Source organism: Danio aesculapii, chromosome 18, assembly GCF_903798145.1.
Source record: "Danio aesculapii chromosome 18, fDanAes4.1, whole genome shotgun sequence".
Classification (NCBI taxonomy): domain Eukaryota; kingdom Metazoa; phylum Chordata; class Actinopteri; order Cypriniformes; family Danionidae; genus Danio; species Danio aesculapii.
The window spans coordinates 11,021,300-11,093,388 of NC_079452.1; the positions used below are offsets into that span (position 1 = coordinate 11,021,300).

General features: G+C 36.1%; 4 protein-coding genes and 4 pseudogenes across 4 annotated transcripts in view; 7 read left to right on the forward strand and 1 right to left on the reverse strand.

Annotated features, from left to right (window-relative positions):
• The window catches only part of LOC130246117 (UDP-glucuronosyltransferase 2C1-like), a 12,036-nt pseudogene extending 9,064 nt beyond the window's left edge, over window positions 1–2,972 (forward strand).
• Window positions 2,973–3,770: 798 nt separating this feature from the next.
• On the forward strand, window positions 3,771–6,651 carry LOC130246145 (UDP-glucuronosyltransferase 2C1-like; annotated as a pseudogene).
• Window positions 6,652–10,119: 3,468 nt separating this feature from the next.
• Window positions 10,120–12,525, forward strand: LOC130246118 (UDP-glucuronosyltransferase 2C1-like; annotated as a pseudogene).
• A 19,291-nt stretch (window positions 12,526–31,816) lies between these two features.
• On the forward strand, window positions 31,817–43,994 carry LOC130245574 (UDP-glucuronosyltransferase 2C1-like). The gene is made up of 2 exons (XM_056478312.1): window positions 31,817–31,998; window positions 42,329–43,994. Exons 1-2 carry the CDS (start codon window positions 31,986–31,988, stop codon window positions 43,921–43,923), a joined length of 1,608 nt encoding a protein of 535 aa, XP_056334287.1. The 5' UTR covers window positions 31,817–31,985; the 3' UTR covers window positions 43,924–43,994.
• Window positions 43,995–44,731: 737 nt separating this feature from the next.
• Window positions 44,732–47,611, forward strand: LOC130245638 (UDP-glucuronosyltransferase 2C1-like). The gene is made up of 2 exons (XM_056478388.1): window positions 44,732–44,778; window positions 45,996–47,611. The coding sequence occupies exon 2, from the start codon at window positions 46,001–46,003 to the stop codon at window positions 47,594–47,596; it is 1,596 nt and encodes a 531-aa protein (XP_056334363.1). The 5' UTR covers window positions 44,732–44,778; window positions 45,996–46,000; the 3' UTR covers window positions 47,597–47,611.
• Window positions 47,612–51,924: 4,313 nt separating this feature from the next.
• Window positions 51,925–53,501, forward strand: LOC130245778 (UDP-glucuronosyltransferase 2C1-like; annotated as a pseudogene).
• A 2,649-nt stretch (window positions 53,502–56,150) lies between these two features.
• On the forward strand, window positions 56,151–68,279 carry LOC130245887 (UDP-glucuronosyltransferase 2C1-like). The gene is made up of 2 exons (XM_056478676.1): window positions 56,151–56,230; window positions 63,660–68,279. Exon 2 carries the CDS (start codon window positions 63,665–63,667, stop codon window positions 65,258–65,260), a length of 1,596 nt encoding a protein of 531 aa, XP_056334651.1. The 5' UTR covers window positions 56,151–56,230; window positions 63,660–63,664; the 3' UTR covers window positions 65,261–68,279.
• A 113-nt stretch (window positions 68,280–68,392) lies between these two features.
• zgc:101040 (Arylamine N-acetyltransferase, pineal gland isozyme NAT-10) overlaps window positions 68,393–72,089 on the reverse strand; it is a 6,753-nt gene continuing 3,056 nt past the window's right edge. The window contains exon 2 of the mRNA XM_056478509.1: window positions 68,393–71,566. Coding sequence (XP_056334484.1) covers window positions 70,687–71,559 — 873 coding nt within the window. The 5' untranslated portion in view covers window positions 71,560–71,566 and the 3' untranslated portion in view covers window positions 68,393–70,686. The remainder of the gene's footprint in view (window positions 71,567–72,089) is intronic.

The following is a 72,089-nucleotide window of genomic DNA, read 5'->3' on the forward strand; positions in this document are numbered from 1 at the left end:
AAAAAAAAAAAATGGATTTTGTATTTCTTTCTTTCTTTCTCTCTAAATCTAAGTAAGTTGCCTCTTTCCAGAAGAGGACTGTATTTATAACTTTTCTGTCGTTTCACTGCTTAATAGTATCTTGGATATTCTTTAAAACCAAAAAAAAGGTTTGAGTTTATTTATGTGTCAGTCATGCTCACTTTTACAGATCATGGATGTTTATTATTTGCCTGCGTTCATATTAAAGCTTTGTCAGATTACACTCCTGAAATAGTGTTTTCTCAGTGTAAACAGAGGGTGTAGGCATGGTTGCCTTGAATCGAACCCAGGCACAATTGTTCCCCCCTCATCATCGTGTGACTGTTTAGAGCAGGGGTGACCAAACCCAGTCCTGGAGGGCTGGTGTCCTGCATAGTTTAGTTCCAACCACAATTAAACACACCTGAACCAGCTAATCAAGCTCTTACTAGATATACAAAAACTTCCAGGTGTGTTGAAGGAAGTTGGGGCTAAACTATGCTGGACACCCTGCAGGACCGAGTATGGACACCCCTGGTTTAGAGGAACTTTGAGAAAATAAAACATACATGCAAATCATACCTCCCAAACAATCACTCTGTGCAACAAACTGAATTATTTACAACTTTATTACCTGTTATTCACAGCCTATGCAGGTTCTGTTCACTAAAGTATACATCATTCGCGGGTGCATGCACATCCTCTCAGTATTAACAAACAGCTCGTCATCATTACATTAAGACAGAAATGACATTTTTGGGTGAAGTATACCTTATAAAAACAGTATGTGACACTTTAACACCATTTAGAAGTGTCTATGTGAGCAACGTAAATAAAATGGCGCCTTTACGCTTCTCCAAACTTGGAAATATAATTGGCTGAATCGTAGAGGTGCTGAATTAAGATCATGTGGGAGGTCAAATCGAGATAGTGATCTTTTTTCGATTAATCGTGAAGCGCTAGAATGAGTATGTATGGGTGTTTTCCCAGTACTCTGTTGTGGCTGAAAGGGCATCTGCTGGGTAAAACATGCTGGAATAGTTGCTCTTTTTTTTTTTTCGCTGTGGTGACCTCTGAAATAGAGACTAAGCCAAATGAAAATTAATGAATGCAGTGTTTTTGCCACACCACAAACACTGCTTCTACAGCAAACAGTATCAAATTTCTCCAATATCATGAACCGTGACATGTGGTGTATCCGTACACCCCTACTTAATCATTTTAGATGTTTTTGCTGGCAATTCAGAAGCTACAAGGGACAAACTAAACTACATCTATTATGTTTATTTACTGTGTTCACAAAATACTACTGCAACAATATTTAACAAAATTATTACAATTTGATGTAATAACATTTATTTTACTATTTACAGGTAGGATGGCACAACTATCAAAGCATACATTTTCTGTCTCACTCTGGATAACATTTATAATCATTTTTGGTTCTCTTTGCGATGGTGGCAAAATCTTAGTGGCGCCTTTAGAGGGAAGTCACTGGGTGAACATGGACATCCTCATCAAGGCTTTACATGGTCAAGGGGCACGCCATTGATGTGATACGCAACACCAATAGCTGGTTTGTCAGGAGAACTCAAACATATTACAATTCGATAACCATACCCGACTCCAAAGGAATGGATGAAGAATTTGTAGAAGATGTGCTGACTAAAAAGGTTGAGTATGAAAGAGGAAAGGGCTCCTGGCTGGGTGGTGTACAGCTGTTTTGGATGTGTCCAAAGCTGTTATAAAAAGTCACAAATTAGTATGTAGGCTAATAACGAACATATTTGAAAGTGAGGATATTATGAAAACTCTACAGGAAAAGAAGTATGATCTGATGCTCACTGATCCAGGATGGGGTACAGGCATTATTCTGGCCCATAAACCAAGTTACCCGTAGTATATAATGTGAGAGGGACTACTCCTGGAGAAGGACACTTTGACATCGCTCCTTCACCAATGTCTTACATCCCAATTACAGGATCTGGAAGCACGGACAGAATGAGCTTCTTCCAAAGAGTAAAAAATGTTTTCTACTATTTTCTGTTGGACTTTCAGTGCAGCCGTTTTAATGTGCCACAGTATCAAGCACTTTGTGATAAATATTTCGATCCACCTGTAGATTTTTACAAACTCTCCAGGGGGCTGATTATGGCTCATGAGGGTTGATTTTGTTTTTGAATTTCCACGTCCAACAATGCCAAATATCATCTACACTGGTGGCTTTCAGTGCAGTCCAGCAAGCCCCTTTCACATGATTTGGAAGACTTCATGCAGAGTTCTGGAGATCATGGAGTAATTGTCATGTCTTTAGGGTCATTTATCAGGTCTTGCCGGATGATGTAAGTTCTGAAATAGCTGCTGCTTTCGCCCGGCTCCCTCAAAGTTTCATATGGAGATACACTGGAAAGAAACCGTTCTACTTTGGGGCAACAACACATTATTGGTTGACTGGATGCCACAGAAAGATCTTCTAGGACATCCAAAAACTAAACTTTTCATCGCACATGGTGGAACCAATGGGGTCAAGAAGCTTTTATACCATGGTGTCCAGTGGTTGGAATTCCATTCTTTTTGACCAGTATAACAATCTCATTCGTTTACAAGCAAGAGGTGGAGCCAAGATACTTTCCCTCGCAGATCTAGATGAAAACTCACTGTATGCAGCAATACAGGAAGTAATCAATGAGCCATCCTACAGGCTGAATATGCAGAAGCTCTCTCATCTGCACAAAGATAAGCCAGTCAAACCTTTGGACAGCGCCATCTTCTGGATTGAGTTTGTAATGAGACACAAAGGTGCTGCTCATCTCCGTACAGAATCCTACAAAATGCCTTGGTACTCCTATCACTCAGTTGATGTTGCAGTTACACTGCTTGCAGTTGTTTTGATATTCACTTACTCCATATTTGTAACCATTAAATATCTGTGTGTCAAGTGTTGTAGCCGAAAACCGAGTAACCACTTATAAGTGATATGATCATTTGACAGTGTTCAGTGTTTGACTAAAAATAAAGTATATTTTGAAAATGTTTTGTGTCAAGTGTTGTACCTGAAAAATAAAAACTGAGTGAAGCATTTGCACTATGAAGTACATCATTTATAAGTGACATAAATTATTTGTTTTGTCTGTTTAATGGATAATGAATGATATAATAAAAATAAATACATACAAATTGAAATCCATTTAAATGTTTCCTTTCCTGTGAAACTGCATTCAAATCAATTGAATCCCAGTATCACTTAATGGAATAATAAAATAATTGTTTATTACTGTTTTTTCCTCTGAAAAAAGTAAGCATGCAGACAACTTGAAGTGAAGTTGTCTTATTGCACTCTTTACAATTTAATACATTTAAACTATGGATTACAGTACATTAGGGATTCATTGAGATGAATTATAAATGTATACCTTTCCTCGGGTGATCTGTCATTCTCTAATATGAACTCTTATCTGCTTTGTTGAACTTTGATAGAGCAGTGATTAAAAATGGGCACTGAACCAAGTTTCTTTCTAATCCACATTAATAATCACAGCTGGTGTGTCAAAATATAGTGTGTGTTAACAGCTTTTATTTACCTAAAGTACCGTATATAATTTATGTCACTAGCATATCGAGTACAAGTGTGCACTTTAATACCATTTCTGTGCTTTATAGATCATGAATCAAATAACCATTGCACTTTAGACATTTCATGACATGGGCTGATTATTGAATTTGATATGGTGTAATGCCAAGAGACATTTGCTACACTTTATAGCCAGTAACAGCCGATATCAGCAAGACAGAAGCATATGACGGTCTATATAATAAAGTAAGTAATCTACACTTTAACAAATCTGATATTTCAGAGATTGTTTATAGTTGTATACAATCATTTTATGGATTCAATAGAAAAAATACCCCTGGATTGAATCTTTAGGTACCGGACAGGATTATTAGGTCTATATGATTTTCTATATTGTAAATGTATATATTTTAAAATGATAATAAATAAATCCTCACTCAATTGTCAAACAACTATGTTGAATTAACATTTAAATCCACTAACTTGCTTTTATTTTCAATAGCTTGTCAACTTAACATTTAGCACTAACTCCGTAAAATATAAATAAAAATAATCCATTCAAATATAAATTTAACATTTTTAATTGTTCTATTGTGTGAATAGAAATTTAAGTTAATTTATGTATGAAAATAGATGTATTTTACAATAATATTTCATAACAACACATGTTTTTGAATGCTTTAGTTCACATTATGACTTTTGTCTGCATTATTTTGTTTATATTATTTTACATTTTCATTTAAATTAAAGAATGGAAAACACTCACTCAGTTTCACTTGCTTTGCACCAGTGGACATACACTGCAATGCCGACTGGCATAAACAAGGTTTTATGAAAATGGAGGCGCATTAGAAATGATGATTAATGGTAGAAAGGTTCATGCCTCACTTTAAGGGTGCTTTAACACTAGCACTTTTGGTCCGCACGCAGGTTTGTTTGACGTCACAGTACGGTACGTTTAGCAGGTGGATGCTGCACACTGGTGGTGGGGGGCGACCCCACACGTGATTGTAAAGCACTTTTGGTGTAAGGCAATACACAATAACTGCTCTATATCAATCTACATCACTTGCTTACAGTGTCTAGTAAATATTGCAAGAATTCCTATACTGAACTGACCAGAGAATCAATGTACGCAATGAAAAAAACTGTTTCTATTTAGTGGTGCAGTGCACTGTATTGATGGGGTCCTAACACATATAACAGTATTCATCAGTATTACTTAAAAATGAGAGTATGTCCTCTCTACTCCAGGGGCCAGACACATTGTTTCAGGTTGTTATTCAGTGTAAATTTGTGATTATTGTACACTACACATGAATCACAGCAACTTGATTATAGCATTCAGATAGCGTGAAAGAAATAAACTTGTTCATTTGTTTATTTTGTCTGTTTGACTATGTACTACTGCTCAACATATATTAACATTATACAGTTATGCCATCTAAATATTTTGTCATTTGCAGGTAAGATGACACGAGTTTCAAAAAACATGGTTTCTGTTTCACTCTGGATAACAGTAATAATCATTTTTGGTTCTTTTTGTGATGGTGGCAAAATCTTGGTTGCGCCTTTGGAGGGAAGTCACTGGGTGAACATGGACATCCTCATCAAGGCTTTACATGGTCAAGGGCACACTATTGATGTGATACGCAATGCCAATAGCTGGTTCATCAAGGAGAACTCAACATATTACAACTCCATAACCATACCTGACACTAAAGGATGGGATGAGGAATTTGTAGCAGACTTCATCTACAAAATGATTGACTATGAAAGAGGAAAAGGCTACTGGCTGAGCACTGTAAGGCTGTATTTAAATGTGTTTGGTGCTATTAAAAAAACTCATGAAATGGTATGTCAGCTTATAACAAACATGCTTGACAGTGAGGAAATTCTGAAGATGCTGAATGAAAAACAGTATGATCTGATGCTCACTGATCCAACATGGGGTACAGGCATTATTCTGGCTCATAAACTCAAGTTACCCATAGTCTATAATGTTAGATGGACTGCTACTGGAGAAGGACACTTTGACATCGCTCCTTCACCAATGTCCTACATTCCAATTACAGGATCTGGAAACACGGACAGAATGAGCTTCTTCCAAAGAGTAAAAAATTATTTCTTCTATTTGTTAATGGAGCTTCAGTTGAGCCGTTTTAATGTGCCACAGTACCAAGCAATTTGTGACAAATATTTCACTTCACATGTGAACTTTCATGAACTTCTCCAGGGGGCTGATTTATGGCTCATGAGGGTTGATTTTGTTTTTGAATTTCCACGTCCGACAATGCCAAATATCATCTACATTGGTGGCTTCAGTGCACTCCAGCAAAGCCCCTTCCACATGATCTGGAAGACTTCATGCAGAGTTCTGGAGATCATGGAGTCATCGTCATGTCTTTAGGGTCATTTATTAGTAACCTGCCAGAAGATGTAACAGCAGAAATAGCTGCTGCTTTTGCTCGGCTCCCTCAAAAGGTTATATGGAGATACACTGGAAAGAAACCATCTACTTTGGGCAACAACACATTATTGGTTGACTGGATGCCACAGAAAGATCTTCTAGGACATCCAAAAACTAAACTTTTCATCGCACATGGTGGAACCAATGGGGTTCAAGAAGCTTTATACCATGGTGTTCCAGTGGTTGGAATTCCATTCTTTTTGACCAGTATGACAATCTCATTCGATTACAAGCAAGAGGTGGAGCTAAGTTGCTTTCCATTGCAGATTTAGGTGAAAACACACTGCATGCAGCAATACAGGAAGTAATCAATGAGCCATCCTACAGGCTGAATATGCAGAAGCTCTCTCATCTGCACAAAGATAAGCCAGTCAAACCTTTGGACAGCGCCATCTTCTGGATTGAGTTTGTAATGAGACACAAAGGTGCTGCTCATCTCCGTACAGAATCCTACAACATGCCTTGGTACTCCTATCACTCAGTAGATGTTGCAGTTACACTGCTTGCAGTTGCTTTGATATTCACTTACTCCATATTTGTAACCGTTAAATATCTGTGTGTCAAGTGTTGTAGCCGAAAAAGAAAAACTGAGTAACCACTTACAAGTGATATGATATGAGTGTTCAGTGTTTGACAAAAAATAAAGTATATTTTGAAAATGTCTTGTGTCAAGTGTTGTAGCCAAAAAAGAAAAACTTTACATCATTTATAAGTGACAAATGATTTGTTTTGACTGTTCAATGTGTGATGAAAATGAGATAATAAAATATATACGTACAAATTTTAATTCATTAAATATTTTTCTTTCCTGTGAAACTGCATTCAAATCAATTTAATCCCAGTGCTACTTAATGAATTAATTAACTTATCTTTTTTTTTTCTAAAACAAAGTAAGCATTCAGAATTTTTTTTTTTGTATCACTCTCTAAGACACTTAAAAAGGGATACATTTAAATCACCATTTGTATATCTACTAAAAACTGTAACATTCTCCTTATACAAATTTTACACATTAAGATGAATTACCTTTCCTCAGGTGACCTGTCATTGCCTAATATGAACTCTTCTGCTTTTTTGAACTTTGATAAAGCAGTGAACAAAATGGGCACTGAACCAAGTTCAGTTCCACTCTCTAATCAATAGCCTCATTAATAAGCAAACAAGAGTGTAAAATATAGTCAGTGTTGAACAGCAGATTTTTTTTTAAATCTACATTATATAATTTATGTCACTAGCATATCAAGTAAAATTGTGCACTTTTATACAATTTCTGTGCCCGATAGTTTATGAATCAAATAAACTTTAAACCTTTCATGATATGGACTGATTATTGAATTTGGTGTGGTGTAATGCCCTCAGAAATTTGCTACACTTTAAAGACAGTAACAGCCGATGATATCAGCAAGACAGAAGCATTTACCCATCAATATTCTACAGTAAGTAATCTAGTTTATGATTTAGAAATAAATCTGTTATTCAGAGATTGTTGTATACAATCATTTTAAGGATTTAACTGAAAAAATACCCTGGACCGAATCTTTAGGTACTGAACAGGAATAATCTTATAATTGATTTTCTATATTGTAGATTTATGCATTTCTCAACAATTATAAATAAATGCTCTCTCGATTGTCATACACTCATACAGATACATAGAATGAACATTAATTGTACTAACATGCTTTTATTTTCAATAGGTGGTCAACTTAATCTTAGCACTAACTCTAAATAATAAAAAAAAGGAAAAAAAACACACACTCAAATGCAAAATCAATTTGCTCATGTATTATAGTTTAAATAAAAATAATTCATTCAAATATTACTTTTTACAATTGTTAGTTGTACATTTGTGTGAATAGAAATTAACATTGCTGGCCAGTGTAAAGTCCCTGATATACAGGTACTTCAAAGTTTTTTTTTTATTTTGTTTATTGTTTTAGGGCTAAAAGAAGTTAAAAAAGGCAGAGTGGTGGTATACTGTTTTCAAACATTCCAACACTGCAGCAGATGGGGATTTAGAAATCAGACTGCTCATGTGTACTCTCGATATTCACAACATAGCAATGGTGGCTGTGAAAAAACAACCCAGGCTAATTCTGAAAACGTACCTCAACGACGTTTCTGGAGACCGCGAAATACGTCCCGGCGGCACGTTTTCTGCAGTTTTGTTTTCCGCAATCCGCCAGAGGTCGCTGTGTATGCTTTTTGAGATCTCAAATTTCCCTCGCGAGTGCCATTCGTGCCTGCTGTTCTCACGTAAACCCACCAGAGGCCGCTGTCGACTCACTTTTTGACAGACTTTCTGACTGATTGAGCGAATGATCGGCTGACCCACCCTTCCCTAAACCCAACCAATTTTATCGATTGACCCGCCTGCCACTTTCCTAAACAGAACCAACACGTTTCAAAAGCAATTAAAAAAAAATAAAAGCCCTCGTCCGATTTTTTTACCACGTTATCAGATTTTACCACATTCTCACCCTGCTATCCACTTGTTTGTTTTATGTTTTGGATTCTGTTTTTGTCTTACCTGCTTTCTGGTACCGCTCTTCACCAACTCGAACCCCCCGTCTTCGTGGTCCACTCCTCTCTGCATCTCAAATCCGCCGACGTACTTGGCGCGCTAATGGTGACAAACTGGTTGCAGCCGGAATGCCATGCATACGAGGTAAGCGGTCAGCTGGTAAGAGGGAAAAGGAATGGCGTCACACCGCCCCGTAGCATTCGTTAAAAAAAATTAAATGCAGCCATTGTACCTCCGCCTACGTAATTCGCTGTCTCTAGAAACGTCCGCAGGGCTACGTTTTCGCAATGAGCCTGTGTTGGAAAAAAATTACAGTTTTGTAAACATCTGGCAAACAGCCTGATACAAACCAGACTACACTGCCTGTCACACACCAGACAAGAAGAAAAATATGGCACAACGCAGTGCTTTTCATCTGGTGTGCAACCCCCATCCAAGTCTTGAAAAAACTCTGAGTAACTGTACAGGTGATAATACATTTGTACATCTCTGCTACTTGACCTTCCAGACTATTCATGTTGCTAACCTGGTGTTGTTGTTGTGGATGTTGTTCTCCTGTCTGATCTTTATGAAATGAAACATGAATCAGGGCAGAGTTCCTTACACCCAATTGCGTAATGGCCCTGGACTAATCGTCACCTTAGAATTATAAGGTTCTATCTGACATTTTTTGTCAAAATTAAGTTATTGACATAAAATTCTTATTAAATGACAACTTATTTACATTATGGGATGTTTTTTATAAGCTTTTTACATTTCAAGACTTTTTATTTAAAAAAACAAGTGTTACACACATACTGTTTGTTATGGAATGCAAAAACTTTGAAGCTTAATATCTCAAAATCATTCAGAACGCAGATAGAACCTTATAATTCTAAGGTGACGCAATGGTACTTCAAAGATATTTAGGAGATAAAACAACCCCCCTCCCACATAAAGTTTACTTTGGTGAGCTGGTTTGAACTGCTGAAATAAACTCAAAACAAAGTTCATTTTGCCCTAGTTTTGTTCGAAATGAAGTCATTTCAGTTCCTTCAAATGTGTTTGGTGGAAATTGTGGCATCGCTCCATTTAGAGAAGCTGCAACTAGCTTAACAACTATGAATACCTAAACAGTAACTGAAGATTATTCACAGGCTGCAGCCCTTGACTAGTTGCTCACTAAAGCTAAGCATGGCTGAGCCTGGTTAGTACCTGGATGGAAAACCACATAGGCAGACAGTGCTGTGGGAATGATGCTCGTGAGGCCAGCAGGGGGTGTTCTCCCTGTGGCCCGTCTGGGTCCTAATGCCCCAGAATAGTGATGGGAACACTGTCAGTGAGCACAGTGTTTTGGCTGAGATGTAAACCAGGTTGTCAAGCCTTTGTGGTCATTAAAAATCCCATGGTATTACACCCCTACTCGTAAAGAGTAGGTGTGTAACCCTGGTGTTGTGCCCAAATTCCCTCCTCCAGCCCTTACCCACAGTAGCAGTGCAAGCTTAACTGGCGCTCTAAACAAACGGTGGTTATGCCACCCTTTCGCGGACGAAAGTGAAAACTGGGAGGGTGTAGATGGGTGTTGAGTCTCCATACCACCGCTTGAAAGATACTGGCATTCGTGCCGGACTTTGGCAGAAGAAAGTGAAGAGAGAGAGAGAGGGGGGGCTAAGTCTCAATGCCGCCACTTGTAAGATACCCCCGTTCGTGCCGCTCTTTTGTGGACAAAAGTGAAAAGGGGGGGTTTGAGACTACAATCCGCCCCTAGCAAGATGCCGCCCGGGTGATCGCCCACATTGCCCATGCCTAAATCCGCCACTGCCTACTCATCATGGCCTCCCAATCATCTCCTCTCCACCTACAGCTGGTGTATGGTGAGTGCACTGGCACTGTTGGTTTGGCTTCCAGTGGTGTTGTTGAGAGACCTATCATAATTGTAAAGCACTTTAGATGTATGAAAATACATTATTAATGCGCTATATAAATCTAAATGACTTGCTTACAGTATCTAGTAAACATTGCAAGAATTCCAAGAGACACAATGTACACAATGAAATAAACAGTTTTCACTTAGTTGTGTAAGTGGACTGTATTGATAGAATCCTAGCACTCATAACAGTATTCATCAATATTACTGAACAATGGGAGCATGTCCTCTACTCCATGGGTCAGACACATAGTTTCAGTTTAGTATTCAATGTAACTTTGTGATTACCTACTGTACACTACACGTGAATCACAGCAAACTGATTATTGCACATTCCGATAGCGTGAACTAAATAAACTTGGATGTTCATTGGACTGTGAATTAACAGTATACATTATACATTAACATTATACAGTTATGTCATCTAAATATTTTGTCATTTGCAGGTAAAATGACACGAGTTTCAAAAACATGGTTTCTGTCTCACTCTGGATAACAGTTCTTATCATTTTTGGTTCTTTGTGATGGTGGCAAAATCTTGGTTGCGCCTTTGGAGGGAAGTCACTGGGTGAACATGGACATCCTCATCAAGGCTTTACATGGTCAAGGGCACACCGTTGATGTGATACGCAATGCCAATAGCTGGTTCATTAAGGAGAACTCAACATATTACAACTCCATAACCATACCTGACACTAAAGGATGGGATGAGGAATTTGTAGCAGACTTGGTCTACAAAATGATTGACTATGAAAGAGGAAAGGTCTCTTGGCTGAGCACTTTATGGCTGTATTTGGATGTGTTTGATGTTTGATAAAAAAACTCATTAAATGGTATGTCAGCTAATAACAAACATACTAGACAGTGAGGATATTCTGAAGATGCTGAATGAAAAACAGTATGATCTGATGCTCACTGATCCAGGATGGGGTACAGGCATTATTCTGGCTCATAAACTCAAGTTACCAATGGTCTATATTGTTAGATGGACTGCTACTGGAGAAGGACACTTTGACATCGCTCCTTCACCAATGTCCTACATCCCAATTACAGGATCTGGAAACACAGACAGAATGAGCTTCTTCCAAAGAGTAAAAAATTATTTCTTCTCTTTGTTAACTGACTTTCAGTTCAGCCATTTTAATGTGCCACAGTACCAAGCAATTTGTGACAAATATTTCACTTCACATGTGAACTTTTATGAACTTCTCCAGGGGGCTGATTTGTGGCTCATGAGGGTTGATTTTGTTTTTGAATTTCCACGTCCGACAATGCCAAATATCATCTACATTGGTGGCTTTCAGTGCACTCCAGCAAAGCCCCTTCCACATGATCTGGAAGACTTCATGCAGATTTCAGGAGATCATGGAGTCATCGTCATGTCTTTCGGGTCAGCTATCAGCGACATGCCAGAAGATGTAACAGCAGAAATAGCTGCTGCTTTTGCTCGGCTCCCTCAAAAGGTTATTTAGAGATACACTGGAAAGAAACCATCTCCTTTGGGCAACAACACATTATTGGTTGACTGGATGCCACAGAAAGATCTTCTAGGACATCCAAAAACAAGAGTTTTCGTTGCGCATGGTGGAACCAATGGGGTTCAAGAAGCTTTATACCATGGTGTTCCAGTGGTTGGAATTCCATTCTTTTTTGACCAGTATGACAATCTCATTCGATTACAAGCAAGAGGTGGAGCCAAGATACTTTCCCTCGCAGATCTAGATGAAAACACACTGCATGCTGCATTAAAGGAAGTAATCAATGAGCCATCCTACAGGCTGAATATGCAGAAGCTCTTTCATCTGCACAAAGATAAGCCAGTCAAACCTTTGGACAGCGCCATCTTCTGGATTGAGTTTGTAATGAGACACAAAGGTGCTGCTCATCTCCGTACAGAATCCTACAACATGCCTTGGTACTCCTATCACTCAGTAGATGTTGCAGTTACACTGCTTGCAGTTGCTTTGATATTCACTTACTCCATATTTGTAACCGTTAATATCTGTGTGTCAAGTGTTGTAGCCGAAAAAGAAAAACTGATTAACCACTTATAAGTGATATGATAATTTTCAATTCAATTCAATTTTGTTTATAAAGCACTTTAAAACAACATTTTTCAATTTGACAGTGTTCAGTGTTTGACAAAAAATAAAGTATATTTTGAAAATGTTTTACCATTAGACATTCATCTGCCTTGAATATTAGTTTGATCTTTCTGGTGTTATATAGTAATTCTTTTAATTTGTGAACAGAGTTGAATTTATCAATGACACATTATGGCCACCCCTATCCACGAGCAATGAGTATGTTTGGAAAATTAACAGTGCCACAGGTGCATTTCACAGAAAAGTATACCACCAAAGATCTGGCATTCAATTACAGTGACAATGTTTGGTGGCACAATGGAAAAAGTTTGAAATTTATAGATGTTTAATGAATTACAGTCTATGATGATTGCTGTCTCAGGGTCCTATCATACACAAACCGCAGTAAGGCGCAAGATGTGTTTAGTGCGATTTATTACTATTTTCAGACCGACGCAACCCTTATTTTCCTGCTTTGCGCCAATTTGTTTAAATAGTAAATCCATTTGTGATTTTTTTTAGACCAACGGGTGTTCCGGTCGAGAAAGGAGGTGTGTTAAGGCACATTGTTGGCGCGTTTTTATTTTGAGAAACTTAAATAGACTGCGCAATTGACCAGCTAGTTTAAAGAAAAAGCTAGTTTAAAGTCCAGCACAGAGTGGGTTAGTTGTGCGTGCCTTAAACGCGTGCACATTGCTTAATATACACAGGATGTACAGCAATGTACAAATATATTTACAAATGAAAAATAATGAAAATGACTAAAATATATATTTTAATTTATTTGCTACATAAATATAAAAACCACTGCATCTATGTCTTTTTCATCTCGGTGGGCCTTATTCAGTTATTCATGACAATTTGCTTTTGTATAATATATTAGCAGTATATTTATTATATGCATATTATATTTGTTTTAATTAAAACAAGTTTAGATTTGTCTACCTGTCAGGTTTTGGAGACGTCTGCATCACCATATGGGGCATAAGAATAGCAAGTGTTTTTGGATATAACTCAGTTGTTTGACCACACTTCATTATTATTGGTTTATTTATTCATTTGCTGGAAATTAGAACTGAATTTAGAAATAGTTTTGAAACAAATCTTTGCACTTAATCTTTTGCACTTTGCAGGTGGAAGTCTTAGTAGAGCGTGTACAACACCGTTGTCTTATCCATAAGTAAACAAGTAAGTTAAGAGTAAAAGTAAATTAAATAGACTGAATGGAGGAGGCTCGTTCCTCATCCTCGTGCTGCAGATGGTCTTGTTAACGCGCTAATGAATCTCAGTTTTTCCACTTAAAGTTCCGCCATATAAATAGCAATCACCATGGCATGATGCAACTGACTCTTAAAGGGAATGGAAATGAGACTCCGATTGATTTAATGAGCGTTATACTCAAAACACATCCATAATCATTAAGAGATTAAGCACAACCCTGTTAGACCATGCGCTGCAGCGCAAACCATATTTTTCCGTCCTTAAAGTGGATTCGGACGCGCCCTTAATGGGGTTGCGCATAGATAGTTAAAAATAGATCCCTCAGAACCAGAAGTAGGCCCTGTAAAAAATAGACACTGAAAAAAATTATTCAAAGATGATTCCTTGGATTTACTCAATTTTTTTACATTAAGTGGTTGTAAACAATTTATTTGGGCTGAATTTAAACAAACAAATTAAGTTGAACACAAATAAATTGTTTGCAACAGTTTTGCATGCAACACTTTTTCAGTGTACTTTACTCATGCCTTTCATGTAGTATTGTCTCCTTTCACCAAATTTTAATATTTAAAGTCATGGTGTATCATATGATCTCTCTGTCCTCATGCTCCATCCTAAGTTCACAATCAGGTTATGGTCATTTAATTAGTTAAATGGGGACTGAGTCAAATTATTTGTGTAATAGTTATTTTTATGTCTTAGCAGGTGTATTAAAGTAGTCACGGTGTTGAGAGTATGCTGAACAATTTCTCTATACAACTGATATCAGTATCAGATGTCAAATGTGCAATGTACAAAGTGCAACCAAAAAAAAAAAGAGCATATATGTTTGACTTGCCATGAGCTTCTCGGTGTATTTAAAAAAAAATGTTCATTATGGTTTACTGCTAAATGAGTTTGCTCATTTACAGAAATAACCTGCCTAGATTGATAGGCCTTTATCAGAACTGAACAAACAGATGCATATGCCAGTCATTATAACTATTAAAACTACAAGCTGTTCTATTTTCATTATTAAAAATAAATGAAAAGTATATATAAATAATGAAAGCGTTGTACAAAAACTTGAATTGAATCATTTACTCATTTTCAAAGTTTTTGCTTAAGTATTGAAACAGTTGGTTTAAGTATTATTTTGATCTTTGTCTGAATGTCTCATTTTTTCATTTTCGTTTCTATATTTTAAAAATATTACTTTATATTAAGCAGTACCATTACATAAAGGATTTTAAAGATTGTAATGAAAAGTGTTTCTCTACCTTTGTGATAAAACTCTATCTAATCCACCTCTGTCATAAAGTGAGCAAACACCACGTGAGCGTCACTACGGGAAGCTGCAAGTGTAACTCCTCCCCCGCCTTCAATGTTTTTCTATTCTCCCAACATGTGTTGTCACTGCGAGTGAATCCTGTTGAGTTCCGAAGCTGTTCTGGAGGGTCTGTAGCCGACTGTGAGTGTTGTATTGTATTGGTTATTAAGTAAACGAGGTATTTAGACAAATGTTGTACAAATTAATCAAACAACTCTTTGCCTATTGTATCTGAAATGAGATGAGCATACTGTTAACTCCCGAGGCGTTGGTCACGTGTAAGCTAATAGACTAACGTTACTGCCTCAAACGGAGCTTTTATGTTTATTAACCATTTTGCATGTTCATAATGCATTGAAGGTGTGTTCATTGTGAGAGTATGGAGTTAGCATTAGCAATATAAGCTACATTTTAAAGTGCTTTAATTGTGTAGCATAGGTGTTTATTCAGCCAATGTGTATTTCTTTTTTTTTTTCGTCTTGTTAAAAGTCCAACATGTTATTTTATTAGTTTTTATTAGAATCATCACTGCTTACAGGTTTGAAAAACACTTGCGGTGGTAGCCGGATTGAAACACACCATTTACCCACATCACATAAATAGTCAATATTCAATAATCAATAATCATATAAAGTCAATATTCAATAATCATATTTGCGACAAAGTTATTATGTACGTTATTATGACACGGTATACACTGCTTCTTTTCAACTGGTTAAAGTAAAAAAAAGAATCTTGAAATCCACTCTTCATTTCTCTGTTGTACTATTCAAGAGCCATGTCCACCCACTGACAGGTAAAATCTGCTTTTCTCTCTATCTTAGGTTAAAAGTATATGCCAAAGCATTTTAGTTATGTATATAAAATCTAAATTACAAACCACAGGAGAGGGCAATTCTTAGCAGGATAGCATTACTTTAGCCTCCACATCAAAGTTCCTAAAAGCAAAGAAGGTCAAGATGTTCCAGAATTGGCCAGCCCAGTCACCAGACATGAACATTATTGAGCATGTCAGGGGTAAGATGAAGGAGGAGGCATTGAAAATAAATCCAAAGAATCTTGATGGACTCTGGGAGTCCTGCAGGGACGCTTTCTTTGCCATTCCAGATGACTTTATTTATAAGTTAAGCCTAGTTCACACTACATGACTTTAAACATCGGCAGATTGCTGTGCCGTTTACAATGGCTTGACTTCAAGAGTTCACATTTAGCTGATGATCAATAAAGCGTAATTGGCATGCTGTCCTGGGAGAGAGCCCTGAGCTCGTAATATCCTTGAGCCCGGGGCTCCCTCCCGTTAGAAGAGCGAGAGGGGAGTTCAAGCTCAGGTAGGTCTCGAGAACTCCCCTGCTTGCCGGCATGTGAGAACTGTAAACTAAGTTTATTTAGGTGATAATTTGGATTAGTCGATTGGCTATGGTGTATGTCTTTGGATGGTGTAGGAAACAGGGGAACCCAGGGGAAACCCACGCGAACAAGGGGAGAACATGCAAACTCCGCACAGAAACGTCAACCGGCCTGGTAGGAGGTTAGACCATCGGCATTCTCTCTGTGAGGCAACAGTGCTAGCCACTTTGCTGCCGTGCCACCCTGTCGGAAAAAGGGGGGGGAGTAGGGGTGGAAGGGGGGAAACTTCAAGACGAAGATAACTGGAGTGAAAGCTCTGGTTATTTATAATGCGTCCGTAATCATCTGATTAGGAAGATTATGGAGCTAATGTGGTGCCAGCTGTGTTGATCATAAGCACATGGTCCTCTGTAAATTAGTTTATAAATAAACTGCACTTTGTGTATTTTAATCGCTGTGTTGTTCACACTACGGGACACTACGTAAATGATCCACAAGAGGGAGGTCACACACTACATGATCTGACAACAACTTGTTCCCCAACAGCTCAGTCAAGCTACCAACTCACAGCCAATTAAATTTTGAGGGAGGAGTCATCAGAAAAAGCTGAACACTATTGGCTGCTTGTGTGCTGATTACATAACTGACAGCATTTCAAGCTTTCAAGGGAGCATTTAAAAACATCGTCAGTCAGCTGATGCATCAGCGGATGAATCGCTCATCTGCAAAAGTTTAAAATTTTTGTAATTTAATAAATAAAACTAACATATCTATAACACCCTGACGTTTCCTAAATATCTGTGAATTTCTTTCTAATGTTGTTTTTTTTTTACAAAACAGTAAAGAACTTAGTATTTTTTGCCTATAAACTTAAACATAAACATGACTTTCTGATAGCAAAAACATACATTTACTTCAGATATATCTTTCAAAACAACTAATTATGTGCCACGAAAAAGCTCCATTTTGAAAGTGAAAATGAAAGCGAGGCCAAGACCTTTGCGTGTTCTAGTAACTTAACTACATATTTATAGGCTGTATTACCAAAAATATAATATTTTAGGGTAATGGTGTCTTAAAATATGGTGACAGACATTCAAAGCTTAATTTTAATATCTCAACAGAAGTTTTGAATGTAAATATGACGTGACAATATGACGTCTTATATGAGAACAGTCAGAATGACCAGTATGGCTATTCTAAAAGTTACAGAATTCTAGTTCCACTGTTAATATAGACTACTCTTGTGTCCGTGTTAACGCAAAATGAAGCAAGTGCATCGATGCCCATTCTGGCCAATCATAGATCATGTTGCCAATCATGTTTCTGTTGAGCTCCTGAGCACACGGCCATTCAGCTCATGCAGCTCGTCGCTACATCTGACTGCATGTGAGTTCGAGTCAGCCGACTGCTCTGGAATATTCAGCATGCTAGATATTGGATTTCCATCTGCGAGGTGTTGGCAACGCTTCAGCGGGCCTCTTTGATGCATCGTTCAGTAGTTCACACATAAAGACTGCTGAGTGCCGAGCACCCGCAGATTTTTTCCGGATCACAGCCCAACCTGTTGGCGAGCTCGTTAACTTCCAAAATTAGGCTTAAATCAGGCTTAAAATCCTGTAGTGTGAACTAGGCTTTATGCAGTACTCCAAGCCCATGGGAGTCATACACACTTCTGGTACCAAATGATCAACTAGAAGTCGAGTTATTATTTGTTATTCCTAAAACGTGGATAGGCGACAAAACTTTTGTCAGGTAGTGTAGACAGTAACTGTCCAGACTTCTTCAAAATCCAGTAAGGTACCAAAAACATCCTTAAAATAGGCCATATAGTGTCAGTGGTTTAATTTGAATATTATCAAGCTATGAGAATGCTTTTACTTTATTTAGGTTTCTGCTCAGGTTCTCCTTAGTGTCTGTATATGTTCATGTTTTTCGTGCTCTGATTTATTACCTCGGATGTTCCTGTGCTATATTTCAAACAGAGGAAGCTGTGTGCGGGTATTTGGGGTGTAAACGCATCACATTGTGCTCATAAATGCAGTGCAATCTTACCCTAATAATTTAATTTAACCCTTTTAATTAGAACAACCACATGCAAGCCGGTCATGGACTGTAGTCATTAGACAGTCATTTATAACCCAAATACAGCTTCAGACATAATATGGATAAAGCTATGTGTTTATAACTTTACATTCAGTACACAACAAAATGCAAAATATGTGTTCAGTTTATGTCACGGCTCTTAAAAAGGGATTTTTACATGGCAGTCTGTTATTGTAGGGGCATCAGCATTACATTTTCACATACTTAATAATTAACCTGAAAAAAAAAATGTAATTGGTAGTTTTATATGTCAGTTAGATGGCTTCTGGACAGTCCTTGGTCAGTGAAAGGTGCAAAAGAGTCTGACTATGCATGATTAGCTGATGCTAGGCAAAAACACAATTGGCTGTTGTCGCCAGCAGTTCTTTGATGTCAGTTTGGTGTGTCACAGGATTAAAAAAATAAGTCTTTGGCTAAAGCTGCTTCATTGGTTCCACATGCTGGAAATGGATGGAGAACCTAATCACCTAATCAATATAGTTCACCAATAAATATATATATATATATATATATATATATATATATATATATATATATATATATATATATATATATATATATATATATATATATATATATATAAATATTTAAGTTTTACAAGCAATTTCCATTGTGCTACCCATATTATGGCTATATGAAACATACTTATGTAACCGTCAAGGAAAAAAAAATACAAATGCAGTACTCAGACAGTATGTGATTTCAGACACAATATCTAATTAGTGAAATAGCAAGCAATAACAATATGTTGCATGTCATGGCAATCTAGCAATGACTAAGGTAGTACCAAAGCCATCAGAAGGGATTAACAATTATTGTATTCTAATAAACTGCGTTCTCAAATGAAAGGTTTTTATGAGCACAGTCTACTCCCTGGGGTATAAATAATTTCAGGCTTGACTTTATTTTAGTGCAGGGCAAAGATTAATCCGGATTAATCATTTCCAAAATAAATGTTTGTTATCCATAATATATGTGTCTGTGTGTGTGTGTGTGTGTGTGTGTGTGTGTGTGTGTGCGCGTGCGTGTGTATATATACAGTTGAAGTCAGAATTATTAGCCCCCCTTAAATATTTTCCAAATGATGTTTAACAGAGCAAGGAAATTTTTCTGATAATTTTTTTAATTTTTTTTAAATCCATTTTAAGGTCAAAATTATTAGCACTTTTAAGCAAATTTTTTTTCTCGATAGTCTACAGAACAAACCATCATTATACATTAACTTGCCTAATTACCATAACTTGCCTAGTTAAGCTAATGAACCTAATTAAGCCTTTAATGTCACTTTAAGCTCTATAGAAGTGTCTTGAAAAATATCTAGTCAAATATTATTTACTGTCATCATGGCAAAGATAAAATAAATCAGTTATTAGAAATGAGTTATTAAAACTATTATGTTTAGAAATGTGTAGAAAAAAACTTCTCTCAGTTAAAAAGAAATTGAGAAAAATAAACTGGGGGAGGCTAATAATTCTGACTTCAAATGTGTATATATATATATGAATTATAAATAAATTTAAATATCTATGTAACATAATTGTTTTGTGTAGTTTTGATATTGTTTTTATGTATGTGTATCACATATTCAATATAAAATGTAATACATACACACATATCAAAACAAACTTTTATTATAGATGAAATTATATTTGTTTATTTTCCTTTGACTTAGTCTCTTTATTCATCAGGGTTGCCAGAGCGGAATGAATTGCCAACTTATCCAGCAAATGTTTTACACAGTGGATGCTCTTCCAGCTGCAACCCAGTACTGGGAAACACCCATACACTCTCACATTCACACACATATACTATGGCCAATTTAGTTTATTCAATTCACCTGTGTAAGAGGCTAAATTATTATATGCGTTTGTTTACATGACAAAACATGTATTTTTGACTCAAGAAGGTCCATACTGACTCAGGCAGGCAGATACTGATAAGATCAGGGCCCGGTATGTGGACTTTGGGGGTTTTACGATGTGGTCACATGTTGATTGGTCAGTTTGAATGTCTCAACATTTGGGCTTTAGTCACATGGTCAAGAAAGATACAAAATAGGTGGTAAAACGCTGCTCTGTCTCTTTTCTTTTTCCTGGCCTGTCTTTCCTGGTCTGCTTTCCTCCTCTGGTCCTCTCCACCTCTGAATCTTCTCTGACTCTACTGCAGTCAGGCTAACTTCTGGGCCTGCTCTCTTTGTCTCTCTCTCCCTCCCCTGTGTTTCTCCTTTTACCTCTGGTAACTTTAATTTTACATTTATGCTGGGTACAATTTATATCATATACTTTATCATTCCATATTTGATCGTTTTATACAGTTATTTTGTAACTAATTCAGTTGTAACCATAGAGAATTATTGTCATTAAATAATTTCATTTTCAAGTATTTGTGAATTACTTTTGATTTAACATCAACACTTAACTGTTCCATATTGCAATACAATACAATGACATAATATCAACGCTCTCCCACATTTATAGCTATTAATACTGCCCATTCGGCAGAACTACAGTTCGAACCGCTGTGGTTTTAAACCCAATCCTACACCTGTAGTGCATGTCTTTGGGCTGTGAGGGAACCCAGAGCACCCGGAGGAAACCCACGCCAACTTGGAGAGAACATGCAAACTCCACACAGAAATGACAACTCGAACCAGCGACCTTCTTGCAGTGAGACGACAGTAATAATCACTAAGCCACCATGCCACCCAAGATTTTCATGACATGATTGCCTAATTCTGAGAACTTTAACTCATACTTTTCATGAGGAATGTGATTCATGATTCATGCAAAATATCTGATTAATTCGAGATTCTTTCTGTTTATCTTCAATATATCTTGATATTCTGTTACACACACAAACTCTAACAACCCTCAACCACAGCAAGGGGGACTAAACCTTTCAATGGGCCTGTGTCTAGAGAGGAGACACTCAGTGTTTTTTGTATTTCTGAATGTGAGTGTTTGTCAGTAGGAGGGCTTTTGTTTCTCCAATTGTATTTAGCAAACACACAGCAGGTCTATCAGCATATGAGCGGGACAACAGCAGAGGTTACGTATAACAGAAAGGAGGCAAGCCATGAAACCACAGAGCGCACTCAGTGCACGCATCCACATGAATGTGTGCACATCTATAGCCACGAATGCAGGCACTCATATGCTTACAGTGTTTACCTTGGACATCAGCCCAGCTCAACAGTGCTGTTATTGAATGCATTCACTGAATCTTCACATTCATGTGCTGTGCCCCATGTACACCTTTGATGTGTGTTAATTGCATGTTAAACACACACACACACACACACACACACACACACACACACACACACACACACACACACTGCACGTGGTCTTGTCATGCATCATTTTGTTTTGTAGAATGTCTTTTCTGAGGTGTGTCAGAAGCTGATAATTCAGCATGAAAAGTTTGTATAATGTAGTTCTAAAAAACATTGCTTTGTTATGCTCAATTTATATAGTTAAAAACAAGCAAATGCCACTAGATTCTTGAAAAATTGCATATATTCAATGTGAAAACGTACCCCTGTGCATATTTCTGGAGAGCATGAATTATGTAGCCAGGGCTATGTATGGCTGCATTTCGGCCGACAGATTCTGTTTCTTTTCACTTACCTCAGTGTGGACGGCTTTTCTGCTGTTATTAGTTTGCCCAGTGGCTTGCCATATACATCGGCAGACTTGAGATAAAGAGGAGTTGACCGTGACAATGGGGTTCAAGTTCAGCAAAGAACAGTTCCATAAAGAAGGTAAAACAAAAACAAAAGGCAAAAAAGAACAAGTAAATAACAGGGTGTGAATGAGGTAAGATCTGAAAAAGCGAGTACACGAATAGCGTGATTTATCTGCATGTTCTTTGTCTGGTGTGAACACAGCATTAGAAAGTCACTTACCAGTTTAATAATGACTTGATCAGCTGTAGCTTGTGGATGGACAACGTCAACCATCTTTGCTCTGCTCAATGACAAGCTACTGGCCGCCGAAATTATAAATATAATAAAAAATTTAATTAAAAAAAAAATTATCCTTATAAATAAACTGCATAGTTGCAATCTAAACAACTACATTCTCGCCTAAAAAAGCCTCAAAAGTACCTTACGTTGCCCAACAGCTATATTTGTCAAACTGTAGTGAGTTTATTGATCTATTTGTCACTCGTGTGGGCAGAGCAATACACAAGAGTGAAGAGGCTGTAAGAGTGCTGTTATTGCAGAATATTGCATGGCTATCAGCCAATCAGATCCAAGAACCAGACAGAACTGTCTATATATATATATTATATATATAATATATATATATATATATATATATACACACACACACAATTTGACTCATAGTATTGATATTTTAATTAGAACGAGTCAATTTTAACCATTTAAATGCACCTTATTTTTTACGTTATGTTTTTCTGTCCTGATTTGGTTTAAAACTCTATGGAAATATGCAATTTAATGTGATTAAATATCCTAATTACAGTTGAAAGAACCTTTATTTATTCATTCATTCATTCATTTATTATTTTTTTTATTTACATGGCTGGAAGCAATTCTGAATCAGCCAAAATATTAATGAATGAACATTGATTTTAATATATTATGGGTCTTTTTCTGTCTATAAAATTTTAATTTTTAATTCTGATTTACACATAAACTCCAACAGTAATCTAAAGTTAATTGGCAGAATAAAAAGATATGCAGGGTGTTTTGAGGATGACTGAAGAAGGAAGCAAGTCAGAGATGAGGCGACAGTGTTGCTACAGAGCAGTAATTACAGACTGGGTACTTTTTTTTTTAAATAGGCCTAAGCCTCCTGTGGTGTTCGCCACTTCTTACCTACTCACAGAATAATGGAGAGAGGGCTAAAGAGAGTGTGTGTAGGTGTAAAAGGACAGCGACCCCCTGTGCTGAGGTAATTACTGCCCCTCTCTCTGTGTGCTCCGGTGGAACATTCATTATGCCTACTATCTTCTACTATCTAATACTATCTTCTCATGCAAACACACAAACTCCATCTGTGTCACACACAAATCCATAGTGTTTTACAGTGGCTCTGTCAGAAAAATATACAGAAAAACACTGCATACAAGCATTTAGCATGGATCTGTAATGCACACACTCATCTGTAATGATACACTCACATAAATTATATAATTATATGATGATATGTTTACTAATATTTAATGTGTTACATATATTCTGAAGCACAGTACAAACACTTAAATGAGATACTGATTGTTGGTCAATCTGTGCTTTTGAAAACACTATTGGTTGGGTTTAATGAAGGAGGAGGGTGGGTCAGTCGATCGGTTAGTCAGTCATTCAGTGAGTGAGTCAGTCGACAGCTGCCTCTGGTGGATTTATGCGAGAACAGCAGGTGCAAATGGCACTTGCCAGAGAAATCTGAGATCTCAAAAAGCGTACACAGCATCCTCTGGTGGATTTGTGAAAACAAAAACTGCAAAAAAAGTTGCTCCTGGGACGTATTTGGGCGTCTCCAGAAACTTTTTAGTTGTACGTAATCAGAATGAGTCTGGGTTGCAAATACCCAGTGGTGGAAAGAGTTCTGAAAAGCCATAATCAACAAAAAAAAAAAAAACATCACTTGCAAAAATGAAGTCCAAGTAGAGTAAAAGTATCTGTTCTATATACTACTCAATGTATGACTAAAAAGTAGCCCCTCTAAACGTACTCATGAGTAGTCAGTATTATGCTGTAAATGATTTTTCTCAGTGTAAAATCAATTATTTGCCATTCATGGCCTCTCATTAACAACGAGAGGTTAATTTAATGTCAGAACACTTTACATCCTAAGCAGGTTGGCAGTGTTGGGGAGTAACTAGTTACATGTAACGGCGTTACGTAATTTAATTACAAAATAAAAGTAACAGTAATTTGTTACAGTTACTTAGAAAAAATGTGTTATTGAATTACAGTTACTTATGAAAATGTTAAAGATTACAATTGGGATTACATCTAAATTTGTTGAATAATATTAATCTGCTGCTTTGCCTCTTTTTTTGATATGCACGATGCTTTCTGCTAAGGCCATTTATTAAAGCGGTGCTATTCTGATGCTCTTGATTTTCTGGTTTGATTACGGCACAACACATCTTCCAGTTACGTTAATCCTCTCTGCCGCTGAAAGCATTAGGCTACTACAATCAGTCTGAGAGCTGCAAGTAGTGACGCTACAAGTAGTGATGCTACTAGCTTAACTACATTTTCTCAGTAGCGTGTCAGTGGCGTCACTACTTTCTAAATCAAAAAGCTTTTTAGTAGCAAAGCTATTTTATAAGTGAAGTAGCGAGTAGCATCAACACGAGCTACATTTACCGATCGCGGATCAACAAGTGACGGCGAGGGAGAGGAGGTATTTATATATAGTTTACAGTAGTACAGGCTGAAGTATACTCTGGTAATTACAATTAGTTCATTATAGATACTAATGATACTCCATTATGTAGTGTCATTTATTAATGAAGAGTTGTAAATATATATACAATAATATAATGCTTATTCTTAAATATTTCCCTTTAATATAAATTACTATAGAATTTTAGATGTGTAACATCTGGTTTTATTGGATTTTATGTTTTTGCTGCTATATAATATAATGTGTTTCTGTTTAGTACAGCATATTATTTACAGTAAATAGTTGAACTTAACAATTCTGCCTCATATGTTTCATTAACAGTTTTATTGATTACTAAGATGTGATTGGCTTGGATTTAAGTTGCTTTGATTTAAAAATGAAAAGTGCAAAAAATTGCTTAGATGTATTTTTTATACAAATAAAACAATCTTAAAAGTAATCAGATGTAATCAGTTACTTTACTTTTATAAAGTAATCGAAAAGGTACACTACTTATTATAAAGTAACCTCCCCAACACTGCAGGTTGGTGCTTTATATGCAGAGTAAAATCTGTGTAACCTAAAAATCTATTAAAAATAAATAAAAAGGGCAAAAATCAAGCTGTGATGATAAGTCAGGCTGTGACGATAATAGTCAGGTCAAGGCTGATTATACTGTACTTTCACCTGGCGCCACATTGCGCACCTCCGCTGATTGTGCATGCACCTCGCAAAATGGACGAGGCTTTTATACTTGAAGCTTTTCGGTTTAGATATTCTTTAAATTGACAGGACGTGGTCAAAAGAAACCGACCGTAAAATCAGACAGATAATAGAAGTCGGAAGTTTCCGGAACTACATCATATCATTAATATCATAATATTATTCAAGATTTTTAAGATTTTTAAATTAAACTTTGTTGCATCATTGCTTTTCTTCAAATCTCAGACAGTTCTATATATTGAAGTTTATTAACATATTAACCACAGCAGAACATGGGATCCTCAATTTTTTTTATTATGGCAGGAAAATTCATTCATTCATTTTCTTTTGCCTTAGTCCTTTTTTTAATCAGGGGTCCCCACACCGGAATGAACCACCAACTGTTCCGGCATATGTTTTAAGAAGCTGAAGCGGTACACTGCAAAAAAAAGCTTTTCTTACTTAGATTATTTGTGTTGTTTCTAGTCTAAATATCTTAAAATTTTTAAATAGGGAATAATTTTCTAAACAAGCATAACATATTGTTTTGTTTTAAGAAACAATATATCAAAATTAAGTGAGTTTTTCCTAAAAATAAGCAAAATAATCTGTCAATAGGGTAAGCGACATAATTTTTACGTAAAAAAAAAATATATATATATATATATATATTTCTTATTCTATTGGCATGTTAATTTGCTCGTTTTAAGGAAAAAACTCACTTAATTTTGGCATATTATTTCTTAAATATTTTTTTCTTTGATTTAAGAAATTTTTGATATTTGGACAAGAAACAAGACAAAATGTTAGTAAGAAAGTAATTTTTTGCAGTGTCTAGCAGGCTTTTTTGCTCACAAAAGTGTTCTTGGAGCTATGTATGGTTACAGTTGAAGCACTGAAGTCACATGGAATGTTTTGACAATGTTTTTGGTTCCATTTCTGGACTTTGAATGTTTCCTAACCATTGGTGTCTATGGAGGATAAGGGAGCTCTTCTAAATTTTCTCATCTAAAATATCTTAATGTGTGTTCTGAAGATAAAGGAAGGTTTTAAGGGATTGGAGCAACATTAACATGAGTAATACAATTTGTGCAAGTTAATCAAGATTTACAAAGTAGGCGGAGCCACAGAGCCACACCCATCTAATATATCATCTCCCCACACTAGTGGTAGTTAAAATGTTTACAGACAAAAACAAACTTTTTGGAACGCCTGCTTTCAATCTCCTGTAATTAATGGCAAATTCAAACATTTTTGGTGTAAATTGGTCAGAAATGACGCAAAACTAGTTGCCTGAGTGCGGCACAGAAGAAACAGAATAATGGAATTTAAGATGGTCTGTTCCTCTATTATAAAAATAAATACAATAAGTAAAAAAAGGGCAAAAATCTAGCTTTGATGATATATTAATTTTCAGGTTATACACTTCGAACTCTGACTAACAAGTTACTGTACAAGTGTCTACCAGGCTTTCTGACTCATAAAACTGTTCTTGGAGCTTCATATGGTTACAGTAGGACAATTTAGGTCACATGGAATGTTTTGACAATGTTTTTGATTCCAATTATGGACTCTGAATGTTTCATAAACTTTGCTGTCTATGTAGGATGAAGAAGCTCTTAGATTCCATACAAAATATCTTAATTTGTGTTCCGAAAATGAATAAAAATCCTTATATTAACTACTGAAGATTTCCAAAGTAGGCGGAGCCACAGAGCCACACCCATCTTATAGATCATCTCCCCACATCAATGGTAGTAAAGTGTTTACCAACAAAAACAAGCTTTTTTTGAAACGTCTGCTTTAAAACTTCTGTAATTAATAGCAAATTCAAAACATTTTTTGGTGTGAATTGGTTAGAAATGACGCAACACTGCTAGTTGTCTGAGTGCGGCACAGAAGGAAGGAAGAATGAAATTTGAGATGGTCTGTTCCCGTATTCCCTCAGAAGGCCCCTCACTCTCATAAACCACACTGGGCTTTTTCAGCTCCACTGCACACTTCAGTTTCTCACATATATATACTCACAAGAGCTGACTGCTAAATCCTCCAGGATATCCTGCTGCACAGAATCTAGTTACCTATACAATTAGTTGAGATTTTCCAGTGACCGAGTATGTATTGTTTTTTGCATTAAGCATATCGAGTTGTTGAAATATGATAACAAAGAAACACGAAATCCTTTATTATAAATAAAAGAAGATAATAGTGCACTATAGAAAATGATAAAATCAATTAGTCATTGGTTTTTAGCTGATTGTAATGTATTAAACTAAGTTAATCATGTTCTAACTTAATTTTATAAGTTACGCAAGCTGTTTTAAGTCAGGTTAACCTAATATAAGTTCAATGGGCTCATAAGGTTAATTTGATTCAGCATAAAATTTTAAGGCAACCAGGATTTTTTACAGTGTGGCTATTATAATTATTGTTACTTCTACTTTGTTATCATTATTATTATTATTACTGTTCTGACTGGTCCTCCTGTTAACTTCTCATTATCATTATTAATAGTATTTCTACCATTGGCATTTTCAGGTTGTTGTTGTTGTAATAGTAGTTGTAGTCATTGTAGTAGTAGTGGTTGTAGTAGTAATTGTGGTTGTTGAAGTAGTAATAGTTGTAGTTGTTGTAGCAGTAGTAGTAGACGTTGTAGTAGTAGACGTTGTAGTAGAAGTCGTTGTAGTAGTATCAGTACTATTAAACATTCACCTCTCAAAAAATTTAACTACACTCTGCAATGACACATAGCGCAAGCTCTGTGATTGGTCAGCTTAGTAGCGCTGACGAGAGTGGGCGGGACTGATAGTCTCACTAACCCGTTGGAGCGAGTGTTTACAAGTGTCGCGTCTCGTGAAGGAGCCCCAGGTGGAAAGTTTTGTTTTGTATTTACCTTATGATTAAAGTTGTTGCCCATCAGCTGGTTCCCGCCTCGGAATGAGGTAGTTTTAGCTACTTGTACGCTAAGGTAGCGTTCCGAAAAGACAAAAAACTAGCGAAGAAACTCGACACAGAGGAACATAAAAACATACTGCCAGCTAGTGTTTCGAAAGTGTTATTGCAGAGCAACACAAACAGCACGCAGAAGTATAAATGCACGGCAACGCACAAGGCATGCGCGGTGGGTCATGCCAATCACTCGATGCAGAAGTATAAACCAAGCTTTAGTCGTTGTAGTAGTATCAGTAGAAGTAGCTGTTGTTGTAGTAGTATCAGTAGTATTCATTGTTGTAGTAGTATCAGTAGAAGTAGTAGACGTTGTTGTAGTAGTATCAGTAGTAGTAGTAGTAGTAGACGTTGTTGTAGTAGTATCAGCAGTAGACGTTGTTGTAGTAGTATCAGCAGTAGTAGTAGTTGTTGTAGCAGTATCAGTAGTAGTAGACATTGTTGTAGTAGTTTCAGTAGTAGTAGTTGTAGTATCAGTAGTATTAATAATTGTTGTAGTAGTATCAGTAGTAGTAAACGTTGTTGTAGTAGTATCAGTAGTAGTAGATGTTGTTGTAGTAGTACCAGTAGTAGTAGTAGTAGACGTTGTTGTATTAGTATCAGTAGTAGTAGTAAACGTTGTTGTAGTAGTATCCTTAGTAGTAGACATTGTTGTAGTAGCATCAGCAGTAGTAGATGTTGTTGTAGTAGTATCAGTAGTAGTAATAGTTGTTGTAGTAGTTTCAGTAGTAGTAGACGTTGTTGTAGTAGTATCAGTAGTAGTTGTTGTAGTAGTATCAGTAGTAGTAGACGTTGTAGTAGTCGTTGTTGTGGCTGTAGTAGCAGTAGTAGTAGTTGCTGTAGTAGTATTAATAATTTATGTAGCAGTAGTTGGTGTAGTACTTGTTGTAATTATTGTTATTATTGTTGTGTGTCTTATTATTACTGTTGTCCTTTTTACTGTCATTATTACTATAATTACATTACTATCAATGTCACTTCTTACCATTGATTGGATTCTTTCTATCTATGTTTTTTTTAATATCTATGTTATTTGTTTTATTTATTGACTTATGCATGATATATATATATACTTATGTATGTATGACCTGTCCACCCAATTACCTTTACATGCACACACACACACGCACGCACGCACGCACGCCGACACACACACACACACACACACCACACCACACACACACCACACACACTTGCTAGTACCTGTATAGCTGTTGTTTTTTTTCTTTTGTTTTGTTTTTTTATCTCTTCTTTGTTATTTTGCTTTCTTTGTATGAGATCCTAATCTATGTACCTCTTGCATAATATAAAACACAATAATAATGTAATTTTAAAAATTAATAAAACAAAATAAAAAAGGTGAGCCTGACAAACTACATGCAAAAACAAATGGAGAGTGAAAGGAGGCTGAGAGAGGCATGGTGTTGAACTTGGGGTAGTTTTTTTTTTTTATTAGTGGGTCAATACTGACATCTGCTGTTCGCACATGATGCCCAACAGGGAGCATCATCATAACTGAGTGTAACAGATTTATGGTGTTATAATGAAACCCACAAATTCAAGGCAAAATAACTCGTTGTTACTTCTGATTCTAAAATTAAATTCAGAGGACATATTTCCTTAAATAAATCCATTGTTTCAAATTTGTAAGCTGTGAACATTATTTTATGTTGACAATGTTTATTGCATCAACTGTATATTGTGTGTACTTTAAACTGAAACAGCTACACTGTAATTAAAAGTTTCCATAATTTGTGATTCACAAGTGTTTTCTGTTTATTTATGGTTGCAAATTGCATTGTGGGATGTTGATCTCTGCTCTGTTGACTTTTGATGTTGAACATTCAACTCTACGGTTTAACAAAAAGACTTTTAAAGACATTTTAGTAAATGATATAATGGCATTAAAAAAATGAAATAATATGATTTTTTCACAAAGAGTTAGGTCGATCTGCATTCTCTAAGTGTGCATTTGTATGGACTGAGCTTTAAGATTTACTACATATGAAATCTGTACCATCTATCACTATATTTAAAAAATTTAAAGATTGTCAATTTAGAACAGTGCACATGTTTTAACAATTGATTATGGTTTATATTTTTGTGTGTGTCTGAGTTGTGATATGTATTTTTGTGACTCTGAGAAAGTCTTATTTGTTTTATTTCAGCTAGAATGAAAGCAGTTTTTAAGTTTAGTGCTTGTTTAACTTTTAGTTTAGTGCTTTTTTTTCATTAATCATAATACTGTGCTACTGTAATATTTTATCCGAGGTTATAATACCGTCAGAATCTTATACCGCCCCATGCCTAGTCAAAAGTCTAGATTTTTTTTTTATACCAAAAGACATTAAAACATTAAGTAAAATTCATATTTCATGGATATATTTTGTAAATTTACTTCAGTAAATATATAAAAAGTCAATGTTTGATCAGTAATGTGCCTAGCACTTCATTTAGACAACTTTAAAGTTTTTCTTTGTATTTTCAACTCTCAGAATCCACTTTTTCCAATAGTTCTATCTTGGTCAAATGTTGGCCTATAAAACAAACATCAACGGAAAGCTTATTTACTCAGCTTCTATCTGATGTATAATTCCAGTTTCACATATTTCAAACAATATGACAAAATCAGGATTTTCTCATTTACAGTTGAAGTCAGAATTATTAGCCCCCCTTTGAATTTTTTTCTTTTTTAAATATTACCAAAATGATGTTTAACAGAGCAAGGAAATTTTCACAGTATGTCTCATAATATATTTTTTTTTTCTGTAGGAAGTCTTATTTGTTTTATTCCGGCAAGAATAAAAGCAGTTTTTAATTTTTTAAGCACCATTTTAAGGTTAAAATTATTAGCCCCTTTAAGCTATATTTTTTTCGATTGTCTGCGGAACAAACCATTGACATACAATAACTTGCCTAATTACCCTAACCTGCCTAGTTAACCTAATTAACCTAGTTAAGCCTTTAAATGTCACTTTAAGCTGTATAGAAGTGTCTTAAAAAATCTAGTAAAATATTATTTACTGTCATCATGGCAAAGATAAAATAAATCCGATATGAGGGATAGGTTATTAAAACTATTATGTTTAGAAATGTTTAAAAAATCTTCTCTCTGTTAAACAGAAATTGGGGAAATAAATAAACAGGGGGGCTATTCTGACTTCAACTGTATTTTTCTAAAAAGCTGCTTTTCCGACGTTCGCCACTATGCGGCAGTGTGTCATCGAAACTGATGTGAAACTGTATCTGAAAACACAGAACAAGACTGGCGAAACAAATAAATGTCATTCTACACGACCTGAATAACAGAAGTGAAATTTAACATCGCAGTGAGAAAAAGTGAACCAACCCACTTTGCTACGTACACCAGTCTGCGAACGCTGCTATAAATCAGTACGTCTGAAATCTGGAGAGAACTCTGACTTGAAAGAATTATGAGATCAACAGGTGAGCTCATCTGTCAGGTATTTCAATTTAATTTGGCAGCACTGATAAACGCACAAGCATCGCTATATTCATTTATGAAGTTGCAATTACACGCTAGACGTCACCATTTATCAGGGAAACAGTTAAACAAACCAGATACATCACATTTAAAGACTGCAGACCAAAACATTGAGTTAAAGTTGGTTTTATATTCGCACATTCATTTATTTATTGAGGTAAACTTGTTTTTATATTCACACATTCGTTCAGTGACAACTTGTGACATGGTCCCTGTATTGTTTACCATGGTACTTTGAATATTGGGTCTGAAATCTCATCTAAGTATGACTTGAAAACAACATTAGCACTATTTATTTGACTGTGAACAATGTACTTTGATCATATGATTTCCCTATTTATAATTAGCAAAGATTTATTTATTTTAAGTTATATTAAGTTAACTTTAGTTAAGGAGAAAGTCAGAATGTGCGAAAATAAAACCAACTTTACCTCAATCATTTATTTTTGAACAGGGACATCTTTTGACACGGTCCCTATATTGTCTACAATGCCACTTTGAATATTCATTCTGAAATCATATGCATTTATGACTTCAAAACAACATTAGCACTATTTAATTGACAGTGAGCAATGTTGTACTTTGCTAGTCATTGGCTGCTAAATTGAGGTAAATTTGGTTTGATATTCAGACTTTCTCCTTAATAATATAATTTCAGAAAAGTATTCATTGCAAATTTTAAATAGTGAAATCATATTAGCAGCCAACAACCATCAAAGAACAACATTGTTTACAGTCAATTTAATAGTGCTAATGTTTTAAAGTCATACTTGCTTGTGATTTCAGTCCGAATATTCAACGTACCATAGTAAACAATGTATGGAGCTGTCACTGAACGAATGTGCGAATATAAAACCAACTTTACCTCAATGGCTGCTAATATGATTTTCCTATTTAGAATTTCCAAAGCATACTTTTCTGCAATGATATTGTTAAGGAGAAACCCTAAATGTGCGAATGCAAAACCAACTTTACCTCAGTGCCCAAAACTATGGCAGTATATGAGTAGAAAATTCCATTTTGAAATGAAAAATGCAAAATGGAAATGTGATATTTTAAATGGCAATGTATTTCTGTATTTCAATTAGCATTTTCTAAGACATATGTGCAATGATTGGTGCAAAATAAAAATGAAAATTAAATATCATTTGCATTTGTCATTTCCAGGGACAGTTTTAATATTGTATGTAAAATGTATCCACATTGTAATGCTTTATAAGTTGCAAAATTAAAAAATGTAATTTGAGGATTATTAAAATACAAAACAGTCAGCCTGATCACAAAATTTGCTGAATAATTTAAAAAGTGGCATTGAAGAATGTGATTACTTTGTTGTTTGTTTGGGTGAAGTCATACTTTACATTAACCACGTAGGACAAATAACTTTTGGTAATCTGCTTAAGACTATTTCTGGGTTCCTTGTCACTTTCATTCAAGGAGGCGCAGTGGGTAGCTCATTCGCCTCACAGCATGAAGGTCGCTGGTTCGAGCCTCAGCTGGGTCAGTTGGCATTTCTGAGTGGAGTTTGCATGTTCTCCCGTGTCGTGTGGGTTTCCTCCAGGTGCTCTGGTTTCCCCAAGTCCAAAGACATGTGGTGCAGGGGATTAGGGAATGCTAAAATTGACCGTTGTGAATGAGTGTGTATGGGTGTTTCCCAGTGATGGATTGCGGCTGGAAGGACATCCGCTGCCTAAAACATATGCTGGATAAGTTGGGGGTTCATTCCGCTGTGGCAACCCCAGATTAATAAAGGGACTAAGCAGAAAAGAAAATGAATGAATGAATGAATAAATTAATAAGACAGCATGGTGGCACAGTGGGTAACGATGTCGCCTCACAGCAAAAAGTTTCTCCAAAAAAAGTTTTCTCCAGCTGCTCTGGAATCCCCCACGGTCCAAAGACATGCGCTATAGGTGAATTGAGTAAGTTAAATTGTCCGTAGTGTATGTGAGTGATTGAGTGTGTATGGGTGTTTTCCAGTGCAGCTGGAAGGGCATCCGTTGTGTAAAACACATGCTGGATAAGTTGGCGGTTCATTCCACCGTGGCGATCCCATATTAATAAAGGGACTAAGCAGAAGAGAAAATGAACGAATGAATGAATGAAACATTACTAATAATACGGAAGACATACCTGCGTTGTAAATAAATGAAGGAACTTTGGATTTTCACTTTACTTTAAAAAATGCTTAGTTTGCAATTATATGCTTGTAATAAATAAAGAAATACAGGAATATATTTTATTAACTAATGAAATAAAACTCCTTGAAGGCATTGCAGTATTTGCTGTAAAATAATTGTTGAGTTTATTCTAGGATGTTGAAAATTTAGTCAATTTTATACAACATCAATACACAAACATAGAATTGTTCTATATGTCTAAATAAAACTAGTTCATCTTCGTAAATTCCTTGAGTTATTATAATTATTTTGTCCACATTAGAAGGTTTTGACTACTTTGAATACATAAAGAAATAAGATTCATGGCACAATGGGCTTTGTCTTATTTTAAAAAAAAATAAATGCTAACTTATTTATCTTTTTTCTAGCCTTCTATTGCTCTTGTTAAAAATTAATGTTTAAATAATTTACTTGATTTATCACTGACATGTTTAAAGAATTGAAAACGAGTAAAGAACAACAGTGAGGAATTGATTCCAAAAAATCAATAAATACATTGGCATTTCACTTGAAAATGACCATAGTAAACTCCTCCATGTTGTGAATTAAAAACATTTACTCTGGAAATAGAGACACTGTTGAATACTTGATTGTGATTGACATATGATTCCAACTATATTAGAATTATATTATTTTTCAGCAAAATCCCAAATAAACGTAGACAAAAGTTCTTTGTAGATTATTTCAACAGTATTATTTCAAAATTCTTACAGTAAGTAAAACCAAAACCCACAAAAATGCAGACGATTAAGCTAATACTAAGCAGCAGGATAAAAATATCAAACTATTTACACAATTCTTTAATAAAATCACAGAAATGAAAGAAAGGAAGAAATTGGACTTGATTCAAAAAGAGATATAGCCCAGTGTTCATAGTCTTAACCAGATATGTGACTCAAATCAATTATACAAAAATACAGAATATGTCTATAAATTGTGGGTTTTTCTTTTCTTTTTGCCAGAAATCTTTACAATATTAAAAAAGATCATGTTTTATGAATGCATTTAGTTAATCGTAACATATCAAAACGTTTTCACTAGTAATTTGCATTACTATAAATTAAATTTGGACATATTTAAAAGTGATTTTCTCAATATTTCTTTTTTTGAACTCTCAGATTCCATATATTCAAATAGTTGTATTCTATTCTTGTATTTGGAATATTCTATTGTATTATATATTCAATATAATTTGGCCTAATACTGTCCTATCCTATAACAACGTGAAAGCTTAAAAATGGACACTTATGATTGGTTTTTGGGTTCAGGATAATGTAATCCATACAAATCAAGAAATAAACATTATCAACACATTCACAATGTGCAAAGAGGGCTGTATACACTTACCATGCGGTTGTCTCCAGTCATCATCTCCAGTAAACTAGAAAAAGTCTCAGAATGTATCCATATGTAAAATCCCGTAGAATAGATGTTTTAAAACGCCATGGCATAATGACTATCAAAGGTAAGACTGGCCAAAATGCAAAAAAAAGCATGAGCTGAAACATGCCCAAACATGACCAACATGGACAAGACCACCTTGGGAAAAAATATAAAATCACAACACTAGAGGGAGACAAACACATTCAGGAGGAGTTGAAGTTGAAGTCCGCCTTAAAAAGTCTTTAGTACATCCCTATTTACATCCCTATTTGTTTGCTTAGTTATATTTTATGTTCTACCTCAGAACTGTTTCACCTCACCCTACCCCATCTCATCCCCTATTTTTGCAGTAATATTTATCATCTACATTTATTTTTACTGTAGTGTTTTTTATTTGTATTGTAAGGATAGATTTACATGTTTGCACTGAGTAGTGAGATGCACTTAATCTCATCGCACATGTATAATGTATGTTGTACACTCACCGGCCACTTTATTAGGTAACCCTTACTAGTACCTGATTGGACCCCCTTTTGCCTTCAAAACTGCCTTAATCCTTTGTGGCATAGGTTCAACAAGGTACTGGAAATATTCCTCAGAGATTTTGGTCTATATTAACATGATAGCATCATGCAGTTTCTGCAGATTTGTCGGCTGCACATCCATGATGCCAATCTCCCGTTCCACCGTTGTGTTAAAAAAAATAAAAAAAATAGTAGCAGTGCCTGACAAGAAGTGAATAAAGTGTAAATACTTTTGAATGGATTTTATTTCCATATTTTAAACTAGACATTATACATTGAATTATAAATCCCAGAGTTAAGAGATTTTATGAATTCTCTGTGTATTTTATGAGGCAAATAATAGGAATATTGGTAACACTTTACAAAAGGTTGTTTAGTTAATGTTACAGTTTACTAACATGAACAAACAATGAACAGTACATTTATTACAGTATTTATTCTTTTTTGTCACCATTAGTTAATGAATATTTTGATTTTAAGAATGCATTAATAAATGTTGAATTATGATAATAAATGCTCTACAAGTATTGTTTTACTAGTTCATGTTAGTAAATACATTAACTAATAAAATCTTATTGTAAAGTGAGACCAGAGTATTTCTATGTCAAACAAATAGCAGTATTCATTTTTTTCTCTTTCAACTGAAACACATTTTTTACAGTTCAATTCACAGTACTGTACATATATTTAGTTACATAATCATGATAACTGCTGCACACCTCGGTTGTATTGAGTCAACCAGAAACAGGTGTTTTAGCCCAAAAAACTGTCCCACAGTTTGTATTTTTGAGCTTGGTGTTAACTACACTTGTGCATGTGTCAAATGAACTTTTCATACACTACCAGTCAACCGTTCGGGGTCATTTTGTTTTACTTTTTTTTTTTTAAGAAATTTATTCTGTTTATCATGGCGGCATTTATTAAATGTAAAATTGTTAAATATTTATTACAATTTTAAATAACTGCTTTCTTATTGTATGTAGTTTCAAATGAAATTATTACTCCAGTCATTATTTCTTTTATTACAATTATATTTATAATAATAATTAATATTATAATGATTTCTGAAGGATCATGTGACTCTGAAGATTGGAGTAATGGAGCTGAAAATCCATCTTTGAAATCACTGGAATAAATTATTAAATTAAATTATAATTACTTTTTGAACAGTGCAATAACATTTCACCATATTACAATTTATACTGTATTTTTGCAGCCTTGGTGAGCTGAATAAGCTTATATTAAAACATTTAAAAATCCTACTGACCCCAAACTTTTGAGCGGTAGTCTACAATTAAATCCTTTCACAGTTTTCATATCAATGGCAATTCCATTCACAGTTATTGAATGCAGTACACTGTTTTGCTTCATTTTAAATGATTTCCTTTCATTTTGTGTAGAGGGACCCAATAATTACAAAATGTTAAAAATGACTACATTTTATAATCTCATAATTAACGGCACAGTATATCATATTCGCTGCTAGAGGGCACGTATTCACATCAAACAAAGGCAATAGTTTAATCACGCCGTGACTAAGTGTGGAATCATTTGTGTTGGTCTTCATTAAATCATATGGGACTCCTTAGAAATCATGATCATGGATGAGCAAAAGTATTCAAAAATTATTGCAAACTTTTTTTTTCTTTCAAAAAGCACCTAGCAACAAATTTAGCAATTTTTAACATTCATTTGGCTACTTTTAGTAATTTAAAAAAAAAGACTCAAAAGAGCAGTGGCTGCAGGCTTCACTCAGTAGAGTAAATTGCTAGCTCAGATTGTTTTTCATAACTGTTAATTTACTGATATTTGTTAGCATGTGTATTTGTTGGTAATTTATGTAGCAATAAATTCCAATAGTGCTATAATTGTTGTCACTTTCACAAATGTGTTAATTTCACAGGTTAAAAAGAGTAAGTACACAAGCTGTGATTGTTTAAAAGAATGTAAGTGGTCATTTATCAGTGGTTATATTTACTATATTTTTATACAAATCTAAATTGACATATTTCAAATAAGGTTTTTGCTGAGATGGCCAGTCAATTTGAGAAAACATTAATTATTCTGTATACTACATAAAGATGTAGTTTTGAGTTGCAACCTAGGCAATGACGTCATCACACAAAGTAATATGTTAATAAGAACCTATTTATTGTGCATCTGGATGTAATGTTTTAATATAATTACACGGCGCATCAGAGAGTAGAGGCTTACGCTTGTCAGATACTATGTGATGACATCACTGATATGCAAATTAGTGTGTGACATCATCTGGCAACATTTAACTACTTTTTGGGCAGGCTTTAGCTACTTTTCATTGGAAATAGTTGGCAACACTATACAGTAGTATGAAGCAGAGTAAAAAGCAAAGCAAAGACCGCTGAAGCCATTTTTTAATATAAAGTCACAAAAATAATTAATTTTATTATCTGCTATGATTCCAATGTTTCCCACATAGCAAAATTTCTCTGGCCGACACAATCTGGTTTTGCTTGGCCCACTTGCCACAGTCAATTATGGTACATGACTGGAGCAAGTCTGGCTTCGAGGCAAGGGCCAAACCATGAACCATATCTGGGTCAAGTCTCAGCCAAGTTAATAACCCTGAACTGGGCCAGATATGTCGGTGTATCACGATTGAAATGAAATTGATAAACGCATGAAGCATTGCGCTTTAGGCACATTATGGGTGTGCTTTTTCTCAAAGCGACCTGATTGTTAGAATTTTTATTTACTCAAATAATTTTAATGTATTTTAAATGTGGGTCAAGACAGGCCAAGCTTGCGGGGCCCATATCAGTTTTTAACATTAGGGGCAAATTCTACATTTTAAATCTGGCCCAAATTTTGTGCCGCTTTAAAGACGGAGCTACCTCTGCCAAACCCGTGCCATGTTTGGCCCACACGCTGTATGCCAGTAGGATGAATGCCTTCTGTGCCAGCTTTATGCCAATCTGGGCCAGAATTCTTTGCTACCTGGGTTGGATTTAATCCAAACATAGTGAGAAACAGACTTACAGCCTTAAAATCATTTTCTCAAGTGGCAAACCTGTAAGCATAAAAACTTGAAGACAAAAATGTTTTGTGCATTCCCTCATGCGATCACACATTTATTCACATGAACTCTTTTGCCTTGATGTGAACTCTCTTACCCTCATTGTTGCCATTACACTTCCAAGTTCACAGTCCAAATGCTGATACTGTAGCACGCTGGGGAATTAACAGTCAGCAAAACTAATGTTAATCAGTATGCCTACGCTGTGGTCATGAGTAAGTGTGGCAAGTCATAGTCATAGATGAAAGATATATAGTAGTCAGTGTTGAAAAGTAGTAGATCTATGTAGGTGTTCAAACAATCACATGCACTTTGAAAGTATACCTGTGCTAAAAATCATACTTCAATAAAGCATTTTGAACAGCAACTTTGAACAGCCTTGCTCATTCAGTTCAACTGGTATAGTGTAAAGAAAGAGTAACAGCACTTAACATAGCAGTCTATGCCAAAATAACTGTCCAAGTAGTTGATTTAAACAACAGTTTATTATAAGTGTATGTAAAAGTTTATTTATTCAATATAATTGTGATAGATTTTCAAGAATTGACCTGCAAAAGATGCTGAAGTAGTAACTGTGGTGCTGACAGGATTGTTGTTTGAGTTTATATTGTGGAATATACACTTAAGGTTGACTGTATATGGTTGTATAATAGTCAGTATAGTAGTAGATGTATTTGGTTTGCAGTGCCAGCCTGTAGGGTTGAGGGGCCCTAAGTGAGATAAAAAAATAAATAAAAAATTGGGCCCACTGGTGTAAAAACAGTCAGAAGAAAGCATAAAAATAAAATATTTTCAAATATTTAAGTGTTTAAATTGTATATACAACTGTGCTTTATATAGAACGTGAGCAATTTGGAAAGATATGTTGTTGTGAATTGTTTCGCGTTTAATGGGGTTTGAGAGGTTGCACACTTTTTGCGTTGAGAGGCGCCTTTTTTAAATTATTTACTAATGTCTGCGAGTGTTTTGCGTGCCGCTTATGCGCCCTGCGTGCCTCGCATTCTTTAATCAAATGAAAGCAGAGGCGGTGTTTTTGTTGAGGTGACTGCAGTGTTTGGCTGCGTCCGAAACTGCCTACTACTCAGTAGGTACTGCGTTTGAATTTAAACGTACTACTCAGCCATTAGAAAAGTTCTATACAGTATGAATGTGAATTTTGAATGGAATTTGAATGTACTACATCCGCCATCTTGTCATGGTCACATGACCTACCGGCGTCAGTTGTGTCGCTTCACTCCCATTTAGGAATTCTCTCGCGGGGCATCATGGTATAGTGCAGCGTGCATAGGATGCACACTTCAGAATCTCGCCGAAAGTAGTAAGTCATCCGGGTACTTCTCGCATACTGATTTTCGAATTCTATGAATTCGGACATACTACTCGGCTCACATACTGATTTTAGCGCGCTTTATAGTATGGAAGTATGTGGTTTCGGACGCAGCCTTTGTATTGTCAAGACAATTACAGAGAAATTTGAAGATGGAGGAGATTAGAACAGATATCGCGTTTTTAGAACAGAAAAGCGAGTTTGGTGTGATTGGCCCCTTATGGCCCCTATGTTCACAATATACTATATTGTAAATATACAAGAGTAATGTTCTTGGGGCCCTCCTAGAAACACGGGGTCCTAGGCAACAACCTATATTGCCTGTTGGACGAGCCACAACTGTTATAGTACAACTGATAGTATAACAAACAAAATAAACTGCATGACTAACCTGAGTTCTGTATTGAATCATATGAAAAATTGTAAAAAAAAAAAAAAATGGATTTTGTATTTCTTTCTTTCTTTCTCTCTAAATCTAAGTAAGTTGCCTCTTTCCAGAAGAGGACTGTATTTATAACTTTTCTGTCGTTTCACTGCTTAATAGTATCTTGGATATTCTTTAAAACCAAAAAAAGGTTTGAGTTTATTTATGTGTCAGTCATGCTCACTTTTACAGATCATGGATGTTTATTATTTGCCTGCGTTCATATTAAAGCTTTGTCAGATTACACTCCTGAAATAGTGTTTTCTCAGTGTAAACAGAGGGTGTAGGCATGGTTGCCTTGAATCGAACCCAGGCACAATTGTTCCCCCCTCATCATCGATGTGACTGTTTAGAGCAGGGGTGACCAAACCCAGTCCTGGAGGGCTGGTGTCCTGCATAGTTTAGTTCCAACCACAATTAAACACACCTGAACCAGCTAATCAAGCTCTTACTAGATATACAAAAACTTCCAGGTGTGTTGAAGGAAGTTGGGGCTAAACTATGCTGGACACCCTGCAGGACCGAGTATGGACACCCCTGGTTTAGAGGAACTTTGAGAAAATAAAACATACATGCAAATCATACCTCCCAAACAATCACTCTGTGCAACAAACTGAATTATTTACAACTTTATTACCTGTTATTCACAGCCTATGCAGGTTCTGTTCACTAAAGTATACATCATTCGCGGGTGCATGCACATCCTCTCAGTATTAAACAAACAGCTCGTCATCATTACATTAAGACAGAAATGACATTTTTGGGTGAAGTATACCTTATAAAAACAGTATGTGACACTTTTAACACCATTTAGAAGTGTCTATGTGAGCAACGTAAATAAAATGGCGCCTTTACGCTTCTCCCAAACTTGGAAATATAATTGGCTGAATCGTAGAGGTGCTGAATTAAGATCATGTGGGAGGTCAAATCGAGATAGTGATCTTTTTTTCGATTAATCGTGAAGCGCTAGAATGAGTATGTATGGGTGTTTTCCAGTACTCTGTTGTGGCTGAAAGGGCATCTGCTGGGTAAAACATGCTGGAATAGTTGCTCTTTTTTTTTTTTCGCTGTGGTGACCTCTGAAATAGAGACTAAGCCAAATGAAAATTAATGAATGCAGTGTTTTTGCCACACCACAAACACTGCTTCTACAGCAAACAGTATCAAATTTCTCCAATATCATGAACCGTGACATGTGGTGTATCCGTACACCCCTACTTAATCATTTTAGATGTTTTGCTGGGCAATTCAGAAGCTACAAGGGACAAACTAAACTACATCTATTATGTTTATTTACTGTGTTCACAAAATACTACTGCAACAATATTTAACAAAATTATTACAATTTGATGTAATAACATTTATTTTACTATTTACAGGTAGGATGGCACAACTATCAAAGCATACATTTTCTGTCTCACTCTGGATAACATTTATAATCATTTTTGGTTCTCTTTGCGATGGTGGCAAAATCTTAGTGGCGCCTTTAGAGGGAAGTCACTGGGTGAACATGGACATCCTCATCAAGGCTTTACATGGTCAAGGGCACGCCATTGATGTGATACGCAACACCAATAGCTGGTTTGTCAAGGAGAACTCAACATATTACAATTCGATAACCATACCCGACTCCAAAGGAATGGATGAAGAATTTGTAGAAGATGTGCTGACTAAAAAGGTTGAGTATGAAAGAGGAAAGGGCTCCTGGCTGGGTGGTGTACAGCTGTTTTTGGATGTGTCCAAAGCTGTTTATAAAAGTCACAAATTAGTATGTAGGCTAATAACGAACATATTTGAAAGTGAGGATATTATGAAAACTCTACAGGAAAAGAAGTATGATCTGATGCTCACTGATCCAGGATGGGGTACAGGCATTATTCTGGCCCATAAACTCAAGTTACCCGTAGTATATAATGTGAGATGGACTACTCCTGGAGAAGGACACTTTGACATCGCTCCTTCACCAATGTCTTACATCCCAATTACAGGATCTGGAAGCACGGACAGAATGAGCTTCTTCCAAAGAGTAAAAAATGTTTTCTACTATTTTCTGTTGGACTTTCAGTGCAGCCGTTTTAATGTGCCACAGTATCAAGCACTTTGTGATAAATATTTCGATCCACCTGTAGATTTTTACAAACTTCTCCAGGGGGCTGATTTATGGCTCATGAGGGTTGATTTTGTTTTTGAATTTCCACGTCCAACAATGCCAAATATCATCTACACTGGTGGCTTTCAGTGCAGTCCAGCAAAGCCCCTTTCACATGATTTGGAAGACTTCATGCAGAGTTCTGGAGATCATGGAGTAATTGTCATGTCTTTAGGGTCATTTATCAGTGTCTTGCCGGATGATGTAAGTTCTGAAATAGCTGCTGCTTTCGCCCGGCTCCCTCAAAAGTTCATATGGAGATACACTGGAAAGAAACCGTCTACTTTGGGCAACAACACATTATTGGTTGACTGGATGCCACAGAAAGATCTTCTAGGACATCCAAAAACTAAACTTTTCATCGCACATGGTGGAACCAATGGGGTTCAAGAAGCTTTATACCATGGTGTTCCAGTGGTTGGAATTCCATTCTTTTTTGACCAGTATAACAATCTCATTCGTTTACAAGCAAGAGGTGGAGCCAAGATACTTTCCCTCGCAGATCTAGATGAAAACTCACTGTATGCAGCAATACAGGAAGTAATCAATGAGCCATCCTACAGGCTGAATATGCAGAAGCTCTCTCATCTGCACAAAGATAAGCCAGTCAAACCTTTGGACAGCGCCATCTTCTGGATTGAGTTTGTAATGAGACACAAAGGTGCTGCTCATCTCCGTACAGAATCCTACAAAATGCCTTGGTACTCCTATCACTCAGTAGATGTTGCAGTTACACTGCTTGCAGTTGTTTTGATATTCACTTACTCCATATTTGTAACCATTAAATATCTGTGTGTCAAGTGTTGTAGCCGAAAAACCGAGTAACCACTTATAAGTGATATGATCATTTGACAGTGTTCAGTGTTTGACTAAAAATAAAGTATATTTTGAAAATGTTTTGTGTCAAGTGTTGTACCTGAAAAATAAAAACTGAGTGAAGCATTTGCACTATGAAGTACATCATTTATAAGTGACATAAATTATTTGTTTTGTCTGTTTAATGGATAATGAATGATATAATAAAAATAAATACATACAAATTGAAATCCATTTAAATGTTTCCTTTCCTGTGAAACTGCATTCAAATCAATTGAATCCCAGTATCACTTAATGGAATAATAAAATAATTGTTTATTACTGTTTTTTCCTCTGAAAAAAGTAAGCATGCAGACAACTTGAAGTGAAGTTGTCTTATTACACTCTTTACAATGCAATACATTTAAACTATGGATTACAGTACATTAGGGATTCATTGAGATGAATTATAAATGTATACCTTTCCTCGGGTGATCTGTCATTCTCTAATATGAACTCTTATCTGCTTTGTTGAACTTTGATAGAGCAGTGATTAAAAATGGGCACTGAACCAAGTTTCTTTCTAATCCACATTAATAATCACAGCTGGTGTGTCAAAATATAGTGTGTGTTAACAGCTTTTATTTACCTAAAGTACCGTATATAATTTATGTCACTAGCATATCGAGTACAAGTGTGCACTTTAATACCATTTCTGTGCTTTATAGATCATGAATCAAATAACCATTGCACTTTAGACATTTCATGACATGGGCTGATTATTGAATTTGATATGGTGTAATGCCAAGAGACATTTGCTACACTTTATAGCCAGTAACAGCCGATATCAGCAAGACAGAAGCATATGACGGTCTATATAATAAAGTAAGTAATCTACACTTTAACAAATCTGATATTTCAGAGATTGTTTATAGTTGTATACAATCATTTTATGGATTCAATAGAAAAAATACCCCTGGATTGAATCTTTAGGTACCGGACAGGATTATTAGGTCTATATGATTTTCTATATTGTAAATGTATATATTTTAAAATGATAATAAATAAATCCTCACTCAATTGTCAAACAACTATGTTGAATTAACATTTAAATCCACTAACTTGCTTTTATTTTCAATAGCTTGTCAACTTAACATTTAGCACTAACTCCGTAAAATATAAATAAAAATAATCCATTCAAATATAAATTTAACATTTTAATTGTTCTATTGTGTGAATAGAAATTTAAGTTAATTTATGTATGAAAATAGATGTATTTTACAATAATATTTCATAACAACACATGTTTTTGAATGCTTTAGTTCACATTATGACTTTTGTCTGCATTATTTTGTTTATATATTTACATTTTCATTTAAATTAAAGAATGGAAAACACTCACTCAGTTTCACTTGCTTTGCACCAGTGGACATACACTGCAATGCCGACTGGCATAAACAAGGTTTTATGAAAATGGAGGCGCATTAGAAATGATGATTAATGGTAGAAAGGTTCATGCCTCACTTTAAGGGTGCTTTAACACTAGCACTTTTGGTCCGCACGCAGGTTTGTTTGACGTCACAGTACGGTACGTTTAGCAGGTGGATGCTGCACACTGGTGGTGGGGGGCGACCCCACACGTGATTGTAAAGCACTTTTGGTGTAAGGCAATACACAATAACTGCTCTATATCAATCTACATCACTTGCTTACAGTGTCTAGTAAATATTGCAAGAATTCCTATACTGAACTGACCAGAGAATCAATGTACGCAATGAAAAAAACTGTTTCTATTTAGTGGTGCAGTGCACTGTATTGATGGGGTCCTAACACATATAACAGTATTCATCAGTATTACTTAAAAATGAGAGTATGTCCTCTCTACTCCAGGGGCCAGACACATTGTTTCAGGTTGTTATTCAGTGTAAATTTGTGATTATTGTACACTACACATGAATCACAGCAACTTGATTATAGCATTCAGATAGCGTGAAAGAAATAAACTTGTTCATTTGTTTATTTTGTCTGTTTGACTATGTACTACTGCTCAACATATATTAACATTATACAGTTATGCCATCTAAATATTTTGTCATTTGCAGGTAAGATGACACGAGTTTCAAAAAACATGGTTTCTGTTTCACTCTGGATAACAGTAATAATCATTTTTGGTTCTTTTTGTGATGGTGGCAAAATCTTGGTTGCGCCTTTGGAGGGAAGTCACTGGGTGAACATGGACATCCTCATCAAGGCTTTACATGGTCAAGGGCACACTATTGATGTGATACGCAATGCCAATAGCTGGTTCATCAAGGAGAACTCAACATATTACAACTCCATAACCATACCTGACACTAAAGGATGGGATGAGGAATTTGTAGCAGACTTCATCTACAAAATGATTGACTATGAAAGAGGAAAAGGCTACTGGCTGAGCACTGTAAGGCTGTATTTAAATGTGTTTGGTGCTATTAAAAAAACTCATGAAATGGTATGTCAGCTTATAACAAACATGCTTGACAGTGAGGAAATTCTGAAGATGCTGAATGAAAAACAGTATGATCTGATGCTCACTGATCCAACATGGGGTACAGGCATTATTCTGGCTCATAAACTCAAGTTACCCATAGTCTATAATGTTAGATGGACTGCTACTGGAGAAGGACACTTTGACATCGCTCCTTCACCAATGTCCTACATTCCAATTACAGGATCTGGAAACACGGACAGAATGAGCTTCTTCCAAAGAGTAAAAAATTATTTCTTCTATTTGTTAATGGAGCTTCAGTTGAGCCGTTTTAATGTGCCACAGTACCAAGCAATTTGTGACAAATATTTCACTTCACATGTGAACTTTCATGAACTTCTCCAGGGGGCTGATTTATGGCTCATGAGGGTTGATTTTGTTTTTGAATTTCCACGTCCGACAATGCCAAATATCATCTACATTGGTGGCTTTCAGTGCACTCCAGCAAAGCCCCTTCCACATGATCTGGAAGACTTCATGCAGAGTTCTGGAGATCATGGAGTCATCGTCATGTCTTTAGGGTCATTTATTAGTAACCTGCCAGAAGATGTAACAGCAGAAATAGCTGCTGCTTTTGCTCGGCTCCCTCAAAAGGTTATATGGAGATACACTGGAAAGAAACCATCTACTTTGGGCAACAACACATTATTGGTTGACTGGATGCCACAGAAAGATCTTCTAGGACATCCAAAAACTAAACTTTTCATCGCACATGGTGGAACCAATGGGGTTCAAGAAGCTTTATACCATGGTGTTCCAGTGGTTGGAATTCCATTCTTTTTTGACCAGTATGACAATCTCATTCGATTACAAGCAAGAGGTGGAGCCAAGTTGCTTTCCATTGCAGATTTAGGTGAAAACACACTGCATGCAGCAATACAGGAAGTAATCAATGAGCCATCCTACAGGCTGAATATGCAGAAGCTCTCTCATCTGCACAAAGATAAGCCAGTCAAACCTTTGGACAGCGCCATCTTCTGGATTGAGTTTGTAATGAGACACAAAGGTGCTGCTCATCTCCGTACAGAATCCTACAACATGCCTTGGTACTCCTATCACTCAGTAGATGTTGCAGTTACACTGCTTGCAGTTGCTTTGATATTCACTTACTCCATATTTGTAACCGTTAAATATCTGTGTGTCAAGTGTTGTAGCCGAAAAAGAAAAACTGAGTAACCACTTACAAGTGATATGATATGAGTGTTCAGTGTTTGACAAAAAATAAAGTATATTTTGAAAATGTCTTGTGTCAAGTGTTGTAGCCAAAAAAGAAAAACTTTACATCATTTATAAGTGACAAATGATTTGTTTTGACTGTTCAATGTGTGATGAAAATGAGATAATAAAATATATACGTACAAATTTTAATTCATTTAAATATTTTCTTTCCTGTGAAACTGCATTCAAATCAATTTAATCCCAGTGCTACTTAATGAATTAATTAACTTATCTTTTTTTTTTCTAAAACAAAGTAAGCATTCAGAATTTTTTTTTTTGTATCACTCTCTAAGACACTTTAAAAAGGGATACATTTAAATCACCATTTGTATATCTACTAAAAACTGTAACATTCTCCTTATACAAATTTTAACACATTAAGATGAATTACCTTTCCTCAGGTGACCTGTCATTGCCTAATATGAACTCTTCTGCTTTTTTGAACTTTGATAAAGCAGTGAACAAAAATGGGCACTGAACCAAGTTCAGTTCCACTCTCTAATCAATAGCCTCATTAATAAGCAAACAAGAGTGTAAAATATAGTCAGTGTTGAACAGCAGATTTTTTTTTAAATCTACATTATATAATTTATGTCACTAGCATATCAAGTAAAATTGTGCACTTTTATACAATTTCTGTGCCCGATAGTTTATGAATCAAATAAACTTTAAACCTTTCATGATATGGACTGATTATTGAATTTGGTGTGGTGTAATGCCCTCAGAAATTTGCTACACTTTAAAGACAGTAACAGCCGATGATATCAGCAAGACAGAAGCATTTACCCATCAATATTCTACAGTAAGTAATCTAGTTTATGATTTAGAAATAAATCTGTTATTTCAGAGATTGTTGTATACAATCATTTTAAGGATTTAACTGAAAAAATACCCCTGGACCGAATCTTTAGGTACTGAACAGGAATAATCTTATAATTGATTTTCTATATTGTAGATTTATGCATTTCTCAACAATTATAAATAAATGCTCTCTCGATTGTCATACACTCATACAGATACATAGAATGAACATTTAATTGTACTAACATGCTTTTATTTTCAATAGGTGGTCAACTTAATCTTAGCACTAACTCTAAATAATAAAAAAAAGGAAAAAAAACACACACTCAAATGCAAAATCAATTTGCTCATGTATTATAGTTTAAATAAAAATAATTCATTCAAATATTACTTTTACAATTGTTAGTTGTACATTTGTGTGAATAGAAATTAACATTGCTGGCCAGTGTAAAGTCCCTGATATACAGGTACTTCAAAGTTTTTTTTTTTATTTTGTTTATTGTTTTAGGGCTAAAAGAAGTTAAAAAAGGCAGAGTGGTGGTATACTGTTTTCAAACATTCCAACACTGCAGCAGATGGGGATTTAGAAATCAGACTGCTCATGTGTACTCTCGATATTCACAACATAGCAATGGTGGCTGTGAAAAAAACAACCCAGGCTAATTCTGAAAACGTACCTCAACGGACGTTTCTGGAGACCGCGAAATACGTCCCGGCGGCACGTTTTTCTGCAGTTTTTGTTTTCGCAAATCCGCCAGAGGTCGCTGTGTATGCTTTTTGAGATCTCAAATTTCCCTCGCGAGTGCCATTCGTGCCTGCTGTTCTCACGTAAACCCACCAGAGGCCGCTGTCGACTCACTTTTTGACAGACTTTCTGACTGATTGAGCGAATGATCGGCTGACCCACCCTTCCCTAAACCCAACCAATTTTATCGATTGACCCGCCTGCCCACTTTCCTAAACAGAACCAACACGTTTCAAAAGCAATTAAAAAAAATAAAAGCCCTCGTCCGATTTTTTTTACCACGTTATCAGATTTTACCACATTCTCACCCTGCTATCCACTTGTTTGTTTTATGTTTTGGATTCTGTTTTTGTCTTACCTGCTTTCTGGTACCGCTCTTCACCAGACTCGAACCCCCGTCTTCGTGGTCCACTCCTCTCTGCATCTCAAATCCGCCGACGTACTTGGCGCGCTAATGGGACAAACTGGTTGCAGCCGGAATGCCATGCATACGGAGGTAAGCGGTCAGCTGGTAAGAGGGAAAAGGAATGGCGTCACACCGCCCCGTAGCATTCGTTTAAAAAAAATTAAATGCAGCCATTTGTACCTCCGCCTACGTAATTCGCTGTCTCTAGAAACGTCCGCAGGGCTACGTTTTCGCAATGAGCCTGTGTTGGAAAAAAATTACAGTTTTGTAAACATCTGGCAAACAGCCTGATACAAACCAGACTACACTGGCCTGTCACACACCAGACAAGAAGAAAAATATGGCACAACGCAGTGCTTTTCATCTGGTGTGCAACCCCCATCCAAGTCTTGAAAAAACTCTGAGTAACTGTACAGGTGATAATACATTTGTACATCTCTGCTACTTGACCTTCCAGACTATTCATGTTGCTAACCTGGTGTTGTTGTTGTGGATGTTGTTCTCCTGTCTGATCTTTATGAAATGAAACATGAATCAGGGCAGAGTTCCTTACACCCAATTGCGTAATGGCCCTGGACTAATCGTCACCTTAGAATTATAAGGTTCTATCTGACATTTTTTGTCAAAATTAAGTTATTGACATAAAATTCTTATTAAATGACAACTTATTTACATTATGGGATGTTTTTTATAAGCTTTTTACATTTCAAGACTTTTTATTTAAAAAAACAAGTGTTACACACATACTGTTTGTTATGGAATGCAAAAACTTTGAAGCTTAATATCTCAAAATCATTCAGAACGCAGATAGAACCTTATAATTCTAAGGTGACGCAATGGTACTTCAAAGATATTTAGGAGATAAAACAACCCCCCTCCCACATAAAGTTTACTTTGGTGAGCTGGTTTGAACTGCTGAAATAAACTCAAAACAAAGTTCATTTTGCCCTAGTTTTGTTCGAAATGAAGTCATTTCAGTTCCTTCAAATGTGTTTGGTGGAAATTGTGGCATCACTCCATTTAGAGAAGCTGCAACTAGCTTAACAACTATGAATACCTAAACAGTAACTGAAGATTATTCACAGGCTGCAGCCCTTGACTAGTTGCTCACTAAAGCTAAGCATGGCTGAGCCTGGTTAGTACCTGGATGGAAAACCACATAGGCAGACAGTGCTGTTGGGAATGATGCTCGTGAGGCCAGCAGGGGGTGTTCTCCCTGTGGCCCGTCTGGGTCCTAATGCCCCAGAATAGTGATGGGAACACTGTCAGTGAGCACAGTGTTTTGGCTGAGATGTAAACCAGGTTGTCAAGCCTTTGTGGTCATTAAAAATCCCATGGTATTACACCCCTACTCGTAAAAGAGTAGGTGTGTAACCCTGGTGTTGTGCCCAAATTCCCTCCTCCAGCCCTTACCCACAGTAGCAGTGCAAGCTTAACTGGCGCTCTAAACAAACGGTGGTTATGCCACCCTTTCGCGGACGAAAGTGAATAACTGGGAGGGGTGGAGATGGGTGTTGAGTCTCCATACCACCGCTTGAAAGATACTGGCATTCGTGCCGGACTTTGGCAGAAGAAAGTGAAGAGAGAGAGAGAGGGGGTGCTAAGTCTCAATGCCGCCACTTGTAAGATACCGCCGTTCGTGCCGCTCTTTTGTGGACAAAAGTGAAAAGGGGGGGGTTTGAGACTACAATCCGCCCCTAGCAAGATGCCGCCCGGGTGATCGCCCACATTGCCCATGCCTAAATCCGCCACTGCCTACTCATCATGGCCTCCCAATCATCTCCTCTCCACCTACAGCTGGTGTATGGTGAGTGCACTGGCACTGTTGGTTTGGCTTCCAGTGGTGTTGTTGAGAGACCTATCATAATTGTAAAGCACTTTAGATGTATGAAAATACATTATTAATGCGCTATATAAATCTAAATGACTTGCTTACAGTATCTAGTAAACATTGCAAGAATTCCAAGAGACACAATGTACACAATGAAATAAACAGTTTTCACTTAGTTGTGTAAGTGGACTGTATTGATAGAATCCTAGCACTCATAACAGTATTCATCAATATTACTGAACAATGGGAGCATGTCCTCTCTACTCCATGGGTCAGACACATAGTTTCAGTTTAGTATTCAATGTAACTTTGTGATTACCTACTGTACACTACACATGAATCACAGCAAACTGATTATTGCACATTCCGATAGCGTGAACTAAATAAACTTGGATGTTCATTGGACTGTGAATTAACAGTATACATTATACATTAACATTATACAGTTATGTCATCTAAATATTTTGTCATTTGCAGGTAAAATGACACGAGTTTCAAAAAACATGGTTTCTGTCTCACTCTGGATAACAGTTCTTATCATTTTTGGTTCTATTTGTGATGGTGGCAAAATCTTGGTTGCGCCTTTGGAGGGAAGTCACTGGGTGAACATGGACATCCTCATCAAGGCTTTACATGGTCAAGGGCACACCGTTGATGTGATACGCAATGCCAATAGCTGGTTCATTAAGGAGAACTCAACATATTACAACTCCATAACCATACCTGACACTAAAGGATGGGATGAGGAATTTGTAGCAGACTTGGTCTACAAAATGATTGACTATGAAAGAGGAAAGGTCTCTTGGCTGAGCACTTTATGGCTGTATTTGGATGTGTTTGATGTTTGATAAAAAAAACTCATTAAATGGTATGTCAGCTTATAACAAACATACTAGACAGTGAGGATATTCTGAAGATGCTGAATGAAAAACAGTATGATCTGATGCTCACTGATCCAGGATGGGGTACAGGCATTATTCTGGCTCATAAACTCAAGTTACCAATGGTCTATATTGTTAGATGGACTGCTACTGGAGAAGGACACTTTGACATCGCTCCTTCACCAATGTCCTACATCCCAATTACAGGATCTGGAAACACAGACAGAATGAGCTTCTTCCAAAGAGTAAAAAATTATTTCTTCTATTTGTTAACTGACTTTCAGTTCAGCCATTTTAATGTGCCACAGTACCAAGCAATTTGTGACAAATATTTCACTTCACATGTGAACTTTTATGAACTTCTCCAGGGGGCTGATTTATGGCTCATGAGGGTTGATTTTGTTTTTGAATTTCCACGTCCGACAATGCCAAATATCATCTACATTGGTGGCTTTCAGTGCACTCCAGCAAAGCCCCTTCCACATGATCTGGAAGACTTCATGCAGATTTCAGGAGATCATGGAGTCATCGTCATGTCTTTAGGGTCATTTATTAGTAACCTGCCAGAAGATGTAACAGCAGAAATAGCTGCTGCTTTTGCTCGGCTCCCTCAAAAGGTTATTTAGAGATACACTGGAAAGAAACCATCTCCTTTGGGCAACAACACATTATTGGTTGACTGGATGCCACAGAAAGATCTTCTAGGACATCCAAAAACACGAGTTTTCGTTGCGCATGGTGGAACCAATGGGGTTCAAGAAGCTTTATACCATGGTGTTCCAGTGGTTGGAATTCCATTCTTTTTTGACCAGTATGACAATCTCATTCGATTACAAGCAAGAGGTGGAGCCAAGATACTTTCCCTCGCAGATCTAGATGAAAACACACTGCATGCTGCATTAAAGGAAGTAATCAATGAGCCATCCTACAGGCTGAATATGCAGAAGCTCTTTCATCTGCACAAAGATAAGCCAGTCAAACCTTTGGACAGCGCCATCTTCTGGATTGAGTTTGTAATGAGACACAAAGGTGCTGCTCATCTCCGTACAGAATCCTACAACATGCCTTGGTACTCCTATCACTCAGTAGATGTTGCAGTTACACTGCTTGCAGTTGCTTTGATATTCACTTACTCCATATTTGTAACCGTTAAATATCTGTGTGTCAAGTGTTGTAGCCGAAAAAGAAAAACTGATTAACCACTTATAAGTGATATGATAATTTTCAATTCAATTCAATTTTGTTTATAAAGCACTTTAAAACAACATTTTTCAATTTGACATTGTTCAGTGTTTGACAAAAAATAAAGTATATTTTGAAAATGTTTTACCATTAGACATTCATCTGCCTTGAATATTAGTTTGATCTTTCTGGTGTTATATAGTAATTCTTTTAATTTGTGAACAGAGTTGAATTTATCAATGACACATTATGGCCACCCCTATCCACGAGCAATGAGTATGTTTGGAAAATTAACAGTGCCACAGGTGCATTTCACAGAAAAGTATACCACCAAAGATCTGGCATTCAATCACAGTGACAATGTTTGGTGGCACAATGGAAAAAGTTTGAAATTTATAGATGTTTAATGAATTACAGTCTATGATGATTGCTGTCTCAGGGTCCTATCATACACAAACCGCAGTAAGGCGCAAGATGTGTTTAGTGCGATTTATTACTATTTTCAGACAGACGCAACCCTAATTTTCCTGCTTTGCGCCAATTTGTTTAAATAGTAAATCCATTTGTGATTTTTTTTAGACCAACGGGTGTTCCGGTCGAGAAAGGAGGTGTGTTAAGGCACATTGTTGGCGCGTTTTTATTTTGAGAAACTTAAATAGACTGCGCAATTGACCAGCTAGTTTAAAGAAAAAGCTAGTTTAAAGTCCAGCACAGAGTGGGTTAGTTGTGCGTGCCTTAAACGCGTGCACATTGCTTAATATACACAAGATGTACAGCAATGTACAAATATATTTACAAATGAAAAATAATGAAAATGACTAAAATATATATATTTTTTAATTTATTTGCTACATAAATATAAAAACCACTGCATCTATGTCTTTTTCATCTCGGTGGGCCTTATTCAGTTTATTCATGACAATTTGCTTTTGTATAATATTATTAGCAGTGATATTTATTATATGCATATTTATATTTGTTTTAATTAAAACAAGTTTAGATTTGTCTACCTGTCAGGTTTTGGAGACGTCTGCATCACCATATGGGGCATAAGAATAGCAAGTGTTTTTGGATATAACTCAGTTGTTTGACCACACTTCATTATTATTGTTTATTTATTCATTTGCTGGAAATTAGAACTGAATTTAGAAATAGTTTTGAAACAAATCTTTGCACTTAATCTTTTGCACTTTGCAGGTGGAAGTCTTTAGTAGAGCGTGTACAACACCGTTGTCTTATCCACTAAAGTAAACAAGTAAAGTTAAGAGTAAAAGTAAATTAAATAGACTGAATGGAGGAGGCTCGTTCCTCATCCTCGTGCTGCAGATGGTCTGTTTAACTCGCTAATGAATCTCAGTTTTTCCACTTACAAGTTCCGCCATATAAATAGCAAATACACCATGGCATGATGCAACTGACTCTTAAAGGGAATGGAAAATGAGACTCCGATTGATTTAATGAGCGTTATACTCAAAACACATCCATAACTCATTAAGAGATTAAGCACAACCCTGTTAGACCATGCGCTGCAGCGCAAACCATATTTTTCCGTCCTTAAAGTGGATTCGGACGCGCCCTTAATGGGTTTGCGCATAGATCGTTAAAAATAGAGCCCTCAGAACCAGAAGTAGGCCCTGTAAAAAATAGGCACTGAAAAAAATTATTCAAAGATGATTCCTTGGATTTACTCAATTTTTTTACGTTAAGTGGTTGTAAACAATTTATTTGGGCTGAATTTAAACAAATTAAGTTGAACACAAATAAATTGTTTGCAACAGTTTTGCACGCAACACTTTTTTCAGTGTACTTTACTCATGCCTTTCATGTAGTATTCTCCCCTTTCACCAAATTTTAATATTTGAAGTCATGGTGTATCATATGATCTCTCTGTCCTCATGCTCCATCCTAAGTTCACAATCAGGTTATGGTCATTTAATTAGTTAAATGGGGACTGAGTCAAATTATTTGTGTAATAGTTATTTTTATGTCTTAGCAGGTGTATTAAAGTAGTCACAGTGTTGAGAGAATGCTGAACAATTTCTCTATACAACTGATATCAGTATCAGATGTCAAATGTGCAATGTACAAAGTGCAACCAAAAAAAAAAAGAGCATATATGTTTGACTTGCCATGAGCTTCTCGGTGTATTTAAAAAAAAAATTTCATTATGGTTTACTGCTAAATGAGTTTGCTCATTTACAGAAATAACCTGCCTAGATTGATAGGCCTTTATCAGAACTGAACAAACAGATGCATATGCCAGTCATTATAACTATTAAAACTACAAGCTGTTCTATTTTCATTATTAAAAATAAATGAAAAGTATATATAAAATATATGAAAGCGTTGTACAAATAAACTTGAATTGAATCATTTACTCATTTTCAAAGTTTTTGCTTAAGTATTGAAACAGTTGGTTTAAGTATTATTTTGATCTTTGTCTGAATGTCTCCTTTTTTCACTTTCGTTTCTATATTTTAAAAATAATTACTTTATATTAAGCAGTACCATTACATAAAGGATTTTAAAGATTGTAATGAAAAGTGTTTCTCTACCTTTGTGATAAAACTCTATCTAATCCACCTCTGTCATAAAGTGAGCAAACACCACGTGAGCGTCACTACGGGAAGCTGCAAGTGTAACTCCTCCCCCGCCTTCAATGTTTTTCTATTCTCCCAACATGTGTTGTCACTGCGAGTGAATCCTGTTGAGTTCCGAAGCTGTTCTGGAGGGTCTGTAGCCGACTGTGAGTGTTGTATTGTATTGGTTATTAAGTAAACGAGGTATTTAGACAAATGTTGTACAAATTTAATCAAACAACTCTTTGCCTATTGTATCTGAAATGAGATGAGCATACTGTTAACTCCCACGAGGCGTTGGTCACGTGTAAGCTAATAGACTAACGTTACTGCCTCAAACGGAGCTTTTTATGTTTATTAACCATTTTGCATGTTCATAATGCATTGAAGGTGTGTTCATTGTGAGAGTATGGAGTTAGCATTAGCAATATAAGCTACATTTTAAAGTGCTTTAATTGTGTAGCATAGGTGTTTATTCAGCCAATGTGTATTTCTTTTTTTTTTCGTCTTGTTAAAAGTCCAACATGTTATTTTATTAGTTTTTATTAGAATCATCACTGCTTACAGGTTTGAAAAACACTTGCGGTGGTAGCCGGATTGAAACACACCATTTACCCACATCACATAAATAGTCAATATTCAATAATCAATAATCATATAATAAAGTCAATATTCAATAATCATATTTGCGACAAAGTTATTATGTACGTTATTATGACACGGTATACACTGCTTCTTTTCAACTGGTTAAAGTAAAAAAAAGAATCTTGAAATCCACTCTTCATTTCTCTGTTGTACTATTCAAGAGCCATGTCCACCCACTGACAGGTAAAATCTGCTTTTCTCTCTATCTTAGGTTAAAAGTAAATGCCAAAGCATTTTAGTTATGTATATAAAATCTAAAGCAAATGCTAAATAAATGACAGAAAAAGGAATAAAAACAGACAATATGAAAAAAAATAGATTAAAAATATTAAATTGTTTAGATTATTTAAATAAGGCAAATGCATTGATTAACCATTACGCCGATTCACACGGGGCTTCATCGTCAGTGCTTGATGAAGAGTGTGTCTAAAGTTGGGTCTGACACGATCTTCATAACAGCGTCGGCCAATAAATTAAGTCCGCAATCGGCTACTGTCGAAGCTGGAATTTTCATAAAGTGATCAAATTGGCTGGCGCTTGAAAAGTTGAGAAATTCCCAACTTCTGCAGCAAGCAACACAGTGCCAACAGACCCACAATTCAGTTCGGCAACACTTGACGTCACCCATTCAAAGTGAATGGGAAGCGTTGACATTTAGACTAGTTTAGACTAGTTACTTTGTTCTCTCTGAGTATATAGTAAAGTTTTTCAGATTTTAGATTTTTTTTTTTAGATTAAATAATTATTTATTTAATTTTCCTCTCGCTCTCACGACTGTGCGCGCAATCAGCTGCGAAGCCAATCGAAAGTTGACTTAAGTAAACGGGTAATGCAAAAACATAAAAAGCCTTATTCACTCTATGGGTGACTGGCAGCAGCAAAGCGATAAGCAATCATTTAATTTTTTTGTTTCTTTCTAAATACCCATTTAGTTTTATCTGTGGAACCAGTTTATAATTTGTTTTGTCATTGAATTCTGTTGTCAGATGTATATTGTGTTTTGTTTCTTTTTTGTCAGCAAGATTTTTTTTTTTTCAGTTCTGATTGTAATGATAAATTTCTACATGAAGGTTACACATACTTTTGCAGAGGTGCAAACCCATAGGTTTTCTTTGGTTTCTAAAAGCAAAGTAAAAAGAAAAAAAAAAACCTTTACCTTTTTGAACAATGTCTTACTCTTATCTGCATGACAGAAAATTTGATTTTTTTTTATTGCCGTCATAAAAAATGTAAGTATAAGTGCACGTTTGCTGACATCATGTGGGTAGAAACATTTATATAGTTAATAACCACATATGGTTAATAACCCAGCGTTTAATCTAACTGATAAATACTCATCACTAAAGTTATCCTCAAAACAACAGAAGGGTGTGCAGGCGGTAAATCATTGATTCATAAATGTATCATAAGATATTTTTTCTAAAATGCCTAGAAAATTATCCAAGAATACTATTACTTTCATACAATGCTGTGCACTTCACTAACAGTCATGTCAATACAACACATCTGTTTTGACAATACATTGTAAAAGTGCTGGGTTCCAAACAGTTCCTTCATGTTGTCCCAACAAAAATTAAATTAACTTAATATTTTTTACAAACTTGAGTGGATTGAACATTAAACAATTGTTAAACATAAAACAAGTTGTCCTAAAAAAACCTTAAGATATGTGTTATTTCAACTCATTTTAAATAAGTAGTTTAAACAAGCAGCAAAAGACATTTTTTGAGTGTATCTTGCCACTATTTTGGTACTGCAGAACTGAATGCAGCACTTAATGGCCAACCGCTGTGTCTGAGTCTTTTATCTTTGACCCGCATACACTAAGATTTAAGATTGAATCTTTAAGGAAATTGAAAAAATTATGACAAACATTCAAGTTTTTGCCATGCCTGTCGGCAAGCAAATAAAAATTTATCTTTTACAATATATTTAAGTGCCTCAAGCACACAATTCTACATCTTTAAAAAAAACATTATGATGTCTTTCATTGTTAAGAATGCTGCGTTTAATATAACGCTGTTAATGAGCTTTGTCACCACAGGTTTTTTAATTAGTTCAAACTTGTTTTCGATTCGTACAGGTTAAAATCACTGCACATTCAACTCTTGGAAATCCCTATATTTAAACCAGTCAAAGGATGACTTAAAATCTACTGACATATTTCCAGAAAAGTGTACCATATGCATCAGACATTTAGCCACAGGTCTGTGGGTGGTGCTTGACATGACAGCTGAGACCAGGAAAAGAACTACACTTGTTTTTTCACTTGCAGAAATGTTTATTTTGATAATTAAAATAAATTCTGCCCATTTCATAGGTAATGGTGGTTTTATTGTCTTGAACACAGGACAATCTAGTTTTACCAAATCTTGGTTCACAACTTTAGATTGCCAACAAAAAAAAAAGATCCTCGAGTTAACAAGGAAAATTGAATAGGATAAAAAAAGATTTAAACAGTGCTGATTTGCCATGTCTTTACGTGCTCAAGAGTAATGACTGTGATTGGCCATGAAGGTCATCAGTTCATCGAACTCACCGCTGTTTACTGAGTGTAACTACAAATACAGGACCACTAGAGCGTTTTTAAGCTGACATGCGAGCGATTCTCTACTTTAAAATGCTCCAGTGTCCTTGTATCTGTGGTTACACTCAGTAAACAATGGTGAGTTTGGTGAACTGATGACCTTCATGGCCAATCATACTCATTTCTGTTAAACATGTGAACACACTGGCAAATCAGCGCTTAAATGTTGGCGGGAAATAGACGTTAAAAATTTTCAGTACCGACTGGTATCGAATTCCGGTATCATGACAACACTAGTACAGTAGGTGAGAGTTTAATATGAACATTACCTCCGCACCATGTACCGCCTCCGCTGTAAAGGAGAAAGAATGTGCTTTTTAGGTATGACCTCAGTTTGCGACTATGCCGCCAGGTGGCAGGAAGGGACGGGATGCGAATGGACAGAAATGGCCTATACATTAGCTGTAAATACTCTGCTACTTGTAAATAAAAATAAACAATGAAACAAAGCATTATAATTCCTTCATTAATCATTAAAAAGACAACTAGACTACATTATTTAAAGGAATAAAAAATACCAAATAACCTTTAGGGTGAAGTGCTTCAAAACAAGTCCGCTATATGCTTTAGCACCAAAACACGGGTTGCCGTGATAGTGTTGGTTTGTTAAATAAAATAATAATCTAGCCTAATTAAAATTAAAGTGAAATATTCAGAGTTTCAGAGAAGCCCATATTAACTGAAAGAAGGATATTTCTGGTCACAGTTTGACACAGACGAGTTGACAAACCAGCGTTGGTGCTGATCTCCTCTATGCTACCTAGAGCTGCATCATAAACTCAACAAATAGGCTATTGATGATTTAGTGTAGGCTACAACCAACAAACCAACCTTTTTCCATTTGGATAATTACAGTTATTAATTGTTCTTATTATAGATGGGCATAGATTAATTTTTTAATCTAGATTAATGTAGATTAATTTCGGAATTAATCTAGATTAAAATGGCTCATTTGAATTATGCCGAAGGCATTCAGAATATGTGTGCTACACAAATAATAAGTTCTACTTATAGAACTTATTAGAGAGACTGTCCTACTATGATAATTGATGATAAAAATAAATTGTTCAATAAGGTGTAGTTGTGTTTACTGACAGTTTCAGTTAAACATGAATTTTGAACTGTAGGCCTACATAAGCTCCAAACAGCGGATTTTGATGATCTTAATCCAACTAAAGTCATAACTGAACTAAACAGAAAGGGAATTAAGACATGTGGAGTATGTATATATTAGTGGCATTATTAAAGTAATTCCGCAATCAAACTATTACCGTCACGTAGAATTACATATTTTCCGCAAGGATCCACACACACGGCTGTCAGGAAAGGACCTCACGCACATACACACACACACGCACGTATGAACACAAACACACACACATAGCAAAATGCGGAGGTTTATTTCTTTCCATCGGCGTGCCTTAGTCAATTCCATAACACTTTCACCAGTCCTTACTCCTTATTTGCGTCTAATACCTCAGTTTGTCACAACGGCATGAATCAGTTTGTCATGACGGCATAAATGTTTATGAGTTAAAGTGAAACAGCCGAATTGCAGTTAAAGTGAAACTGCCGAGCTGCAGTTAATGTCAGGCATCCTGCTGATTTGATTCAGAAGGGCACTGGTTTGTCAGACAGCTCACCGGTCAGGTATAGATCCGCGCTAAAATATCAAGGTGAAAATCATCATAGCTTGCGTAGAATAGACCCAGCAACTTTGAGAATAGATTAACGACAATTAATTTAAATTCAGTAGCCTACGTAGCCTAATCTACGAGTAAAACAAATCCAAAGTTTTTCTTGATGTTTGCATAATGATAACTTTGCACTAGACTGAGGCTTTTATTTTACAGCTTATAAAACAATGCAATGCAAATTAATGCAATATCATATGTAATATCATATGTAAACAACAAAATTGTTAAATGCTCTGTAGTAGCCTATACTTTACAAAAAGTCAACATATGAGCCTTAAGGCTCATTGTCTTTCATTACATGCAACGCACGCACACATGAACCGCGAGTGAGACAGAGGAAATAAGTCATAATCATAATTAAGACATAATCTTTTAACTAATGACTTCTATTAAAAATGTTGACAGAGGTTTTGTAATATGATACTAACAGTGGAGCATTAATTAAATGCATATTTTCTATAGAGCGATCTATTTGAGGTAGCCTAATATTTTTATTTTGACGAAAGAAAAAAACATGATTGGACAAACAGCCTATGCCAGTAATTAATGAATAAAAGGGGGAATAATAGTGAAATCGGCTAATCATTGCATGCCTGTTAGCGCTATCAGTGCATTGTACAAAAGGCTTTTTCTACAAACATTTTCAAATGTTTTCAGCTGCTCGCGCCACTCACTAAATGTCAGGTGACTCGCACTCTGCGCAGCTTGTGCTGTATTGAAAAGACACACGTCACTTCATAACTATAGCGGCTGTTTTTTGACTTAACTAAATCTATTTTTGATGTCTTGGTCACACTATTTGGAGGGCCGGAACAAATTGCCTCGGGGGCCGCCAGTTGAATAGCCCTGGTCGTCACGTAACCAAGAACGAGTAAGATAACTGCAGACAGCGGTTACTTGCATTCACTGCATTTATTATATTTTTCTACACTGTACTCATATGTGCAACATATGTGCATATATTAATGGGGATTACTATTATTATTAAGTAGGATATTGATTATTTAATTTTTTTTAAAAGTCTACTTTTACAATTTGACACATGCAAACCACTGCAGAAAGCTTCTAACCAACACGCCCATGTCATATGAAGTACAGATACGAAAATAAGTTAAATACTTAAGTACAAATACTTAAATAAATTAAAAGCATTAACGTATGCTGTGTTTTTTGTTTTCACAAGCTTTTAAGATGTAAGGTAAACTCCACTTTTAAATAATAGGTCACCTATAGCTTTCGTCATGAGGCTGTGTTCAAAATGACTTCAATGTTTTCAAAGTGCACTGCGAAGATGGCTAAAACTGAACTGTAAAAATACTTTGAAAAGGAAATTGCACCTAAGAGAGATGACTTTAATGCTTTTTTATTTATAATCATTCCAACTTTAAATGTTGGAATGTTCTAAATGAATAGGGCATAGGGGGATAAGTGGAAATAGAACACAGCCAGGAACTATGTTTTTAACTACAGCTCCAGAGGTGTAGTTGCAAGTGCACAAGTTTGTGACACAGTTTGCGAATGTTCATTGAAACGATGGTTTTGGGAAACGGACCCCAGATTGTAAATGATATTTTTCAACACTATAGGCTAGCCTATGCCGTGCAACAGGTAGGCTAACAATTTTGCTTTTGACCTAGATATCCAGTCAAAGCACCACGCATCCTGGCATTATGGATGTATTATTAGCTAAATATTATTATTATTATTATTATTATCATACATTAGTGAACATAATGCGCTTTTTAAAACGAGCAGATTTTTTATTTCTCTGCGTGCGTATAAAAGAGAAAATGAACAGAAAATAAATAATATGCGGCTCACTTTGCGTGCGGATATCCCCATTTATTTAATTCATAAATGCCGCTAGTTCTGAGTGCATAAGAGTGTTTTACATGTGGTGGCAGTTGGTCAAATATTTGTAACATAGCCTGGATTATAATAATTAATCTACTGAGAAAATAAGTTATATAAAAATCAGGTGATGTGCTTCACCGGCACGATAATCTTAATATTATTTTGTTTTGTGTGCTGTGCCGCGGTTTTCATATGTGCACATGTTTAAGATTTGAGGTAATAACATCGGCATGATGGTCAAAGAAATCGAAACATTCTTTTCACCCCAACGCAATTTAATAGGGCACTATAAAGGCTAAAGAACTTAATTCTTACTGTATATTTGCTTTTTGCAGCCTAGGGCTATGCTTCTCACCATTTATTGTATCTTTTCTCAAACATACAGTATAGTGTAAAAGCATGTTTATTACTAAAGAAAACTAAAACAAACAAACAAACACAATTGTATTTTAATTGAACACATCACATAAGGTATACATACAGAACCGTCTATCTAGTACTGTGAAAAGGCAAAGCTTAAAATCTGTGGTTAAAGCGCCACCCAGCGGTCAAAAGCTGCTGGCACACTTACTACCGCAGCGGTAGTGACATCTGTATAAACCATCTAAACTATTTTGCCAGATTACTTGGAAGGCATTCATATAATTTGATGAAAACACACTACTAGACTATATATATAGTCTACCTGTATATAATTTCTTTTATTTAGTATATAGTTTAGTTATATTAGTGCTATGCATTGTCAACAATATTACAAAAAAAATAACTACAGAAATATTATTAAGCATTTAATCTAAAACATTTATTTTACAGGCAAAATGGCACCACTTTCCAAGAACCTCTGTTCTGTCTCACTTTGGATAACAATCTTACCCCTTTTTGGATTTCTGTGTGATGGTGGCAAAATCTTGGTGGTGCCTTTGGAGGGAAGTCACTGGTTGAACATGGACATCCTCATCAAGGCTTTACATGGAAAAGGGCACAGCATTGATGTAATACGTAACACCAATAGCTGGTATGTCAAGGAGAAATCCGATTATTACAACTCCATAACTATACCTCAATCCGAAGGAATGGATGAAGAATTTGTAGACGACATGATCTCCAAAGTAATCAACCATGAAAGAGGAAAAGGCTCCTGGCTGAGCACTGTGAAGTTGTTTTTTGATTCCGTTATTGACAATTATAAAATGACTAAAATGGTATGCGATATTACAACGAGCATATTTGAAAGTGAGGATATTATGAAAACTCTACAGGAAAAGAAGTATGATCTGATGCTCACTGATCCAGTGTGGGGTATGGGCATTATTCTGGCTCATAAACTCAAGTTACCCATGGTATATAATGTGAGATGGACTACTACTGTAGATGGACACTTTAACATCGCTCCTTCACCAATGTCCTACATCCCAATTACAGGATCTGGAAACACAGACAGAATGAGCTTCTTTCAAAGAGTAAAAAATATCATCTTCTATTTCACAAATGACATTAAGTTCAGCCGTTTTAATTTGCCACAGTATCAAGCAATTTGTGATAAATATTTCGATCCACCTGTAGATTTTTACCAACTTCTCCAGGGGGCTGATTTATGGCTCATGAGGGTTGATTTTGTTTTTGAATTTCCACGCCCAACAATGCCAAATATCATCTACACCGGTGGCTTTCAGTGCAGCCCAGCAAAGCCCCTTCCACATGATCTGGAAGACTTCATGCAGAGTTCTGGAGATCATGGAGTCATCGTCATGTCTTTAGGGACATTTATTAGTGCCTTGCCAGAAGATGTAACAGCAGAAATAGCTGCTGCTTTTGCTCGGCTCCCTCAAAAGGTTATTTGGAGATACACTGGAAAGAAACCATCTACTTTGGGCAACAACACATTATTGGTTGACTGGATGCCACAGAAAGATCTTCTAGGACATCCAAAAACGAGAGTTTTCGTTGCGCATGGTGGAACCAATGGGGTTCAAGAAGCTTTATACCATGGTGTTCCAGTGGTTGGAATTCCATTCTTTTTTGACCAGTATGACAATCTCATTCGATTACAAGCAAGAGGTGGAGGAAATATAGTTTCCCTCGCAGAATTAGGTGAAAACTCACTGTATGCAGCAATACAGGAAGTAATCAATGAGCCATCCTACAGGCTAAACATGCAGAAGCTCTCTCATCTGCACAAAGATAAGCTAGTCAAACCTTTAGACAGCGCCATCTTCTGGATTGAGTTTGTAATGAGACACAAAGGTGCTGCTCATCTCCGTACAGAATCCTACAAAATGCCTTGGTACTCCTATCACTCAGTAGATGTTGCAGTTACACTGCTTGCAGTTGTTTTGATATTCATCCTCTCCATGTTTTATGTAGTTAGATATCTGTGCATCAAGTGCTGCAGCAGAAAAAGGAAAACTGAATGAGAGATTAGCTTTAGTCCTTGCACTCAACTGCTCTGCATATTTGTTTAAACACTGATTCAGACCAGTTCAGAAGAGAGCTCCATGCGTGAACTGTGGTCCTATTGGTAGGTTCCCTATGCATTGTTCATTGCTCCCAACTACCTCTTCCTTAATTGCTCCCTATTTGAACATGGTAGAGCTTTACTTCAGAGCATTCATTCACACTTTAATGAGTGACGCTTACCAGAGAAGTGTGACCATAATATACCTCTGTAAAACAAATACAATTTAATTTGATTATCACATTGTAAAATGCCATAAATAAAGCACGCACTCCCTTTGAACTGGAATCATAGTAGAATATTTATATAATGGTCAGAACAAAGAGAAGAGAAACATAGATGTGCAGAGTATTGGGGGTTGTGAGGACTGAAATTCTGGCCCTGTTTACACTAATATGTTTTAGTTTTAAAACGCATATGTTTTGCTAGGGTCACGCCATCCGTCCACACTACGCCAGAGTTTTCGAGCGCCGCAAATGGAGCGTTTTGGAAATGCTGAAGAGGCCGTTTTCATTCTAAAACACTGCTGCTCTGTCTCAGTGTGGATGGGGAAAACGGAGACATCTGAAAACGGAGGCAGGGCTGTAGACATTCGCCTTTCTGATTTTTCCTCAATATTAAGTAGCCTACACACAGTTCAGTCCTGCATCTTCTCCTTGTAAGTTCAGACTTCGCAAGTTTGATATGAAAAACAATCTCCAGAGGACACATCGTGTAAATCTTTAAAGGGAAACTTTATAACCTCGTTCACTTCACCCTGGCTTTGTTGTTTCATTTTCTTAACAATAACATGAAAACATGATATAAGGGACTGCCTATTTTCATTTTGATATTAGCAACTTAACAGACACTAAAAATGTTGAGGCGTTGTGTAGCTCCATATTTATATGACCATCATCTTCATGCATGTAACAAAACGAAGCCTAAAACATAACTGCCTCCTTTCATTTTCATTGAAAATATGAAACATACCCTGTCCCTTTCGCTGAATATCAGTTTTATTCATCAATAATGGCCATTATAAAAGTATAACTTACAACAAGTTTATACAATATAGGAAATAAAGGCAAGCAATCAGTCAATATGCAGAATCAGTGTTCGCGGTTACATTAATTAATATATTAACCTAACTTATCTAACCTAACCTTGATGAACAGTCCAACATGCACATCAAATATGGGTAGGTGTGCTCAAAGCACGCTGCAGTGCATGCCAGAGTGTGTGTATGTGTGTGGTCACGTGATGTGCGTTTTCAGCGGTCTAATGTAGACGTCTAATGTAGAGTTGTTCAGAAACGCTGGGTGAAAAGCTAGTGTGGACGCAGATCGTTTTCAAACTAAAACGTATTAGTGTAAACAGGGCCTAAAAACATGACATTTGATTGTTGTTCTATGTAATGAAAAGCATTTCTTCATTAATTTAATTAATTTATTACATTGCCTGAGAAAATGAATGATGTTCATCTACTTTCTATTTTTTAAATCATGTGCCACTTTATCAAGACAGTGTTCAGAGAATTCAACAGACAAATTTCAACAATTATGTGTCACGTGAGAACACTTTCCTTTAATTTCGTATTGAAGCACACTTCTAAAGACATGATTTTATTGTTGATCTTGGTGCTATGTTGTGTAAAGCATTTTTTGTTATTTTTCATGCCTTACCTGATCATGTTTATCAGGGATGCAGTGATATGGATTTTTGGGCCGATATCGATAACCAATAACTCATTAGATTTGGAGGCAGATAACCGATATACAAGCCGATAAATATAAACTTTTCAAAATGTTCTATTTGTATACATTGAACAACTGATTTTATTTTAAAAACTTCATAAAAGTTTGAAAAGATCTTAGAATAGCACACTCAAAGCAAAAAAGAGCAAATCATTGATTATAAAGACCTATGTTCACGATTTCACATACATCAGCATGCCAAAAATAGATTATTTCCTTTTCTTTGCATAGCAAATTAACATGTAACTTGACTGTTGCATAAAAATAATAGGTTAAATAAAACAAGAGGCAGGCATTTCTGCACAATGACATAATCTATCGGCTTAAAAATATCGGCCTAATTTTGATATCAGACAGATAACGATACCATTAAAAATCTGATAAAATTTGGAAATATATCGTGCATTCCTAATGTTTATATACTTTCTGTTTATTCTTTTAAATCGTATGGCCCTTTCTTGCACATATGTTCAGAGAATTAAATTCTCAATTATTTCTCTTGTGATGTCACTTACCCTTAACTTCAAACTGAATCACGCTTCTAAAGTGTGTTGTTCAGTTGACACCGGTCCAAAATTTTGTTTTTCCACCATAAAATTATCAGCTTTAGAAGCTTTTTGCTCAATAGCCTTTAAGGCAGTAATGTGTAAATTTGTTCATGGAGAACCATTTTCCTGCACAGTTTAGCTCCAAACTTACTTAATTAAACATCTGATTCAGCCAAATTACATTTACATTAACACCCCAAATGTTTAGAAATTTTTTTTTTTTTAGCAATTAAATTTTTCCAATGATAAACAAATAAAATGTTTGATCATTATATGATTGTATTGAATTTTGAAAATCTGAATGTATAGTGTTTCATTTGAATGGGTTATTGGCAATAAAGAAAAATATTCAAAAAGTGTTTGAGTAACATTGATTATATTGTTAACAATGTGAATTGGGGCAGTAAAATTCAACCACAACCAATTTGAATTTAGTCCCTGTAATTATTCACTTTTAATCTGAAATATCAAGATTAGTGAAAAACTTCAGGTCCATGTTTTTATCAAGAGTAATACTTAACTACTGGAAGCTCAAAACTGCTGATTTGACTTTGTTAACCTGGCATGTAGATGGTAACTTATTTTACTTATCAGTGTGCTGTTTCATCAAGGGCCTAAGCAATCATTTACAGACTTTATTAGCAGGTGATGAGGTTTTTATAGAGTAACCAAACCTGGATTTTCTGTACATAAAATGGCAACCTAATTCAAAGTCATAAAAATGTATAAATAAAAACTAATGACATTAAACATTTTTGTTTTCTAATCTAATTTTGAGAAAAATGGTTAAAAAACACAGTTGTTGGCACAAACCAATGAGTTTTATTTACTCCATGTACATTCTGTGTTTTAGAGCAGGTTTCTGTCAACCATTAAACATAAGTGAAATCATTGCTAATCTACATACACACACACACATAATCATTAGCAAATCTGAGACAAAGAATCACTGCTGCAGTTATCATATCTCATAAAATAAAAAATCATAGGCTTTCACAGTAACTGTTCTTGTTGTCCTATTATTATTTTTATAAACAAATGATCGGTTGTTCTGTTTATCATCCCACTGTGAGCCTCAGGTGGTAGATGTCTGAACTACAGCATTTGGCAGCCATTAGTATCTTTTTCTGTTGATTATGTTGTATTCTAATTAATGTGCACATATTTACTTTACACTAAATATTCTGTCGACTATAATTAATTCCACAATATGTCAGATTTCTCATTATAGTAGAGCCTTCGTATACTTTAAGCTTTAAGAGTATGTACTTCTGCACCATTGTTAGGGTGGTCACCAGAGAACATTTTGCCTTGTCCTTGTTTTGCCCATTTTTTTTTCTTGTTGCATTTGCACCAGCTGTAGAAACTGTCATGAAAATTATTTTGCGATGTAATAGAAGCACAACATTCATTAACGTCAAACCCTGAATAATGGAGGATACTGTAATCAAAGTTGTGTTTTTGTTATTTAAGTAGTACTTTGTTCCTATTGAACTGGATTACCCTGCTCTGAAAGGTATTTTTTAATTGTTTTATTCAGAATGGCTCATCCCTATTCCCCTAATCCAATGGTGTCGACACTCTGTCCTGGGGTAAGGGGTATAATTGGGATTGGGCGTTTAACTCTAAAGGCCCTTATCAAACACACCTGAACCAGCTAATCGAGCTCTTACTAGATATAGAAACTTCCTGGCAGGTGTGTTGAAGCATGTTGAAACTAAACTCAGCAGGACACCGGCCCTCCAGGCCCGAGTTTGGACACCCCTGCCCTAATCCCTTGGAAGAGTTTAGAGTGACAGGTTTGAATGGAATAGGGTAGGGGTCACAATTTTTTGTCCTGGATGGCCGTTGTCGCTGCAGAGTTTAGCTCCAACTTGCCTTGACTCACCTGCCTGGATGTTTCAAGTATACCTAGTAATACCTTAATTAGCTTGTTCAGGTGTGTTTCATAAGGGCTGGAGCTAAACTCGGCAGGACAGCGGCCCTCCAGGAACAAGTTTGGTGACCCCTAGATTAGGAGATCTACTTTCCATTGCAAAGGATTATGGGGACTGTAAGCATCCATCAGTTGTACCCTTATGGCCGGTTTCCACTGAGTGGTACGATACAGTACGGTTCAGAATGACAGAATTACTTTCTAACGCAGGTTACATGTGCTTGTGAAGATTAAAGATTATAGATGAGAGGTTTGCTCTGACTGGGCTATATGTTGTGTGTAGTTTTTGAACCCAAATAAGCACTAAATGTCTGCTGTGTGTAGTTTTTCTGTAATTGGTAACATATCGGAGACTGTAAGGGTCTGTTTGTGTTCATATATATTGCAGTTATTAATTTATTTGATATAATTTCAGACGTTACAGTAGGCTATTTCGCACTGTCATTGATCTGCAGTTATAATCAAATTATGTTCATAGAAAAGTTAGTAATGAACATTTTTACACAAGTATTTATGTCTTGTATTTCTCATATTGAATGTGAACGACCCAAACAGCTTTATTTTAAGTGAGATTTCCTCGAGCGAGAATGGCGTCCACTGAAACTTTCTGTCGTACACCTCGGCACACCCTTTGTACCCTTTAGGCAGTGGAAACGCAAGCCTGATAAAGGTGACCCGTACCAACCCGTACTGTACCAATCAACGGAAACCGGCCATTAGAATTGCTTCATTCCAAAGGGCCCTTCAAAGTGAGCACTTCAATATTGAGTGGCCATGATTGCTTTCACGTTGAAGTGCCCTTTGAACAGTGATGTATCTCATATGGAACACACCATTGGTCAACCCACCCTGAAAAGGCATTGCTAAAACTACAATTGTTTAAATTTCCTATGGTACAAACTTGCCAAAAAGCAGATATGTACTTCCACATTTCTGAATTTAAAAAAAAAAAGCCTCTGCTTCGAAGCCCCTATACTAAGAGATAGTCTGTGGGGTGACCGTCGAAATAAAGGGTTGGCAGATATTAATCACTCTACTAAAAATCCAATGACTGCTAGTTGACATGTAGTTGCAAAGTTACTTATAGTCAACAGAACATCAAGGTGGACTATCAAGATGAAGTATTAACCATTAAATGTGTGAAATAGTACAGTGCTACTTGGTATTACATGCAATAATTAGCTTTGTTGTTTTTAGGTGTGAGCTTATTAACTAACACCACATTAAACTTCTCCCTCAGCACAGTCTCTATTTCACAATCTGGGATTTCCTTCATTTCCACCATATCAGAGTCATCCTCTGGGTTGTATGTGATCTCACTGTAAGTCCACCCGATCAGAGCTCTGAAGCCTTCAGGTAACTGAAGGGAGCAAATGGACTTCAGCACAAATCTAGAATCAGGACTGGTCTGTAGGCAATCCAGCGTATCCACGAAATGCTCTTTAGCACGAGGTGTTAATGGAAAGCTGTACATTGTTTTCGTCAGGCGCTTGTCAATGAGGCTGGAATTAGCATAGGCCTTATCTTTGACCACTTGCTTTCTTGATGTTTTCTCCAAAGTCCACCTCACCCCTTCTTTTAGGAGCCGGAACACACCGGGAGGTTGTGGCTGATCTTTACCCGATATCATCTCTAAAGGATACCACAGTTGGCATGACACTCCATAGCTCACATCTGTTAGGTAAAACTTCCCATCAATCTCTACCATATTGATGAGGTGAGAGTCGACAGAATAGAAATCATTTTGGAACTTGTTGAACACCTTGGAGCCTAGTGTGGTGTATTTGTAACCCATCTCCTTTAGGACCCATGAGAACAGGAGGTTGTTTTCACAACACCAGCCTCCGCGATTGCTTTTGACTAGTTTATGATAGATGATGTTCAGGTCTGTCGTGTTCTTCTCTCCGCAGTGGATGCTCAAGTTTTCAAATGGAATGTTCATAACATGGAGCATGTGGATGGTGCGCAAAGTGTCCAGCTCAGGTTTGTCATATGGGCCAGTAAACCCAATCCTGTTGAAGTACCCTCTTAGATCCATTGGATTCCTTAAATAAAAAATACAAGAACAGTTTTAACCCATATATTATGTTTGAATTCTTGGTTTGATCTTTATGTTGCAGGTCAAACTGACGCTAACTGGATTCAATAAAATTAACAACAAAAATGTGCACAAAATGAGTTGTACAAACTTGCAGAGTAACCCTAAAAAAATCCAATCTGGTTAAGGATAAGTGGTTTCAAAATGCTTGATATAAACTTTATTTCAAGAGTTTGCTTTTAGCTGATGATTGATAATGAAGCGTGTTTGGCATGCTGTCCTGGGAGAGAGTCTTGAGCTCAGAAGATCCTTGAGCCTGAGGCTCCCCTACTGAAAAAAAACAGCTTAAACCACCCTAGGCTGGTTTTAGAGGGGTTTTGGCCACTTTCAGGCTGGTGTCCAGCCATTTCCAGCCTGGTCTTAGCTGGTCAGGCTGGGAGATGACCAGCTAAAACCAGCTTGGCCAACCTTGCCAAGCTGGGAGCCCAGCCAAAACCAGCTATGTCCAGCTTAAACCAGGCTGGTCTAGC

What these genes read in the sequence shown, in the direction of transcription:
- LOC130245638 (XM_056478388.1), top strand. Translation starts at nt 46,001, where the DNA reads ATGACACGAGTTTCAAAAAACATGGTTTCTGTTTCACTCTGGATAACA.
- LOC130245887 (XM_056478676.1), top strand. Translation starts at nt 63,665, where the DNA reads ATGGCACCACTTTCCAAGAACCTCTGTTCTGTCTCACTTTGGATAACA.